The 64,123-nt window shown below is 48.0% G+C and overlaps 2 protein-coding genes across 3 annotated transcripts; both read right to left on the minus strand.

The window, feature by feature from the left end:
• Positions 1–4,510: 4,510 nt before the first annotated feature.
• On the minus strand, positions 4,511–9,491 carry LOC147026567 (uncharacterized). The gene is made up of 2 exons (XM_085882123.1): positions 9,331–9,491; positions 4,511–6,263 (listed from the first exon to the last, which is right to left on the minus strand). Exon 2 carries the CDS (start codon positions 6,248–6,250, stop codon positions 5,009–5,011), a length of 1,242 nt encoding a protein of 413 aa, XP_085738249.1. The 5' UTR covers positions 6,251–6,263; positions 9,331–9,491; the 3' UTR covers positions 4,511–5,008.
• An 18,185-nt stretch (positions 9,492–27,676) lies between these two features.
• On the minus strand, positions 27,677–60,078 carry RNASEH2B (ribonuclease H2 subunit B). 2 transcript variants are annotated; one of them, XR_015058394.1, is made up of 4 exons: positions 56,481–60,078; positions 51,900–51,945; positions 35,906–35,980; positions 27,677–28,262 (listed from the first exon to the last, which is right to left on the minus strand). XR_015058394.1 is itself a non-coding variant. In XM_085882124.1 (4 exons), the coding sequence occupies exons 1-4, from the start codon at positions 56,489–56,491 to the stop codon at positions 28,170–28,172; spliced, it is 225 nt and encodes a 74-aa protein (XP_085738250.1). In that variant the 5' UTR covers positions 56,492–57,089; the 3' UTR covers positions 27,677–28,169. The 2 variants fall into 2 exon arrangements, 1 of the variants encoding a protein (XP_085738250.1); XM_085882124.1 differs by having other exon boundaries at positions 56,481–57,089.
• Between the last annotated feature and the right edge of the window lie 4,045 nt (positions 60,079–64,123).

Consider the following 64,123-nt stretch of genomic DNA (forward strand, 5'->3'; position numbering starts at 1 on the left):
TCGGCCCGGTGACTCCGTCAAACAGACAAAGATTACATGGTCAACATCAGTTAAGCATCAAACTGAACCACCTATCCAGATTTCAGGCTTATTTTCCCTCACCAGAATAGCATACCAATAAATATCTAACCAATAATCACCACATTTTTCGTTTATACATCAGACGCACCTCCTGACTGTTGTGGTGAGCATCGCCATGGATTGTCTCTCACAGTAAAACCGCATAATCCACAAAGAACAACCAAGATATTCTCGTGTTGTATTTTTAATTAATTTTCTGAAATTTGTAGAATTTGTTTTTCACTTTGAAGTTGTGAGTTACGTTGTGTAAATAAAGGTGGAAAAGGTCTGATTTAATGTAATTTGATTCTAGGCTTAAAGGCAGCAAAAGGTGAAAATTTTGAAAGGGGGTGTGGACTTTCTACAGGCAATGTATGTAATATGAAGGGCAGGTTGCCCATGAAATTGGATAGGCAGTTTTGAAATTGGGTATTTGGGCTCAGCTGATAGCTGGTGCAGGTGACATCCACTGGGGAATGTGGTCAATTTGTGGGGTTTGATTTGTTTAAGGTAATATAAATTGTCTTTAAGGTAGGCCTGTTGTGTTTTTGGAGCCATTCTCTCCCCACCCCAAGACATTGGAGAGAGGAGAGAGATAGAAGGGAAGACCATTGTGTATAAAAATTGTAAATTTTTGAATTTTATTTGCAACTTAGGGAGCAATATGATAAGGTTAGGTAAGTTAGCTACGGCTCGCTTCCCACAGCCCCTCCTAATTTATTTTGTTGAGGTTAATTAGGTGTGAGCCTGTAGGGACAACAGCTCCAGCCTTAACACTTGCATTGAACCTCACAGGAGTTGTGGTTCTGGGTGGGGGTGGGGCTGTGTTATTGCTGTGGGGGAGGGGGGATGCTGGGGGGGGCTAGATATTCCCATGGAGCAGATAGGAATGCGTGGAGTAGCATGGTCTGTGTGTGAGTAGTTAGCCATCTCAATGTATAAGTAGGGAAATGTCAGCTTTAGAATTGTGTTGTTTGCATGTGCACCTTACAGGGGGTGGTGCATGGTAATAATGAAGTCAGGATTACGGTTAAGGAAATTGTGTGTTTAACCTCTATGTCAACCTCCACCAGGGGGTGCTGGGAAAGTCGGCATGAAAGTTGGGGGGGGCAGAGTGTTGGATTGCCTCGGAGGGGCAGAGCATTGCCACGAGAGAAGAGGGTGGGGCTAATCAGGCAGTCGGTTGGAAGGTTGGTCTAAGGAGAACTGGAGGAATGGACTGTCAAGGTCTGGAATGAAAGTGTTCTGAGGGAATCGAGTCTGAGGAGAGGAGGTCATCGTGCCTGCCTGCTTCTGCCTGCTTCTGCCAGCCTCTGCCTGTTTTCTTTTTCTCTGTTTTCTTCTTTGAAACTGTGAATTTTCTCACTCATTAATCATGCAGGTGTTTGCCATCAACAATCAGCAGATACTTTTTTTTGTATACTTCATCGAGGCTCGTATAAGAGCGAACACACAGAACATAAACAAAGGGAGCAGGAGACAAGAGGGGTGGTAGATGGAAACTCAGAACAGCAGGGAATGGAGACATTAGGAGATCTGTGGAAGGGAGAAGGATGGGGTGGGGTACAAGGGGTAAACACGATGGACACCCCAGGGACTTTCAGCAAGGAAAGCAGGGAATTGAAGGAGGTGGGTTTGGGGTGGGTTAGTTGGGGTAGAAACTAGCATGGTTTTGGATGGAGAAAGATATGAGATGGTGGTGAACAGCTATTTTGAGGACTAGGAGGGAGGAGTGGGATTGAAGAGAGTGTGGGAGTTTGTTCCAGAGGTGGGAAAAAAGAGGAATGAAAGCGTGAAGGTGAACAGTAATTCTTGATTTTGGCAGTTTCACTGGAAGGGGATTGCTGACGGATCTTGAGCACCCTGTGAAAATCTAGGGTGGGGGATAGGGGTGGGTTAAGGCCAGAGAGGAGATGGGAGAAGACAGAAAGACCACTGACCTGCCTGTAGTGAGAGTCAGAGACCCATAGACTTAGCTTAATCGCGGGAAATACCAATGATCCTAAAAGCCTTGGTTTCCGAAGTGTGACGCCGAGCTAGGTGTGAGGCTTGAATGACAGGATTTCTTCAAGAGGATTGTTGAGAAAGTAGATTGGTGGGGGGGGGGGGGAAGAGTTCCAGACTGCCCTTTTGGAGAGAGATAGTAAGAGTGTCAGATTTGTCAGGATTGAAAGACATGTGTTTGAACAGCTTGTGATTTTATCCAGCTCTGCAGAGAGTGAAGAGGCTGCTTGCTGCCTGCCAATCTGATGGATGAGAGATGGTACGGCAGAGGACGGAGTCATCAAGGAGATAAAGAGGATTTTCCAGGGAATCTGAGAGATTATTGATGAAAACGAGAAAAAGCATGACCAAGAACACTGCCTTGAGGAACTTCAGCCTCGACGGGAAGAGGAGATGAGAGAATTCCATTAAGAGCCACACGTTGGCTGTGGCAGGAGAGGAAGCATGTGAACCATGAGTGAAGATTGCCTTGGATAGCATAAGAAGAGAGTTTGGTGAGCAGTGCGAGATGCCAGACCGTATCGAAAGCTTGCAATATGTCTCGGGAGGTGGCTCTGATATCATGTCTGGCATTTAGGACCTCCGTCCATTGTTGGGAAAGCAGAAGTAGCATGTCCAGGGTTGAGTGACCTGGTCAATCCAGATTGATCATCAGAAATCAAGCTATTGGAGGAGAGGAAGGATTTAATGTCAGAAGCGATGACGGATTCCATAACCTTGCTAATGATTGGTAGCAGGCTGATTGGTCTGTCATTGCAGGGATCTGTTTTTGCACCTTTTTTGCAGAGTGGTAATGTTTGTTGATTTCCAAGCAGATGGCAGATGATGTTGTCAATGAGAGGGTGAAAAGAACAGAAAGAGTGAGAAATGGCAGCAGAGCATGTTTTTTGGACACGCGGGCTGATACCGTCTGGACCGGTTGCAGAATCAGAGTTGAGATATGACAGCAAACTCTTCACCTTGTTGGGAGAAAAGGACACAGAGTCCAGGAACAGCTGGGTGTGACTGGGTCAGGTGGCTACAGAAAGCGATGGGTTTGGGACACAAGATTTAGAAGCAAACACGGAGTTTAGGCATTCAGCCTTTTCGCATGCAGTGTCAGCTGTGCGGCCATTTGAAGTAAGGGAGCAGATGGAGGAGCAACATACACCAGAAACAGAATTGACCACACACCACCAGGATTTGGAGGAGAGAGTCTGGTTTCAGAGTTCAGATTTGAGATTAGAAAGATGTTTTCTGGCTCTCCTGAGGGTTGACACATACTTGTTCCAAGTTTTGGGGAAGGATCTGAGATTGCCTTCAGTTGGATTTTCCTTCCATGAGGGAAGTTGTTTCAGGCTGTAACAGGCAAGTTGTTTCAGGCCAACAGCCTCGCAACAAGCTTCAGTGTACCATGGGGGGGGGGGGGGAGGAAGGGTAGGACAACTGAAGACAAGAGGGGATAAATCTGTGCATGAGAGAAATCAAATTTCTTTGAAAAAATTCCCAGGATGAATTAATGTCAGAGAGAGTAGAAATGGGAGACCAGTCTAGAATTTTGATGGCTGCTTGAAGTCCCTGCCAGTCGGCCTCAGTGAAATGCCAGACTCCTCAGCGCTGCGGTGGTTCTCTAATAACCGCCAAAGAAATGACAACTTTAACAAGCATGTGGTCAGATGAACCGAATGGAGCATAAGAAGAACAGCAGACATTAGCAGGGAAATTGGTCAAAATCAAATCCAGAAGCGATAGAGTGCTGTTGACTGAGATCCAGGTCAGGAAGTTGACAGATTACGTCAGTCCCAATGAAACACAGAAGTCCTTTGCTGAACTGCCATAACAGGTGAGAGAGGTACCCACACCCAGCCAACTGGCAGGATGACAATTGAAGTCACCCCCTATGAAGAAGAGATAGTTCTCTTCTGTTCCTGCGTTTGGCAGCTTGCTGCCGGGTAACTTTCATTTCTTGGAAGCGCAGCTGTGCCACTGATACTGTCCTCCTCGATCAGTGCATTGGTGCTCATTTTCCCGACCTCGGAAGGATGACAGGCTGAGTCAACCCCATCTGGTGTTAATTCAGCAGCTAACGGGGCGAGAGAGATAGAGATAGAGAGATAGGATGAGTAGAAAGAAGTTATTCCATATTTTCCTTGAGCGAGATGTAAATGGAGTCATCACTGTTTGGTAGATGGTACAACACACACATAAACCAGATTTGGGAGCGGAGGGGAAGTAGTAGCCACAGTTATTCCTGGGGGTATGGAGGAATGAGGGGAGTGCATGGAGAGTGAAGCATATAGTTTTTGATAGAGCAACTCCACTGCTGGGATGGGCTCAGGTCTATCATACAGGAAGAGGGAGTAATTTGATTTAAAATCAGGAATTACAATTGTTTATTTTTATTTGGATTTTTCTTTTAAGTGCTATATAGTTGTGAAAAAAAAAGAAATCATAGGAGCCACAGAAAGACAGTTTATAGCAAAATACATTGCAACTTTTACTTGCACTCAATGGCAGTATACAATTATAGAGATCCGAAGAACACAAGACATGCTTTATGAACTTGCTCATTTCACGATGACATCCTTGTAACTAACCCCTACCTGGAGCCAAATAACTTTCAACAATATAATATAACACTGCACGAGCTACGACGAGGCACTTGTACGTTGAAAACATTGCTCTGCGAACGAAAAAAAAATTAGATAACTCAGTTACAATTTAGACTCATCCAGGGATATGAAACTGGCAGGACCTAAAACGACTTGGAGAAACAACATTTTTCTTAAGCTACAATAAATTTTCAAAGCAGCCGATGCAGGGAACACAGTAGGGAGATGGTGGACAACACCAGTTGGTGTCTGATGGATTCTGGGCCGGTGTCACTGACATGGACGGACGGTCGTGCAGCAGTGGTTGGATAACTTGGTCTAGACTTGCTTCCAAATGAGCTGAGCTCTTCAACTTAAACTGCCCTGGAGGTTGCCTTGTTCATGTTACCATGCCCAGAAGTCGCCAACAGTGCGTCCAGGATATCATGGAGGTCTGTGTTGTTCCGACCAACCGTCGATTCTTCAGGCTCGCCATTCCCGGTCTTGTCATGCCAAGACTTTCGCTCAGGTTTTCCTTTCTCTTGGAGAGCAACTCGCTTTGCCAGCTCCAGTGTGTTGAGGCGATCATCGATGTACGCAGAGAGTTGATCAAGAAGGTGTGCATCGCTTGCGTCCTCATCTCGAGCTTCTCTCTGCCTTACTACTTCTGCCTCTGGCTGATTTCCCACACCACCAAATTCACTCACTTCTGGTTGCTCTTCCTCTTGCTCCAACCCCAAATACTCAGCCAGTTCAGCTAACAGCTCATCTTCGTCTTCCTCAGCCACTGGGGTTTGATCTCCATTTCTCTTTCCAGTAACTTCCTCACCAACAGTTGTCCGGCTCCCCAAAGCTCTTTCCTCATCTCCATATCTTTCTTCAAGTGCATCAGAATCCCGCAAAATCTCTTGCGACCCACGTCCCAAACTTGCTCCGGAATTCAGATAATATCGCAACATCTCAGGTGTGGCATCTAGAAATTGGTCTTGCTCACCTGAGCCGCGCACATTTGGTGTCACGAGACGTGGAGGACCTGTAACAGGCTCCACATGGCGCTCCCAGTCCCCGATGGCTGAAGCAAGAGCAGAGAGAGTCTGTGGTACGTATGGCTCCTCCACATTTTCCGCCCGTCGCTTTACCGTCGGATTGTGCTGCTTCCACATCTCAGGCATCGGTTCACGTGCTCCAACTCTCCATTGGTTCCCTTGGTGCACATTTGCCCTCGTTTTTTCCCTTAACACCTCAGCACGCTCTTTCTCACTCATTGCATCCAGCAATGCAGTGACAAAATCTGCGGCAATTTCTGCTTCTTCCTCCTGCCTTGCTTTATCCATCGCCATCTGTTCCTCCCTTTGGTCTTCCCACCTGTGAGCCTCCTCCATCGCGGTGCGTAAAGATGTTGCTATCTTGTCGTCCTTCATGTCTTCTTCCTCCTTCCGTTGCTTCTCTCGCAACTCCTCAACCCAGTGCAGCGCACGCAGCACGTCAGCCGCCTTGCTCTCACTCCCACGTTCCAGACCACGGAAGTGTTCAGGACGAAGTCTCCCCATAGGGAGTGAGAAGTAACCACAGAAGAGCATGCTCAGTATGAGGTAAAGAGCCACAGGGTACTCCATGATGGTCTAAGTTCTGTGCAAAAGAGAAAAAAGTGGTGTTGAATGACTCAATGAGGTACTTTTCATAGTTTACGTTTATGGTTTCTTTCGAAAGTTTACATTATTCCATGTATTTGGTTTATTCATTTATCGTGTCTTGAAATCATTCTTCAACATCCCGTACTCCATCACACACCTGTTTTATATTGGTTTCAATGTGACCCTTAACTGGACCCTCTTCGATATTATCGCTCACTGGAATGGAAGACCTGTCGCTTCGCTGACGGGAATACCATTCTTTGCGAAATTGATTAAAATATATTTTTTTAAACGGTTATTATTAATGGGGAAAATAAAATTTGGTGGTGTATAGATACCAGCCGAGCTATACATTCAGAAAGTGAGGCGGGGGAGAGTGTTAATGGGATATTCATCACAACCTTTTTAGATGCTGAATTCCAAATAATATACAACAACACACTAAGAGGAAGATCAAAATAAATTGTAAAATTCTTAACGACCCCCCCCCTTTTTTTTCTGGGGTACGTATTACACACAGGCTATGCCAGGAAACAAACTCTCCTCGTGTAAGTATATGTCTATACGTGTAAATGTGTGTATTGCTACAATGCGCTGTGTCCGTTATTGCTTGATTAGTGGTATCCCCTCCAGGACAATTGTTGATGGATGGACGCATGCAGGCACACCAAGACTGAGCTCCTTTTATAGATTAGATCGTTCCTATATTTAACCCCACATCTCAGCCTGGTGTTAGCTTAAGAGTTAAGGTGGCTGGCTTGAGATATTAGTCTTGAGTTTGAGCCCCCGCCAAACCGTTGAATTAACATCAGGCAGGTTGACTCAGCCTGTCATCCTTCTGAGGTCAGCAAAATGAGTACCAGCTTATTGGCAACAGGGGCACTGTATCAGCGGCACAGCCACCCTTCCAGAAAAATGTTGCAACCAGCAGCAACAAAACAACAACCCTGCATATGCCTTCTCACGACCAATTGTTCCCTTTGTCCTGTCGGTCACCATTTGCAAGAGTTCACACCTTATTGCTTTCGCTTCCTCGACTTGGTATCTTATTCTAAGCTTCTTTCATTCATTCATTCATCTTTCTCTATTTTCATTATCCATTAATCTCACCAACTTATTCGTTTTTTTTATTATTAGTAAATCATCATTTCTTCATCGTTATTTTTTTTTGGGGGGGGGGGGGGGTTTGAGTTTCCCAAGATATTGATGTTAAACTAGAGAAATCACGTGATCAAAATTGTACCACCAGTCACTCCTCACTTTTAGTAGTTTATATCTTAGCTATTTACAACCCCTCCACTTCCCTCATTTCAGTTCGTCAAGCTAGACGAGGCAACTCCACCTCCCCAGTCCCCCCCCCCTCCTCCTGCATCACCACATCGTTGTCGTGACGCACGAGGCGAGAGACAGGAATAGCACATGCACTCCCTGTGGCTCTCTCTCGGAGTTTTGGTGGGGGTGGTGGGAGGATGGGGTGGGGGTGGTGGGAGGATGGGGTGGGGGTGGTGGGAGGATGGGGTGGGGGCGGTGGGAGGATGGGGTGGGGGCGGTGAAAGGATGGGGTGGGGGCGGAAGGAGTGGGAGGATGGGGTGGGGGCGGTGGGAGGATGGGGTGGGTCGGAAGGAAGCAGAGGGAGGATTAGGCGGTAAAGTGAACTGATGGATTGGGGATGGGGAAAGGTTCGGGTGGGGCGATTTCACGTGAACTGGTGTCTCTCCAACCCGTCATATTTCGAGCAATTGTTTTGTGTCTTTTCCCATTTGTCGATGTCCCTCCAGTTTCGAAAAGCTTTGTTGGTTTAAGTCTGAAGTTCGAGCCCCTGTTGCCGTTAACGCAGCACCAGGTGGGGTTGACTCGGCCTGTCATTCCCACCAAGGTCGGCAAAACGAGTACCAGCTCACGAGGAAGAACGAGCCATTCAATAACCCTGCGTCGGAGTGACGAGCCGTCCAGGATTGTAACCTCCGAGCCAATGGAGAACTGCCTCGGCAACCCCATCTGAGTGCCTGAAGACGCGAAACGAGTGCTTCTTCTTGTCCAATTTTCCATCCATTGGACGAATGCAAAGCACAACGATCGCTCATATGGTGATGTATTCCCGTGTAACTGTGCATCGACGTGCTCCTTTGTGGATCGAGTGGATGCTTGGACCCACACAAACGTTTCCGCAGATTAAGATTCACCAAGTTTTCAAGACCTTTCCTGATCTATAACTGCTGTGCCCGGCGCCGGAAAAGCCTTTTTATTTCCTCCTAAAGAAGAACCAAATCGCATGTTGTGCACACGATGGGTAATAATCCCCCGTGGAAAAGGGACGCAACGAGAAGCGTTGCGATCGATCCACCAAATATCCATCGTCTGAGTGAGCCCTTTGTTCTCGCTCTTCCATTGGGATTCGGACCTATTGTCGATGTCCTCGGTGAGTGAGCCGTCACGAGCGGTCTTATTAGCGCCAAATCCCAACCTTGCAATCCGCCCCCGTTTCTCGTGCCCACCATTGTGCACGTGCCCCCCCTTGAACATGGCCCCCATTGCTCGCGCCCACCATTGTGCACGTGCCCCCCTTGAATGTGGCCCCCATTGCTCGCGCCCACCATTGTGCACGTGCCCCCCTTGAATGTGGCCCCCATTGCTCGCGCCCACCATTGTGCACGTGCCCCCCTTGAATGTGGCCCCCATTGCTCGCGCCCACCATTGTGCACGTGCCCCCCCTTTGACGTGGAATTTCGCTCCAGCGCACTCGAAAAGTGCATCCAGGTATTGGAACAATGTGTACTGTTTTATAACAATAGCGTGACGTAAATTACGTTCAACATGACGTGTTCAGATGAACACCAATGCGGGTTCGTAAGATCAGGCAGCTTCGCAAAGCGCTCCAAACTCGGTTTGACATTCATGAAGGATTGACGAGGTTGTTTTGAAGAAATAATAATATGTAATAATAATAATAATAATAATAATAAAAACAGGACGAAGAGGTAAACGATACAAACGAAAAACATCAGGTAAACATTGTGAATAACATTGCAAACAGGTGTGTTAGAAAGGTTACAGAGAGTACCTGGCAGAGAAAGGTTACACTTGGCACACACAGAGAGGGAGAGAGAGAGGAGCGCTGTCGGCAGATGTGGCGTCGCGAGTTCTGTGAGCACACAGCGCAGCCGGCTCTCCGAACGTCGCTTCAGCACCACGGACGACGCTCGGACGCAGCCCCTGTTAACGTCGGGCGCCGATGACGTCAAGCTGGTGCGCGTGACGCACGTAGGCTTCCCCGCCCGGCGCCACAGCGGGGGGCTGCGCGCTCGCGGGCTCTGCCGACTGGGGGGGGGTGCTCGTTGCTGCCTCGAAAATGAACCCTTTAACCATCGATAATTATTGTCGCAACAGGGAACGATCGGGTCGCTATTGTTGCCAGAGCGTTTCGGTGGGAACCCCCGGCATACCCAACACGCGGTCTCGAGAACCTGAAGGTTGATACGACCCAATGGCCACCGTGGCGTGGGCGCGACGTTCCGATGGAGCGAAGATCAATGGAATACCGTCAGGATTGCGTCCTGCAGGCAGCTTTGTCGCTCGTCCGTGGGTCCCGGAGAGACGTCGCTCTCACGTTTAATGTGGTGAAGCGGTTGGGTGTGTGAATGAGGGTGTGTGAATGAGGGTGTGTGCGGCGCACCGAGCCGGTACGCCACGGGGGGTTTCCATCGGCAATCCGTCAAACGTCGGATGATCAATCACACGGAGCGCCGATCATGACGTCACACAAACACGCACTCGTGGGGTTCGAATCAACGGTCACGTGACGTCACATCACCAACCCGGGACGCGCCCGTCACCGGAATCGAACACGTTTCAGAACTTCCATCGCACACGCTTTGATGTTGTCAAATCGAACGAGGTATCGTGGGGGAAAAAAACCCACAAGTAAGTTTTTTTAATTTCACTTCAGTTTCCCCTTTATTAAAGCGTCTTCACCCCCAAAAAAGGGGGGCACGTTCAGTGCCTTCCAACCCGCAGCCATAAAAAGGCAATCTCTGGCATCGGGGAAGTCCCCCCCCGATTCCCTCCCTCCTGCTCTGCCCGATCGGTTTTCGCGTGGGTGGACCATCCATCCGTCCATTCCTCCAGCGATCCACCCACGCGTCTGGCAACAAGCGGGTCACGCGGCGCGCGCGGGTCATGGTCCCTAATCATGGCGGACGGTTTAACGACACCGGTTTCCACTTGGAGCGACCGTCGGTGCAGAGTCGATTTCCGACGATCGGATTGATCGCGACACGTTGCGTCGAGCCGGCATCGTTGGTTGCCTCCGATATCGAACATAGCGAGAAACACCGTTACTTCTCCACCGGCGTACCCGACATACCCTTGTGAAGGCTCCTCGACGACCCTGGACCCATTGTAGGCCGTGTGATCCTTATTATAGTTTCAGAGTGAGTGGATTAATGCTCACATAACGCAAGTAGCACCCTCACCCGCCGCCACAGACTAGTCCATGACGGTGTTCTTGCATTCACGGTTTGTCGCGCACGATGCTTACCAATAATGGAACCTGGTTCTTGAGTTCGGGATTTGCTGAATCCATTCCCCCTAAACGGTGTAATGAACAAGTTTGTTAGGCAACATCATCAAGCTTCAAATGGACTCACTCCAGTCGAGTCTGGTCTAAATAAATAAATAAATAAAAACCAAGGGACCCTCCAGACCAGACTACCTCGTCTGCTCTTTACCCAGCACATCACTCCCATGACACGATAAAGGGGAGGGGTGGGGGCAGGGTGGGTTGATAGCAGCACATCTGCCGGAAACGACCAAAAATCAATCGAGCCAAACACTTCATCACAACAAAAACGCAATGAATCACTCGATTCAACATGGTGTTTGGGATTAAACATGACATTTGGTCGTGGAAAGGTGTGGCTGCCACGGAGACTTCACAACATGGGACCCTCGTCCTTCTGGAGCAAACTTGAGAACAATCTAGTCGTCCTTGAGACACCTTGAGAATTTCCGGTCTCAGTTTAGTGATCCTGTCATCTCTGCCACAGATGCCATCCCGCCTCCCCCAGAACCTGTTAACAGCGACATGGTTTCGTGAACACACGACGCAGCTCGGAGACAACAGCGCCATAGGAGACATCATCGCAACGCTCCCTGAGCGAGTCTCCCAAAACGACTTGACTGTGAGAGCACCGTGCAGACCACACCAGAGCTTGGCACCATGGCGATCATCGTGAGTTAGAAAGACGCCGAATAAATGCACCTGGATGTGTAACTTTTACCAATTAATATTATTGTGGAAATGACTTCTTGGGGTTAACATTGCAGAGCATAGTTTACTTGTATCCCGTGGTAAATGTAATCGACTAAAAGAGTAAGCGTGAGATAATACGGGAAATATAAATGCTAAATGAGGCCTTTTGTGCGTCCGCTGTGTGTTTACACTGATTCAGTTCTCTTCGGAGGGCACTTTTAACCCACCATTGCTCACGCCAAATCTGATTGAAATTGTATTTTTAACAATTTTCAGCATTTCGACGGAAGAGTGGCTTTTTCAAGATGGTTAACCATAATTGTTGTGCTCCTGAATGAACAATCGGACTCGCGGAAATATCCGTGGATGACAGGTGTCAGGTTCCGTGGCTATAACACATACACAGACGCTTCTCCTTTCACCAATAGATGCAAAAATCTCGCATAACTTCTCTTGTGCCAAAAATCTCATATCAGCTGCATTGAAGCAAACCACAACAACACATTTATAGCAGCATTCACTGCCCACCCTCTCCTCACAACCAATGTCAACGGTAAATATCATTTCAAACTTACCCTGTGCATCAACAAGCCCCAGATATGACCTTCCCATCGGTGTTAAGAAGCACGAAGGTTTGGTTAGAACGCACCACCTTTAGCCTTTCACCGGTGCACATCGCCGGGAGTTTTTGCAATACGGACTGTAACATGTACCGACTCTTTGGACAAGTTGATCAGGAAGTTCTCCAACTGTGTCATTGCACAGAGGCACACACCTTTCTCACAGTTATGCTTGCAAATACTTTCAGCTTCTTTAAAAGTTTTTTTTTAGTTGTTCACTTCTACAATCCTTATCTGGGAGGCATGAAAGATGTCCAGGCCACCCCGGTTTACTTCGTTACAAGCGGTTTCTGCACATCGAGCAATTAGGGCGGAACAACGTCATTTTGAAAGTCCCGTCTTAATCATGATTATTAGATATGCGTTGCCTTATCTCTGGAGTCGAGACAGACGATGTCCACCCTCCCTTTCAACCTTTATTTGATGTTCTACCTTCTGCAATCTGTCTTTTATATCCTTTTCAGCATTTGTGGAGGCCTTCAACCAGCAGTTTAGGCAGGAGAAGCCGAGTCCATAGTCATAGCCGCTCCAGCAGCACCCAGACCATGGGGGTGAAAGGTCAGAGAAGAGAAGGGTTGCCCCACCTCTAGACTGTGCTTCGGCCCAATGGTGAGCGAGCGGGGACGGGCACGGCACATCACAGCATAAGGTGGGGGACGACGATTATAAAAGTGGGCACACTGGAAGGAAGGACAAGATACCCAGGAGGTTCTGAGTTTAAAGTTGCATCAGTCTAAATGGGCATAAACGAGTGCCATACCCTTCCCCCTCTTCACGGGGCAGACCACAGCTGCTGCAAGAACGAGTCTGGGCTGCTCACTTGCATTGGTTCCAAGCTGTGCCTCAGCACATAGCTCGGGTATTTGTCTCATCCCGCTATCTGTTGTCTATCTCATGTGAAGTGATTGGGCTGATAAGGCATAGTATTGTTGTGGGCCGGGCGTCGGCTGCGAACAGGACCGCTAGGTGGAGCAGTAGGGTTGACTCTACTGAACACCCGGAATCTAGATCGTACCTTTCGGAAAACTCCGAGGGTACGGGTCCCTTACCGGACCGTGAATCGTCAATAATTCCACCATGTGGTACAGGGTTATTTGCCAAACTTCAAAATACCTAGACCCACGTGGCGAGCTACCGAGTATTCACACCCTCGACGGCGCTTGTATGGGACGAGCCGTATGCACGCTCGACCCGTGCGTGACCCGAGCGGATGGTCACCGAGCTTCCGTCGGTTCCAAATACACACCACTAGGGCAACAACGGCCTTCTTTACTTCTCCCAACATGCACCACGTTAAACCAATAGAAGAACCACAAAAACGAGCTGATACATTTAACACATGAGGAATTTATTCACAGCAATCGGGGAAACGAGGGCAGCACGTAAGGGCAGAGTTATCACGACTAATGGAGAATGCAAATTTACACACAAGCACTTAAACAATTCCTACTTAAAGACGGGCTCACAGACAGACGCACACCCAAAAGAAACGGACCCAAAATGGTCTTTATTATCCCTTCAGCTCAGAGGGAAGTCGAGCTGAGGGACGAGAAAGTGGCTGGCTACCTGGCCGCGAGCGCGCGGCTCAACGTCCGCACCTTTCCGGAGCACCAGTCGGCAAGCATGGACCAAGGGCAGCCGACGCAGACCACGCCAGCGACGAGATGAGCCGGGAACCAGAACATGCCAGCGACGAGATGAGTGCAGAGAGCCAGACCACACCAGCGACAGGATGAGCCGGGAACCAGAGCACGTGCTCGTGAAGACGGGGCGCAGATTCTTTTCTACCCGCTCGAGCGGATCCACCCGATTATTTGCTCTCCGTTCCTTTGTACCTTTTTCGGTGCAGTTCGCTCATCGTGGCCCGCTCTCATTGGGTGGGACACGATGCATTCCCTTATTTGGCGCGCAGCCAATCGAACCGGTTCATGACCATATTTGGGAATGGAATTCGATCCCTGAACAAATTCCGCACACACCCACATACCAGCGAGCGCACGGAGAATGCCGGGAGCAGAGAGTTGTCGTTGTTGTAAAAATCCTAACTATCAACATAACTCCGCAGCGCATGAACATTTAATTACCCATTAAACAAGGGACGGGGAGCTATCTATCCACATTTATTTATCGAAATAACTGAGCTATAGGAACCTGAATGTCTGTGTGTACAAGGCTTCCAGATTCGTAACAGTATATTGGACTCGTCCGATTGTTCGTTGTTTCGTGGGCACGTGCCGGTGAGAGTTTGGAGGTTTTATTGAGACATTATAATTGTATTGCTTCTTGTAGTCAAATACATCTGGTCTCAGGGTGAATTTGACCAGTCGTGATCGGCGTCGTTGCAATTAAGAACAGCAACCAACACCTTATAGACAAAGCCGTGCACCTCACCGGCTATGCTTGGCTGTTAATTAGAAACCAGGGGCGCGGCACTGTATCGGTGCAATGCATCGGCTAACTCAGAGGTCCCATCAGCACGGTATCATGGCAGTGAACACGTAATCCAGCTCAGTCGGCCGTTGTTGATGCGGCCCACCGGGATTCCTCCTGGGACAATGAGACGACCCACGGCTGTAATAATATTTTTACGGCTGTGGAAATTTGCAATACACCATAAAGGGTCCTTAGATCAGTTATGACGATAAGTAATTGTGTAGTTAGATTTCCCCACCGTTGTTTAAAGGGAATTTCCGTGTTCACAGGGCTGTGATCCTTTGAGTTAGCCGTTTTTCTTTTCTCTATCATTATTTTGGACCAATCATACCCCAACAACCAAATCGCCACCACCACCTTCGCCTCTTTACCTCCACAACTCCATCACACAAACATCACTTCAGCGCCATTCTCAAACGACGCCTGCCAACAACCAAACTCGCACCACCTTCGCCTCTTTACCTCCACAACTCCATCACACAAACATCGCTTCACCGCCATTCTCAAACGACGCCCGCCAACAACCAAACTCCCACCACCTCCGCCTTTCTACCACATGCCGGGCCATGGGTTGTGAAAGCGTTCCTTTCGCCTCAAAAATCGGATCAGGAATGCTTCACGCCCCCTTTTCATCCATCCAATGACTGAGCATCGGGTAGTGTGGCCCCGTCTCCGAACCCGCTGTGATCCAGAAACTTACATAGACGCCCATCCCCCGGGCTATATAAGCGCGAGTTCGCGGAAGAAAAAAAGGGTGCAGTACGTCGGCAGAGAACCAAGTGGGAGCAGTGGAGTGGCAGCGGCGGAGTGTCGGGAGAAGAAGTCAAGTCTGCAGTGTCGGCGGGGCAGTCGAGTCGGGAGATGGAGCTCGAAGCAGACGGGAAGCGCCGGAGAGAGCTCGCCGACCACGCCAGGGGCACGAAGCCAGGCGCAGCTATGCTGACATTGCGGCTTGCCCACCATCGCGCCACGAGGGCGCGGGTAAGACCCTCCGGTCTCGTGGACCTGGCCGCTCCTCCAGGTTCCACGCGCATTAGGCCCACGGGCCCAGTCTGACTCCCTTGCCTTTGAGGGGGTCTTTCCTTTGCTTTTGTGTGAATGCGTGTTGTGGCGCCATGTCTTGTAAAGTAGAAACTGTTTTAGTGCATGGAAATAAACCTTGCTTTATTCGGTTGTAATTCTTACTTTCATTGCCTTGCTTGTAAATTGCATTCTTCCTGTATGGCTGTGAATACGTGCTTGCCTTGTCTGAGTGTGGAATAAATGTACTTGTCGAACTGTTCCCCGTTTCGTTGCGTCCTTTCCTTTGTTTGAAAGTTCCATCTTGCATCACGGAAGGAATTGGTAGAAGGGTGTAAGCACCCGGTAACTAATCACGTTCGTCGGGGCTGGCGATAACACCGCTCGGTTATCACTGAAGCACGGAACGGACCGCTTAAGCGGTTCGTGTCTTCGGCCGGCCAACGGCGAGGTACGATCGCCCAGTTAACTACCCGCACAGGTACTTAGGTAGGTCGAGTTTCAAACCACGTGGTCAAGGCAGGCGAGGCAGGCGGACATTGTCGGGCTTCAGAAACAATTAAAGGAAGAATGGACAACCGAGCTCGAGAAAGAAAAAAGGAAGCATGATTTGGAATTAAAACAACTAAAGGAAAAAATATTGGAAAAGTCAAGACAGGTCAAAGAACTTGAGGGAAAAATGGGGAAAATAGAATTGAGAATCCATAAGTTGAAAGAAAGAGAATGTAAACACAATTGAAGTAAAGCAACTAGAGCATGAGGTAGAACAAGGCGTTCGGCACAGAAGAAGAGGTAAAAAGAGAGCAGGAAGATAGGGAACAATTGAAAGAAAAAGCAAGCTTGGAGTATGATGAGATGAGGAGGAAAAGGGATGTGATGCGCAAGGAAAGGGATAAAGGGAGTGAGGCAAAATGGAAAAAAAGTTTGAGATACTGGAACATGAAACCAAAGAGAGAAAATTACAATACAAGCTGAGGATCTTGGAAGAGAAAAGAACAACAGCAAAAAATGAACCGTTAAGGAACCACACTACAGATCGAACAGCTGGAAGCGAAGGCCAGATTAAATAATGAGATTTAAGAACGAATGAGACAGGAGAAAGAAATCAGTCAATTAAAGGAAATAACGAGATTGCAGAATGAGGAACAAGAGAGACAGTGGAATAAAAAGCAAAAAGAGTATGAATTTGAAACTGAACAACAAAAGGAAAAAACAAGGTTGGAGTACGAGGAGATAGTGACAGAAGAACGAATGAAACAGAAAAGGGAGATCAACAAAATGAAGGAAACTATGAGATTGGAGAATGAAGAACATGAGAGACGGTGGGATATAAAACACAAAGAAAACGAGGTTGAAGTTAACCAACTCAAGGAGAGAGTCCACGGTCCACGGAGTCCAACGTAATAATAATAAAATTTGAGTCCACGGAGATTGAAAAACTCCGGAAAGAGAACGAACAACTCAAAAAGTTCCAAGAGGAGGAACGACTCAAAAGGAGCCAGGAAGTAGAACAACGTAATAAGGTGGGACGTGTGACATCACCACAAGGAGCAATGTTGGTGGTGCAGGACCTGATCGACGCCACTCGTTGGATGAAGGAACAATTGGGACCAACCCTAATAAAGGAGACAAATAAAAATGGAGAAGAGGGAAGCAACAGAGACAAAGAAGGAAGTAGAAGTATTGCCAGAGACAAGGGAGATAGACAGAATTAAATAGAAGGAAGGAGGAAACAGAGACGAAGATCCAGGAAGAAACTAAAAGCCAGGAGGTGACAGAAACGCAAATAGAGACACGGGAGATAGAGGGTGAATTAGACGGGGTGAAAAACGAGCACACACACACACACACACACACACACACACACACACACACACACACACACACACACACACACACACACACACACACACACACACACACACACACACACACACACACACACACACACACACACACACACACACACACACACAGATTGGAGGACGATGAGGGGGAGCTTGGGGAATGTCTCGTGACCCGGAGCAAGCAGCCGGATAGCCTCCTTCGGGAACGGAGGGAGACTATTCTTCTTTGAAGCTGATCGCGACCAGGTGGGTTCGGTCGTGTCAAGCGAGTTCGAGGGGGCGAGTGCTGCGGACAGGTGCACACGAAACTTGGGGGGTATGGAGGCCCCGGGAGCCCTAGAGGTGCCGCGAATCCCCAGCGTGGTTGTCCCGGTGTGTGTGGTGAAAGGTGAGTGCGCCCCCGTGTGTGAGTGGTGTGGTCATGAGTGTGCCGGGGTGCGTGCTTCCCAGCACTCCGGGTGTGAGTGAAAGCCTGTGTATGAGTGAGACACCGCGCGTGAGTGTCACCGCGTGTGTGAGTGAAAGTGCATGCGTGAGTGAACGGCCGAGTGTGAGAGGAACGGCGTTTGTGAGGGAGATGACGGTGGGCATGCGCGAACATGCAGCCGCATCTCCCAGTGTGAGTGTAATGGCGCGGTGTGTGAGTCTCGTGACACGCAGGTGTGCGTGGGTTGAATGGAGCTTGAGCGCGAGAGTGCGACGGAGACGACGGTGACAGGTGAAAGACAGAGGCCGAGTAGCGGCCGTAGCTGGATTGGGGACCGTGCCGGGTTTGCACGGCAGCGAGCGCGAGGTTCGGGCCGTGCTTCGCACGAGACCGCCACATGCGCGCTTGCGGGAGTGAAACCCGGTCCGTAAATGCCAGCGGTGGATGTTGCCGATCCCGCGGACGGACAAAAGGTAGGCTGGATTACGGATTTAGACCGGATGGGTTCTCCACACGAGCGTGTGTGTGAAGCTCCGACGGGCAGAGCACATGTGTTCGTATGGGGATCCCCTCGAAACGCGAGGCTTGTTCTTTTTTGATGCGCAGGGTGACGTCATGGCTGCACGTGTGGTTGGAATCCGGCAGTGGGGTGAATTCCCTGCCAGATGGTGCCGTCCCGGAGGGACGAGGTACAAGGTGCGCGAACAGCTGCCATGACATCACGTAAAAGAGCGCAGGTTGCGAGTTGCCGCGCTGGTGCTGCGCGAATAGAAAAAAAAAGCAGGCCTCGCTTTTGGGTGAACAGGATTCCCAGGCAAGGGGTGAAAGACCCCCTTGTTCGGGCACAGGATGACACTATCTAGTGGGAAGGGTGAGTGATAGCTCGACCGGCTTCATGGGGCAGGGGTAAGTCCTCATGGAGCCCGTGGAATGGATTAGGTCGAGGGATTTAGGTCAGATTTAGGATGGAATATGGGAAATGATTTTTGAGGATTTGAGAACAATGACAGACTTTTGGATGTGTGGAGGGGACGTAGCTTAGCGACGTAGATTAAAATGAACGTGCTATAGTTTAAGGGATGACGAGGGAGCACGAGGTAGTCAGAAGGATGGCTGAGTTCAGCGATGGAGTGTTGAAGAGTAGTGAGGTGGAGACATGTTGAGTGAGTGAGGCCAGCGGGTCTGTGTGAATGGAGCGAATGTGGTATGCATGGTGCGATGAGTGATTGGGGGGAGGAGTGATTCCCACCCAAGGGACCCCGGGGTCAGTGTAATGTGAGTTAGTTAAATTGACAAAATAGAGGTCGTTTTGCTGTTGGTGGAAAGTAGGCTCGATACCCGCTTGGAGGGGTGCAGGAGCCCTGTTGACGGGCTGGGAGCGTGGCTGCGAAAGGTGAGTATCGCTGAGTGGGTACCCCGGGCACCGGGCAAGTCAGCCGCGGTAGGCCAAGGGTCCATGGGGGGCCGGGATAGCGTAGTGGGCACGGGTGCGCCCGCATGATGCAGGGGCCCAGGGAGCCATTGGCCGCATGGGCAGTGTCGTGGGCACGGGTGACCCTCGGAAAGGGGCCCGGGGCGCCAGCCTGCCACGTGAGCGTTTCTGGGGAGTCGCCAGGGAGGGCACTCCCCAGTTTAGGGAGCTGGTAGGCTCGGAGGCAGTGTAGTGCCCGGGGGTGCCATTGCTGGAGAATCGGCAGAGGGGAGTTCCTGCCAAGGGAGCCACGCGTCCCAGCCACGAAACCGTGAGGGCACGGGCGGAAAATTGGGGGGAAAGGCCCAAATTGTGAGGACACCAACACAGGCGACGGGAGTTCTGGTTGATAGAACCAGTAGATTAAGCGAGAGGCGCTTGTTGAAAGCCCCGGGGTAGTTTAAAGGTTAATGGATAGGGTCGATTCGGAAGTGTACCCCTCTGCACCATCCATCCCTTCGCTCTCATTGTGGGCCGCTGGACCCACTCTGGGTTAGATCGCTGAAATCCGAGGAGGCCCTCCTGAGGATTTGTTGGGCCTCGACACAGGGCGCTAGCTCTCCCTTATTCCCCTCCAGGAAGGGAACGTAGGGGTTGGGAGTAGGCTCGGAGACAGGATAGGTTAGCCGAACAAAGACTGTAAAGGGGGTTAGGGGACGATTTATAGGGGGGAAGTAAAAAATAAAAATAAAAACAAAAAAATAAGTTGGGGCTAAATTGGGTTTTCAAATTAAGGAAGTGGGTATGGACAGAGACAGGCAAAGGCGATAGGTTGGGAGGGAGACAGTAGGTAGGTCCGAGCCCACCTTCTGAGTGGCCAGCACCACCACACTCCCTCCACCAACCTCCATTGAAAGGCAGAGGCTGGCCAACTTCATCGGCTGGCTGTTTGCTGCAAGGCCTGTGCCGGCCGGATCGTCTGCTGGTGTTTGCTGCAAGGCCTGTGCCGGCCGCATCGCCTGCTGGTGTTTGCTGCAAGGCCTGTGCCGGCCGGATCGTCTGCTGGTGTTTGCTGCAAGGCCTGTGCCGGTCGGATCGTCTGACGGCTGTTTTTGCTGCAAGGCCTGTGCCGGTCATTTCATCTGCCAGCTGTGTTTGCTTCAGCGGCCTTGTCATGCCATGCCTTGCCTGTTCACCGTTGCCATGCCATGCCTACTGCCTATGTCCACCAGCCCCGTTCTGTTCTGCATTACCCCGCCCCTTGTTCATTGCCATGTGTGCCAGGATCCTCGCACAAATTGCAGGGACTGCCCTGTAGGCAGCTGCAACACGGGACTGCACCAGCGGCCCGTGCACCGGTTGTATTGTTCACTGCATTCATTTTAAGAAGGGGGGAGGCCTTGGACTGTGCTTAAGCAGCCTGGCCCCCTGCTTGTTACTGTTGTTTTTTCTTGCAGAGTCCATCGATCCTGGGCCATGGTTAGTGTAAATTTATAAGGTTAAGTTGTATTGTATATGAGTGCGCCCTCGGCATGTGAGTTTTAGCGCCGGCAATTTATTTAAGTCGTCTGTATGAGTGGGTTTGTTTAGTTAGTTACTCAGCCCGTAGGTTATTTATTTTGGGGACACGAATACACTGAATGTCGCACTCAGGGATACGAAGGTAAAACGTACTCGGGGAGAACTTACACATGATGGCACACGAAAATTCGGCGACTCGGGACGAGTCTGTAAAAAGGGGAGGGGGGTAGTGTTACGGCTGTGGAAATTAGCAATCCACCATAAAGGGTCCTTAGATCAGTTATGACAATAAGTAATTGTGTAGTTAGATTTCCCCACCATTGTTTAAAGGGAATTTCCATTTTCACAGGGCTGTGATCCTTTGAGTTAGCCATTTTTCTTTTCTCTATCATTATTTTGGACCAATCATACCCCAACAACCAAATCGCCACCAACAACAACGCACCCCAGCAACAGAGATGCCAACTTTTGGAAATCAGAATTAGGGAGGATTTGCAACCGACACCAAATAATGTGCGCGAAGCGCACATCTCGAGCGCGGAGCGCTCGACCCTTGCGGTGGGGTCCAGGGCCCGCCTTAGGGCCCTGGAAGCTCTGGGGTTCTAGACGCTCTCTCGTGCCCTCTGAGCCCTATTTTGGAGCATTTAACATGTTAAGAATTCCCACTTTTTGAACAAAAAAAGGGGAAAATTGTGCACTTTTTAATGTTACATGTATGTTAATATTAGTAAGTTAGGGGACAATCAAAGATTAACAAAAAGCACAAAAGAAGCAATATTTTTCTTACCTTACTGGCTGGTACTACTGCTGCTTGCTTTTTCCATGGCAGCTTTGCTGAGTGACAGCTGTGTGGCTCTTTTAGCCCTTCTGATTATGTCTTTGCTGTATTCTCTCTGGTAGCAAGGGGTGCTATGAGCTAGTTTTTCAATTAAGAGAGCTTCCAGGGTTTTGACACTCAAATTGGGACGAAATTCAGTATGATTCTTCCGTACAAGACTGAGTGCCCGCTCACATGATGCGTTCGAATGAGGAATGACCAAGATTCCCTTCATCACTTTGCTCAAATTAGGATACTTCTTGGCACCAGTGCAGGGATCTGTGAGCTGTGAAATCCGATGCCACTGCTCATCCACTCTCACTGTCTCAGTAGCAATTGTAGCTATGGAGGCGTCTGCCTGGTAGTGAGCGAATTCACTCTCAAGACTGTCTCTGTCACTATCACCGCCACTGAACAGACAGGGGAATTTCTTGATGAAAAACTCCACACAGTCAAACCCCACTTCTTGGTGTAGCTTAACATCCAGCACCTGAGCATGCTTGGCTAATTCATCATCTAGCGGCCAGGTTTTGAAGATGTAATTGCAGGCTTTCACATAATATGAGCGAACTGCACTGAAGAAACCTTGGATGTCTGACTCACTCAGAGTGAAGGTGGATTTCTTGAGACTCCTTTGTTCCCTTATATACAGTTTGGCATCGTTCCCAATCATGAGGTCCTCATCATTCTTCTGATGATTTCTGTCAGAGAAGGGTACATTTACCAGAGCAACCGATGACACCGATGGTTTCAAAAACCGTACGAAGATATCTTTCAGAAGACCATTCAATTCTCCGTGCAGGAGATGAATACAGGGTTCGTCTCTTTGGAGCAGAAGATTCCCCTTCTCAAAAAGCTTGTTAGCATATCGAAGGAAGAAACAATAGAGTTTTGTTTGTGGAGACAAGAACATCCTGTTGACACGTTTTTCTCTAGATTCCTGCACAGTGTTTGAGGAAGATGCGCTTTTAGTTGTAGAACTCGTAGTACACTTAGCCGCAGGGCGATCACACTTGCGTTTACTGCCAGCAGAAGAGGTCAGACTCGTAGTACCAGATCCAATTTTACGTTTGAGGAGAGAGCTTGAGGTAGGTGCAGCCAAGGAAGAAGACCTCTGATTCGAAGGTTTTGCTGAGCTTCTATCAAGTGATTTGGCAAAAGCAGAACTTAACTTGGGTCCTTCTTTGCCTGTAGATGGGACTATCACAGTCTTTCTCGACTCTGAAGGGATCTGCTTTGTAGATGAACGTGATGAAGGGCCGGTGATGCTACCTGCTCTCAGCATTGGTTTTGGTGCTGTCCCTGCTGTCTTCTTCGCAGCAGATACTGCAGTGGTAGTGGTGAATGCTGCTCCACTAGTGCTTGATCCTGCAGTGCCAGTACTGGCAGTAGATACAGTGCCGTCCTTCTTGCTCGTTGTTAGAGTCTTGGCTACAGTTGGTTGCATTTTTCTTCGTACTTCTTCTTTGAAGAAGAGGCGAAGTGGCTCCCACTGTTCAATCAGCCTGTCTAGGCACTGACCAAGGGACAGCCACCTTGTTGCGACATGCTTCAGAATCTTGTGTGTCGGGGCATCACAGAGTTCTTGCAGTGCTTTCACTCCTTTGACGCGTTTACTACTTTTGTCCAAGTAGTAGTAAATATCGATGAGAAAGTCATCTAATTCAATGGGTAAGGCCTGAGCCGCCTTCTTGGCCGTATTGTGCATCATATGGCGAGGGCATCCCATGATGTAGCACTCTGGATTTTGCTTGTGGATATAAGCAGCGACTCCTTTGTGCTTGCCCACCATGACAGAGGCATTATCAGCACAAAAGGAAACACAATTTCCCCACGGAATTTTCCTGTCACTGAACTCATGATCAAGCAGTTTGAAAATGTTTTCTCCAGTGGAATCTTGTTTGCACGCAGGCAAACTTAGCAAACCTTGCTTCACAATCCCAGCACTGTTGTCATAGTACGAAATCAGGACAGGATATAGCTGGGCCTCACCACTGTCATTGCTACCGTCTGTAGCTAGGCTAAATGGAGCTAGTCTAGCAATATCGGCAATAGATGAAGCAGTAACATTTGACAACTCACCAATTATTGCTGAAGTTTTTGTTCTTGCACATCCATACTTTGAAGCAACTTTTGAATCTGGAAACATCTTTTGAAATAGAGGTCCAGCATGATCTGAGACTGATATGGGCAAGTTATGTTCCACAATAAATCCACTAAAGAGAAGTTCCGCTCGGGTAACATCCTCTTCCTCGCTTGTCCCTTGTTTGGTGAAATAATTCAGAAGTGTACCGGTACTCGTGCTCGAAGATCTCTCCTTTGCAATGTCCGTGTGCCGTTTGCTTCCAACGTGCTTCCGAATATCATCGCGACCTCCGTGCTCAACTGAAATATCAACGCTGCATACTGTACAATACGCATGATGAATTCCTCTTTCAGACTTTCGAATACACGGGTATTGGAGACTGTATTCGGTCTTGTACTTCTGAGACCATTTATTGGTCTTCGTAAGCTTCTTTTCTGCCATTTCGTAATCAACATCGAGGGCTTGAAGCATCGGTAACTTCGAAGTCGATGTTCCACAGCTGCAGCGCGACTCGTAGAACTCTAGCGGCTGTTAAACACCGCACGGTGGTCGCGACCGCCGGGCTGGTACGGGGCCCAGCTGCATGCAGTGAGCGTATCGCATGCATATACACTGTGCATACATACCGCATGCACTGTATTGCACACATACCGCATGCACTAAATCTCAGTGCATGATCGCATAAGCGAGATCCAGACCCAATGTTTCGCTGCTCCTCATTTGAATTTGCAATTTTTTACGTACAATTTGGTAGCAGCGAACGTTATGGAGTTACCACATGCTATACGTAGCAGACGATGCTTTTCATTCAATTCTCATACTAGTACATTCTGATTAGTGAACAGTGCAAAAATATCAAAATTTCGGGAGGATAAGGATAGTGATCGTAAGGGCGGGAGTTTGGGTGAATTTTCGGAAGCCTCCCGATGAAATCGGGAGGGTTGGCATCTGTGCAGCAACCAAATCGCCACCGTCACCTTCGCCTCTTTACCTCCACAACTCCATCCCGCAAACATCACTTCACCGCCATTCTCAAACGACGCCCGCCAACAACCAAACTCCCACCACCTTCGCCTCTTTACCTCCACAACTCCACCCCGCAAACATCGCTTCACCGCCATTCTCAAACGACGCCTGCCAACAACCCAACTCGCACCACCTTCGCCTCTTTACCTCCACAACTCCACCCCGCAAACATCGCTTCACCGCCATTCTCAAACGACGCCTGCCAACAACCAAACTCCCACCACCTCCGCCTTTCTACCACACGCCGGGCCATGGGTTGTGAAAGTGTTCCTTTCGCCTCAAAAATCGGATCAGGAATGCTTCACGCCCCCTTTTCATCCATCCAATGACTGAGCATCGGGTAGTGTGGCCCCGTCTCCGAACCCGCTGTGATCCAGAAATTTACATAGACGCCCCTCTCCCGGGCTATATAAGCGCGAGCTCGCGGAAGAAAAAAAGGGTGCAGTATGTCGGCAGAGAACCAAGTGGGAGCAGTGGAGTGGCAGCGGCGGAGTGTCGGGAGAAGAAGTCAAGTCTGCAGTGTCGGCGGGGCAGTCGAGTCGGGAGATGGAGCTCGAAGCAGACGGGAAGCGCCGGAGCTCGCTCGCCGACCACGCCAGGGGCACGAGGCCAGGCGCAGCTATGCTGACATTGCGGCTTGCCCACCATCGCGCCACGAGGGCGCGGGTAAGACCCTCCGGTCTCGTGGACCTGGCCGCTCCTCCAGGTTCCACGCGCATTAGGCCCACGGGCCCAGTCCGACTCCCTTGCCTTTGAGGGGGTCTTTCCTTTGCTTTTGTGTGAATGCGTGTTGTGGCGCCGTGTCTTGTAAAGTAGAAACTGTTTAAGTGCATGTAAATAAACCTTGCTTTATTCGGTTGTAATTCTTACTTTCATTGCCTTGCTTGTAAATTGCGTTCTTACTGTATGGCTGTGAATACGTGCTTGCCTTGTCTGAGTGTGGAATAAATGTACTTGTCGAACTGTTCCCCGTTTCGTTGCGTCCTTTCCTTTGTTTGAAAGTTCCATCTTGCATCACGAAGGAATTGGTAGAAGGGTGTAAGCACCTGGTAACTAATCACGTCCGTCGGGGCCGGCGATAACACCGCTCGGTTATCACTGAAGCACGGAACGGACCGCTTAAGCGGTTCGTGTCCTAGGCCGGCCAGTGGCGAGGTACGATCGCCCGGTTAACTACCCGCACAGGTACTTAGGTAGGTCGAGTTTGACGAACAACCCTATCCTGCGCGGGTGGCCGATTGGCACGATTGTGGTGGGGTCGAAAGACCCACCAGTGACTTGCTCCTGGTGATAGTTCCAAGGAGGGTCACGACTGAATTGTCCGTTCCGGTGGGCGACGCGGTCGCGATTTGAGTTACGTGGCCGATCGCATGCCGGGCGGGCGTAAATTCGTAACAATATATTCATCACTAATGCATTTAGGCAATCCTGCATTTTAGGTGTCTAAATTATTTCAGTGGTTATCATGACACATATTTTCAACTGTCAAAACACATTACATCCTCTTTTGAAGGTAGTTTTCAAAAAATAAATTCAGTCAACATCACTATATTTTGACATGTCTATACTATCACATGGCCGTATTGTGACATTTTTATGCTGTCAACACTCATCTCGCATCGACTTCTTGTTCGAACGAGAACTCCTTGCCAACACATAAAAACTGCACACATTGAAACAACATGTGCCGAGTAATTGCAGGCGCAGGCATTGACGGCTACGTGTGGTGATGCAGGAATTGCAACCACTGGAAAAGCATGTCAAAATATAGTGACGTGTAAACTAAATTTATGTTTTGAAGATGACCTTCAAAAGACGACGTAATGTGTTTCGATAGTTGAAAATATTGTTATCTGTGTCAGGATAACCATTGAAATAATTCACACCGAAAATGCAAAATGTCTCCATTTATGACTTTTGCATCCCTGTACAGACAACTCTCGGTTGGAGAACATCCACGACATTTCCTTCTGCATGACTGGCTGATTGATGTACATTTTGATTCATTTAAGTGCCTTTGTACTGTTTTATGTCCATGTATATGTATTATTGTGCTGGACTTAAATAATAACTTTACCACACTCTTGATGGTTTTTAATTCTCCTCAATGACTATTTACATTGTTTTACAATTTATATATGTTAGTCTCAATCAAATTTTAATGTCTTCCAGTTTGAGAACCATTTCACTTTAAGAACAGGGTCCAGGAAAATAACTCTCTCTCAAACCAGGAATTGTCTGTTCTATGTTCATCCTTAAAAGGAGACACCCAAATTCTAATTATGTCTTTCCCAAAGCGAGTGGATCGGAAGTAGGGGTCGCATCAGAGGTGAGTGCACTTTGAAGCATGCGCTGTCATTCACGGGGTCAATAAGTGGCATTGTGAGACCTCCAACCTCTTGTCGGTGGAATATTTAACAACTTGGAGCCGTGAGAGGTGAAGGAGGGACGGAAAAGCACTGATGTTGCAGATGTGAATAGAGTCTTAAATCATATCCGACCATCCATCAAATTATTGGCGACCCCATTATCAGTTGAGACAGAAATGCGCAGCTCCACAGGAAAGCACGAGATTTGCAAAGTTTGCAGGCCGGCAGGATGGCAGCATACTCGCACTCACCTACGAGTTGTCGAGTTTGGGTTCGATTCTCGATCCGACTACAAACTGTCACTCTGGCAGGGCATCAATGGATGCGCCATCCCTCAGATGAATGTTAAACTGTGGACCCAACTGCTAGTATTTTATAGTGGACGTTGAATATCCCATGGCGTCTTTTGATGAAGAATAGGCGAGTTATCACCGGCACCCTGAACAAATACTAAGTTCTTGCTACGGCGGTACTGCATCAGCAGCGCAGATCAAAGTTTGTTGTGCAATTCACTCATAATCATGATGGTTTTAGCTTGGTAACCTTTTTCAGTTTTAGCCATTATAACATCATAGCAAACGATATTCAATCTAAACTTTATTTAAACAGAATAAATAGATGAAATGCAGGAAAAAAAAACCCAAAACCCCAAAAAAACCAGGTCAGAATGCCCAATTACAAAACTGCTATAGCAACACTAAAAAACCTAACTTTTAATGATTAACAACAAAAATTATTCATCAACAAACAAGTAGGCCATGGACTGCAGGCATACCAGTTGAAAATGATGGGGAAATCCAGTGAAGTTAAATATTATTGTGTGAGCGCAGACAAAAGAAAAACTACATATTTAAACTAACCATTCAAATAAAGCCCTTTTTCAATAAAGTTGCTATCGGAAAGGCATCAGCAAAAAATAATTAAAAATACTTTTTCCTCCACGTTTGAAGTCTGGAGGTGAAAAGTACAAGTCCACTCATTGCTGGGAAGCCTGCATTGGAAGATAGGAAATGCGTCAGAAAGGCAAACATCTCAAATTGAAAGATGAATGCCAAGACACCAACATACACCATTAGGCACGTTTGCCAAAATAGCAGGAGAGGGTTTTCATGCCAGTTCGGTCGACCTTTGCCAAAGCTCTTTGTGCTGCATTCTGTTTCGGGGCCTGGTTGTGCAACAACAAAACTCACTTGAAGCAGGACAGCCATTTGTATAAATACCATCTTAAAAGAAAAAGACTCACAAAGAGCAGCATTTATAATCGATATAATAGTACAGAGTTCACTAAAGGGCAGAAGGATTGACCAAAACGATTGTTGAATGGTCACGGGGGAGAGAGGGTGCGGAGGTGAAACATAACTTTGCATGAACACCATGAATACAAATACAGATATCCAAATAATTTCTTAAGTTGAAAGTGCAGTTTGACATGTAACGACCTGGGAATCGCAACCACAATCCAAGCGGTTACTGTCACGTGCTGGCATCCAACACTCCATGGATGAACCGAATGATCTATAATTTGCACATATTGTTGCCTGAGTTGTTGGACATTGATTATATGCCATGGATGTTCGAATACACCAGTTACCAAAAATATGAACTTAATCCTCCAAGGGTAATCAATCTTCCAAATTTTGATGCGGTTAAATGGCAGATCCATGAGGCACGCATGGTCTCTTAAATAAATAAATTACACAAGACAGAACAAAATCTTGAACGGAGAGGCAATAAACAATTAATGAATGCACAATTATGAAACTAGAAGGGCACTCGGAAGACAGCGCATACCTCCGCCATGCAATGCCTGATCGACGAGAACATATGGGGACAAATACGTTTTTGAAATATAATGCTATACATCGTTTTTGGCCCCATCTCTCAATGGTGAAGAATCACTTCAAAAATTAAATAAGTCTCATATGCAGATCCAGATCTTCACCAAAATCGAATCAATTTGTCGTGGTCACACACCCAACCAGTCCACCAAGTTTCATCCAAATCCGTCCACAACCTTTTGAGATATTGTGCTACATATAAGTTTAGCCCTATCTCTCTGGTGAAGAATCACTTCAAAAATTCTCGAATCCGGATCCGGATTTGGATCTTCACCAAAATTGAATCAATTCTTCCTTGTCACACACCCAACGTGTCCACCCAGTTTCATCCAAATTCGTCCACAACCTTTTGAGATATCCTGCACACAGACAGACAGACAAACAAACAAACAAGAAGACGACGTCGTGCAGAGCACACACTTGCAAAATCCATAAAACAAATTTGACCTCAAAAATAATTGGTGGTTGAATTCAATGACCAAATATGCAAATCCTCTTCAAATTTCAAGTGAATAGGATGAAAATTTACAATTTTAGAAATTCAGCCCCATGGATGTTGACCCTTTGGCCCATGTGAACCTCCAAAATAATTGGTGGTTGAATTCAGTCACCTAAAATATATATCCTCTTCAAATTTCAAGGCAATCAGATGAAAATTAAGGATTTTAGAAACACCACCTAAGTTGTTGACCTTTGGCCTATGTTGACCTTTTGGTCTATATTTACCTAAAAAAGTAATTGGTGGTTGAATTCAGTGACCTGATATGAAAATCCTCTTCAAATTTCAAGTCCATCGGATTAAAATTGAGGATTTTAGAAATCTCACCTAAGTTGTTGACCTTTGGCCTATGTTGACCTTTTGACGTCAAAAACAAGAGGCTTCTTCCTTATGACAAACTCTACCATGTGGTGAAGTTTTGTGAAGATTGGTTTAAAATTGTGACCTGCAGGCGACAGACAGACAGACAGACAGACAGACAGACAGACAGACAGACAGATAGACTAACAAAATCGACAAACTAATAAACTTGAAAAATCTTCCATTTTGCAAAAAAACAAACAAACAGACAGGGGAGAAAACATAACCACCTTCACCTTCGGTGGCGGAGGTAACAAGAAAAACTACCTCCCTTATGGGCTCACACACCAAACATGCATACCGCACTGGACAATAGGACAGAGGTACAAGCACAGGGTGCCACTACCTAGTGGTGGCAGGGCTTGATCATAGTGCCAGACCAGAGTCCTTACAGGACACAAGAAGACAAAGAAGCTGTTCTATGCGCGGCAGGATGGAGTGTGAATTTAAGTCCTGCTAAAGGGGAAACATAGGCTTGTAGACACCCATCAGCCACGAGCAATAGGTTAGGAGAGTAGGGTGTGTGTGTGTGTGTGTGTGTGTGTGTGTGTGTGTGTGTGTGTGTGTGTGTGTGTGTGTGTGTGTGTGTGTGTGTGTGTGTGTGTGTGTGTGAGAGAGAGAGAGAGAGAGAGAGAGAGAGAGAGAGAGAGAGAGAGAGAGAGAGAGAGAGAGAGAGAGAGAGAGAGAGAGAGAGAGAGAGAGAGAGAGAGAGAGAGAGAGAGAGAGAGAGAGAGAGAGAGAGAGAGAGGCAGAGAGAGAGAGAGAGGCAGAGAGAGAGAGAGAGAGAGAGAGAGAGAGAGAGAGGCAGAGAGAGAGAGAGAGAGGCAGAGAGAGAGAGAGAGGCAGAGAGAGAGAGAGAGAGGCAGAGAGAGAGAGAGAGAGAGAGAGAGAGAGAGAGAGAGAGGCAGAGAGAGAGAGAGAGAGAGAGAGAGAGAGAGAGAGAGAGAGAGAGAGAGAGAGAGAGAGAGAGAGAGAGAGGCAGAGAGAGGCAGAGAGAGGCAGAGAGAGGCAGAGAGAGGCAGAGAGGCAGAGAGAGGCAGAGAGGCAGAGAGGCAGAGAGAGGCAGAGAGAGGCAGAGAGAGGCAGAGAGACTCAGAGAGAGGCAGAGAGAGGCAGAGAGAGGCAGAGAGAGGCAGAGAGAGGCAGAGAGAGGCAGAGAGAGGCAGAGAGAGGCAGAGAGAGGCAGAGAGAGAGGCAGAGAGAGAGACAGAGAGAGAGACAGAGAGAGGCAGAGAGGCAGAGAGAGGCAGAGAGAGAGGCAGAGAGAGGCAGAGAGAGAGAGAGAGAGGCAGAGAGAGGCAGAGAGAGGCAGAGAGGCAGAGAGATAGGCAGAGAGAGGCAGAGAGAGGCAGAGAGAGAGAGAGAGGCAGAGAGAGGCAGAGAGAGGCAGAGAGAGGCAGAGAGAGGCAGAGAGAGGCAGAGAGAGGCAGAGAGACAGAGAGAGAGAGAGAGAGAGAGAGAGGCAGAGAGAGGCAGAGAGAGGCAGAGAGAGGCAGAGAGAGGCAGAGAGAGGCAGAGAGAGGCAGAGAGAGGCAGAGAGAGGCAGAGAGAGGCAGAGAGAGGCAGAGAGAGGCAGAGAGAGGCAGAGAGAGGCAGAGAGAGGCAGAGAGAGGCAGAGAGAGGCAGAGAGAGGCAGAGAGAGGCAGAGAGAGGCAGAGAGAGGCAGAGAGAGGCAGAGAGAGGCAGAGAGAGGCAGAGAGAGAGAGAGAGAGAGAGAGAGAGAGAGAGAGAGAGAGAGGCAGAGAGAGAGAGGCAGAGAGAGAGAGAGAGAGAGAGAGAGAGAGAGAGAGAGAGAGAGAGAGAGAGAGAGAGAGAGAGAGAGAGAGAGAGAGAGAGAGAGTCCTGGTGGTAAGAGCCTTATTGACAGCTCATCCCCAACCCTCCCCTGCAGCACAAGTTCCAACCTTGAGGGAATTTCACGAGTCCATCTCACATGGGCAGCTGTGAGCAAATGGCCATGTTCTGCACATCAGCCGCATGAACCGATCACAGTTCTCCATGCACCAGTACACAGCCAATAATCACCTTCCATGCCAAAGTACAGACCAATGGCTGTCTTCCATGCCAAATCATGGACCAGTTAATCATGGTTCCACAATAGTCTCCACCCTGATAGTTTCACCAATAATTACAAGGCCAGGAACCAAGGCCCACCTCCCACATGCTTAAAGACAGCAAGGAGGAGGGGTCTTGTCCATTTCTTGGTGGGAGGGAAATGCGCTGTCTGGCCGTCCTCTTGTCTGGCTCGACAATAAATGGGACACCTCAACCTAGCTATTCTAAATTAGACAATGTCTGTCCCCTTGTGGGTAATACTGATGACTACTTACCCATAATACAGTTAATACACGATGAGTGCTCTAAAACTATGCATATATACATCACATAATGGCCTTAAACGAACTATTGTTGCTTGCTCCACAAACATAATATCATCCATCCATCCATTGTGACCATACTCTGTACAGAACGTTGGTGCTGCCGCAGCAGTCTCCTTGGCTATTCGGCACAATCCTGGACGGGTCGCCACTCCCACGCAGGATACCAGCATGCTGGCACTCATTTTGCCGACCTCGGAAGGATGACAGGCTGAGTTAACCCCACCTGGTATTAATTAAACAGCCAAGTGGGATTTGAACTCAGGATCCTCGGATTCCAAGCCCACCACCCTAACCATTAAGCCAACACCAGACATAAACCAACTATTGTCGCCTGCTCCACAAACATAACAAGAACACTAAAACAGGCAAAAAAAGGTCGAAATAACCATGTACTCCCAGAACACACATACAGTACATTTCCATTTTTATCCAACACATTACCTAAAACCAGTTTATTCACCAAGTAACTCGATTAATTAACCTGTTTTAGATATGGTAATATGTTTCTCTTGATCCTCCAAGTGATCTGCTTCCAAAAAGTTGAGGAATCATTCCGGATTTGTTTGTGCTGTTGTCAATTTTATGTTCTTCGTTTATGTCGAGTGCTCAATCCTGTGTATTTTTTGTAGCTCATTTTATTTATATAGATCCTGCGTCAAGCTTGAAAAGTTTTGGGCCTACCCATTCCGACCTACCCCCCCCCAACTGATTCCCCTACCCACTCGCTATGTCTCAACCCCCCTCTGTTCCATTATTCACCACCCTCACTTTAATTCGTTCCTTATACCTTCTGTTTAATCTACTATATAAATGGCAGTCCTTCTGTCTGTTTGTCTGTCTGTTTGTAACCAATAAGCTCCTAGACCAGTGAACTGGTCTTGATGAAACTTTACACACATATAGACATAACATTCAGCTCCAGGATGCGCTAAGTGGCTTTCCATAAAAATGAAAAATATATATATATATATATATATATATATATATATATATATATATATATATATTAAAAAAAAAAGTTCCATTAAAAAAAAAGGATTTTGAATAGTGCGCCGGCATATTAATCGTAACAAAAGGCTTCATGGTTAAAAACGCTAGGGTTTTATGAAATACAAAATGTTCGTATTCGTTGACTTTTTAAACAAACACATTATCCTCCTGTTATTTGAATTCTCGAACTGCACGCGCACGGCAGCAGCTAACTGCTGATAGATTTGCTCATGAAAGACCCAGGCAAGCGGAGTCAGCTGGGGGGGGAGAGAGAGAAAGAGAGAGAAAGAGAAAGAGAAAGAGAAAGAGAAAGAGAAAGAGAAAGAGAAAGAGAAAGAGAAAGAGAAAAAGAGAAAAAGAGAAAGAGAAAAAGAGAGAAAGAGAAAGAGAAAAGAGAAAGAGAGAAAGAGAGAAAGAGAGAAAGAGAGAAAGAGAGAAAGAGAGAAAGAGAGAAAGAGAGAAAGAGAGAAAGAGAGAAAGAGAGAAAGAGAGAAAGAGAGAAAGAGAGAAAGAGAGAAAGAGAGAAAGAGAGAAAGAGAGAAAGAGAGAAAGAGAGAAAGAGAGAAAGAGAGAAAGAGAGAAAGAGAGAAAGAGAGAAAGAGAGAAAGAGAGAAAGAGAGAAAGAGAGAAAGAGAGAAAGAGAGAAAGAGAGAAAGAGAGAAAGAGAGAAAGAGAGAAAGAGAGAAAGAGAGAAAGAGAGAAAGAGAGAAAGAGAGAAAGAGAGAAAGAGAGAAAGAGAGAAAGAGAGAAAGAGAGAAAGAGAGAAAGAGAGAAAGAGAGAAAGAGAGAAAGAGAGAAAGAGAGAAAGAGAGAAAGAGAGAAAGAGAGAAAGAGAGAAAGAGAGAAAGAGAGAAAGAGAGAAAGAGAGAAAGAGAGAAAGAGAGAAAGAGAGAAAGAGAGAAAGAGAGAAAGAGAGAAAGAGAGAAAGAGAGAAAGAGAGAAAGAGAGAAAGAGAGAGAGAGAGAGAGAGAGAGAGAGAGAGAGAGAGAGAGAGAGAGAGAGAGAGAGAGAGAGAGAGAGAGATATATATATATATATATATATATATATATATACATATATATATATATATATATATATATATGCCTAACTGCAAATAGAGCGTCACACCAACGGGTGAGAGAAGCACAAAACTCACGTTCCAGCTTTCTCAGTCTGGGTTTTGGCAGGACATCAAGGACAGTTTCCACTGCTGCTAGAAACATTGAGTGGCTCAAGGCCGCCTTCAACTATGACCTCTCTGAGGATTACGGCAGCTTAAAGCCTTCCTTCCATAAATCTGAGGAATAAAAGAAGCCTTCCTAATTTTCTCCATACAACTAATGCATCAGTCTAACTAGCGTGAGGAAAATAGGGGAAATTTCCCAGGTATTACCGGGTACTTCAGCTAGTAATAAATAAATGAAAACAACAAAAACAAAAATAAACAAATAAACAAACAAACAAACAAAACTTTCCTCTTCTCCATTCTTCTTCTTCATGCCCTCTCCCTTCAGCAATTTAAACTTTTTAAAGTGGAAATGAAGACCTGATCCACCACTTGGAAGATGTCTTTCAACCCTGACAAATCCCACTGACTCACCGTCTCTCCAAAAGGACCTTCTGAAAAACCCTCCCATCTACTTCTGAAACAAACTACTTGAAGAGGTAAAGTCACTCAAACATTTGGGCATCAGCCATGATGTTTCTTTGGCAGACCATATCTCCAAGATGGCCTCCAAAGCCAGCCAGTCGAGGCATTCTTCGTTGTGCAAGGTATTTCCTTGGCAAATCTGAAATTTTGACAACCGACAAGACCTTCATTCACAGGTGGAGTACTGTTGTCACCCTCAGGGCTGGTGCCCCTGCCTCACACCTTGCCCTTATTAATGCTGTGGAAAGCAAGGCCCTCAAATCATTGGGATCTCCTGTGATGAAGCTGAGTGCCCAGGCCTGTTACTCTCACTTGCAGACAGGTTGGTGACCTCTCTGTATTCCACTACCTCCTTTTTGGACCATCTGCATCTGCATCCCCCATCAATACTCGTGATCGTTTCTACCCCAAATTACCCCATTCTCAAGCACTCTCATTTCCAGGTTATTGTGATATATATATTTTTTTCCCCCATTCTCACTCACCTCTTTGCGTTTGTTAGTTGTCAGTTGGTTTGTTCCTTTTCTGTTTCATCCCTGCTTTCCCATTCTTGCTGTGTTTCATTTAGCTTGTTCTGTGTGCAGCATGTCCTTCTCCCCCTCCCTTTGATCTCACCCTCACTCCCACTCTGCTGTTTGTGTTTCCCCCTTTCCGTTTTGTTCCCTTCCATTCTGCTCTCGCTGCCCTACGAGCCTCGATCGGGCAAACAAGACAACATAAAGAAAAAAAGTGATTTAATCACCACTTGAATCACGAGCTGGGCGCCGTTCCTCACTGAGCTTTCGATCCAATAACCCCAGAACCTCTCCGAACAGTGGGTCCACAATCTTATTTGTGTCCAAAGGTCACTCAATCAGGCAATTGTTTTAATATTTTGGAGGTTATCTTATATTATGACACATACCCCATTCTCCAGCTATAATGAATGCATCACATTTAGCACCGATTCAAAAGACAACTGAAAAGAAAAAGCTGATGAAGGCACAAACGCACATGGATACAAAGGCAGGGTGACAGTAATGGAGACATTGAAAGGCAGATTTATACACTTTCAGTTCCTGTCATAAATACAGTTTCCAGCACGTTCATTTGCTCTCATACGCTTACTTTGATAAGCGTTTTGGTTTTGTTCTGTGATGAGGCAGTTGCATATTCAGAAGATTCATTGCTCATCCTCGGTCTCTGCGCACAATCACGCAGACAATCACAAACAGCGAGCTGTTGACGTCAAGCATAGCACCAGGCACAGCAGTAAAAGTGACTTTGGAGTGTACTGACGAACGTAATACACATGATAAGAGGTATCAATCCTAAAAGCGAGCAATTTATGTCATGCTGCTTTTATTGCTCAACTTGTATGATCACAAGCTCAGAGGTGAAGCACTGACAAAGCCAACCAAGATAAAGCTCACACACATAAGAAAAAGAATAATACAGTATTCCAGCAAGATGAGATGACTATATAGTAAAAGCACCGGATGATCCAAGAGTGTCTGTGTGCCTACCTGGTCAGCCAACCATTGGGGATGAGATTGAAATTGGTGAAGCCAACAACATTCTCTTGTCAGTTTGAGAGGTTGGTTTGTGTTGTAAATTAAAGCAGTAATACATGTCATGACTATCTATGTATGGGTGACCCTCGTATAACGCGTGTTCTGATAACATGTTTTCACTACAGCACGGATTCAATTCATAAACAACAACCACCGCGCTCCGCCATCCCGATGGAGCGGTTCACGTTCCGCCATCCCGATGGAGCGGCTCACGTCCCGCCATCCCGAGGGAGCGGTTCGTGCTCTGTCATTCTGAGCGAGTTGTGAAATAACAACCGATTTCCAAGGTGTTTACCATATTAATGTATTTTCTAATTTTACCGAGCAAAAATTTTCTTCCACTCGTCACACACAGCTGTTTATAAAGAATAATGTTTGTGAACATATCATTGAAATGTCTAGATAAATGCAATGTTGTTTTTCAGTGAAAGACACTCAAGGTTTCTGGGTTGTATACAGTACGTACTGTAGTTGGTAATCACACCGACTCCAATCTGCCGATTCCTGAAAAAATGCCGATATTGGCCAAGCGTGTGTGTGTGTGTGTGTGTGTGTGTGTGTGTGTGTGTGTGTGTGTGTGTGTGTGTGTGTGTGTGTGTGTGTGTGTGTGTGTGTGTGTGTGTGTGTGTGTGTTATTCATGAAGCATTACATATTCTCTTTGCTAACTCCCCCACCCCCACCCCTCTCTTTGTCCCATCCTTTCTCCACGCTTATGGGCGGTGCTTGTCTCCGGACGCGTCCGGGCGGTGTTTGTATGCGGACACGTCTGGGTGGTGCTTGTATGCAGACATGTCCGGGCGGTGTTTGTATGCGGACGTGTCTGGGTGGTGTTTGAAAGCGGATGCGTCCGGGCGGTGTTTGTATGCGGACATGTCTGGGTGGTGCTTGTAGGCAGACATGTCCGGGCGGTGTTTGTATGCGGATGCGTCCGGGCGGTGTTTGTATGCGGACGCGTCCAGGCGGTATGTATATCCAGACAGGAGTTTGTCTGCGGATGTGTCCGAGCAGTGTTTGTGTCTGGACAGCTTGGCTCCAGATGCGTCCAGTGGGTTTTGTCTCCGGACGTGTCTGGGCAGTGTTTTCCTCTGGGCCGTATTTATAGTATGCCTGGAAGAAAATAGATTTCAGACATTTTGTTTCCGTCTTCACTGTTATTCTATGCAGAATCATTTTCATGAGACGGTATGAATGGTAATTTACGCTCCACCGAACGTCTGCCTTCCCTTCCCCCACCCACCCCTTCGTTCCCACACCCCTCCTCGCTCTCCCTCCCTCCTCTCTCATTTCCCCTCCACCTCTTTACTCTCCCTCCCTCCCCTGTCTCTCTTCCCCCCTCTTTTTCTACCCACTCCCCTTTTAGTATTTTTGTCAGTGAAGCGACGGGTGATATTTGCTAGTATCTAATATAGAAAGCTCTTTTTAACCACTCTATCGAGTGCAGCCTGTGGCTGCTGGTTGCATCATTGGTTGGGACGTGGCTATGCCGCTGATGCAGTGTTCCCCTTAGCAGTACACTGGTGCTCATTTTGCCGACCTCGGAAGGATGACAGGCTGAGTCAACCTCCTGGTGTATTTTAATTCAGCGGCCAACGGGGCTTGAACTCAGGACCCTAGGATCCCAAGCCGCCACCCTCACCACGAAGCCAATACCAGGCTTTTTTTAACCACTGACTCACTCACTCACTGGCTGATAAAGATCGGTATCTTCTGGGTGACATAAAAAAACTGAAATGTTGCGTCCCGATGGACATCGAAGCCGATGCACTGGGAAAAAATCACAGAACCATCGGAAATCATCCATTAATGGAAATATAAATAAATGAAAAAAAAATAAAAGGGGGAAAAAAAAAAAAGAGGAAAAAAAATGCAGGTGAGCAACACGAGACAATGGGGAAGTACGGTTCGTATGCAAAATGTGTAAGCATACCCTGCTTATATATATATATATATATATATATATATATATATATATATATATATATATATATATATATATATATATATATATATATATATATATATATATATATATTGTTGTGGTTACCAAATTCGCAAACCACCATTCAGGTCCCTTAGGTGAGGTATCTCGGTAAGTACATGTGTAGTTAGGCCCAAACCCGTTGTCTAGTGGGAATACATGTCATTTATGCGTGCTGCGACTCTTCAGGATAGCCGTTTTTCTTTTACTATCTTTAATTTGGACCAACCGCCATTGTTACCACCACCGACCACCACATCAACCACCCACCACGGCGCCGCTTCACGTCACACCTCGCAACCGTCGCATCGCCACCGTTCTTGCGCCGCTTGTGGGTACCGGTGTTGGACTCGTGCAGGGCGCGCGCCGAACAGCGTGTACAAAACCACGGATTTTCTGCTTCAAAAACGGATCAAAAACGACACACGCCCACTTTTGTGCCGTCCAATCGGTGAGCGAGGGGCGATTTGGCCCCGCCTCCAGGGCGTTGGAGGGCGATCGATATATGGAAATTTATGGATCAAAAAGCATTCACGCCCACTTTTTCTCGGGCCAATGGGGAGCGAGGTGAAAGGTCGAAGGGAGGGGGTCAAAGCTGAGAGAGCGAAGCCACGGGGCTTATAAAAGCGACCGTGTTCGTCAGTCAAAAAAACAGAGAGTTAAGACTTCGCGGGCGGTGGAGTTGGCAAGAAGGAGCTGGTCGTCGTCGTGTGCGTTGGAGTCGGAGCGGAGGGGACGGAGCTGTGGAGAGGCGGCGAGGGCAGACGAGGGGGTGCTCGCGTCGTGCAGGGAGCTGCACCCCAGGGAGGCCGACAGCGCGACCTGGCCGAGGTGGAGACGCTCGTCGCGGGACTCGAGGCAGAGTAGGAATCCTCTATACCCCGAGCATCAGCAACCCCCTCCTGTTTCCCCCCGCGCTGAGATAGTGCGACCAAGGGGGCCCCTTTCCCACCCCCTACCAGACACTGTCCGCGAGGCCCGCGGAGTTGAGGCACCATCGCCGCTCCGCGTCTCATCACCAGACGGGTAGGCCCGACCCGGTCTCGGCCTCAGGCCCGCCTCATCCTTGAGGGTATTCTTTTCCTTGGTTTTGGGTATGTGTTGTCGGCGCCGTCTGTGAAGTAAAATTGTATAAGTGTTGCCGTGTGCTCGCGTAATCGGTAGTAGATCTGCATTGTCGCATTTGCTTTTGTGTAAATTGCATTGTGTTTTTCTTTTCTGTGTGCTTTTGGTGGAATTGAATATGTGTGCTTTCCGTTCATCGCGAATAAATGTGCTTTGTGTTGAACTGTTTCCCGCTTCGCTTCGTCATTTCTTTCATTGAATCCTCATCTTGCTTCACGTAAAGGGTTGGTAGTGGGCTGAATACGCCCGATAATTAATCGAACCGTCGAGGCCGACGATAACACCGCTCGGTTATCCTGATAGTACGGAACGGGTCGCTTAAGTGGCCCGTGTCCGAAGTCGACCTGCGGCGAGGTGCGATCGCCCGGTCTACCCTCCGCGTGGGTACTTAGGTAGGTCGAATTTGGCGAGCAACCCTATCCCACGCGGGGGCTGATTGGCTCGATCGCGGTGAGACCGAAAGGTCCACCCGTGACTGGTTCCCGGCGTTAGTCCGAGAGGGTCACGACTGGATTGTCCGTCCGGTGGGCAACGCGCCGCGATTCGAGTTACGTGGCCGTCAGCACGCCGGCGGGCGCGAATCCGCAACAATATATATATATATATGAGAACAAGTATTTGATACACTGCCGATTTTGCAGGTTTTCCCACTTACAAAGCACGGAGAGGTCTGTAATTTTTATCATAGGTACACTTCAACTGTGAAAGATTGAATCTAAAACAAAAATCCTGAAAATCACATTGTATGATTTTAAAATAATTAATTTGCATTTTATTGCATGAAATAAGTATTTGATACATCAGAAAAACAGAACTTAATATTTGGTACAGAAACCTTTGTTTGCAATTACAAAGATCAGACGTTTCCTGTAGTTCTTAAGCAGGTTTGCACAGACTGCAGCAGGGATTTTGGCCCACTCCTCCATACAGATCTTCTCCAGATCCTTCAGGTTTCGGGGCTGTCACTGGGCAACACAGACTTTCAGCTCCCTCCAAATATTTTCTATTGGGTTCAGGTCTGGAGACTGGCTCGGCCACTCCAGGACCTTGAGATGCTTCTTACGGAGCCACTCCTTAGTTGCCCTGGCTGTGTGTTTCGGGTCGTTGTCATGCTGGAAGACCCAGCCACGCCCCATCTTCAATGCTCTTGTTGAGGGAAGGAGGTTGTTGGCCAAGATCTCGTGATACATTGCCCCATCCATCCTCCCCTCAATACGGTGCAGTCGTCCTGTCCCCTTTGCAGAAAAGCATCCCCAAAGAATGTTTCCACCTCCATGCTTCACGGTTGGGATGGTGTTCTTGGGGTTGTACTCATCCTTCTTCTTCCTCCAAACACGCGAATGGAGTTTAAACCAAAAAGCTCTATTTTGGTCTCATCAGACCACATGACCTTCTCCCATTCCTCCTCTGGATCATCCAGATAGTCATTGGCAAACTTCAGACGGGCCTGGACATGCGCTGGCTTGAGCATAAGGACCTTGCGTGCGCTGCAGGATTTTAATCCATGACGGCGTAGTGTGTTATTTATGCTTTTCTTTGATACTGTGGTCCCAGCTCTCTTCAGGTCATTGACCAGGTCCTGCCATGTCGTTCTGGGCTGATCCCTCACCTTTCTCATGATCATTGAGGCTCCACGAGGTGAGATCTTGCATAGAGCCCCAGACCGAGGGAGATTGACTGTTATCTTTAACTTCTTCCATTTTCTAATAATTGCGCCAACTGTTGTTGCCTTCTCACCAAGCTGCTTGCCTATTGTCCTGTAGCCCATCCCAGCCTTGTACAAGTCTACAATTTTGTCCCTGATGTCCTAAGACAGCTCTCTGGTCTTGCCCATTGTGGAGAGGTTGGAGTCTGATTGATTGAGTGTGGACAGCTGTCTTTTATGCAGATAACGAGTTCAAACAGGTGCAGTTAATGCAGGTAATAGTGGAGAATGGGAGGGCTTCTTAAAGACAAAACTAACAGGTCTGTGAGAGCCGGAATTCTTACTGGTTGGTAGGTGATCAAATACTTATTTCATGCAATAAAATGCAAATTAATTATTTTAAAATCATACAATGTGATTTTCAGGATTTTTGTTTTAGATTCCATCTTTCACAGTTGAAGTGTACCTATGATAAAAATTACAGACCTCTCCGTGCTTTGCATCTCAAAAGGCGTAGTGTGTTACTTATGCTTTTCTTTGATACTGTGGTCCCATGTAGATCTCTTGATACTGTGGTCCCGGTTCCTCACTCACACACGCGGGGGCACTCATCCGCGGTGCCTCATCCACACACCGTGCCTCACTCACACACTCCGGCACACTCGCCACCACACCACTCACACGTGGTGCTCCATTCATACTGGCCGTTTCACTCACACACACGGCCTCTTCCACTTGCGGTGCCCCTTTTACACACGGCGTGCTGGGAAGCACGTACTCCGGCACAATCGCCACCACACCACTCACACACAGGGTCACTTCCACACACGGGGACGCACTCACACCTTGCACCACACACACAGGGACAACCACACTGGGGATTCGTGTCCCCACAAGGGTCTCCGGGGCCTCTATACCCCCCAAGCTCGGCGTGCACCCGTCCACAGCACTCCTCCCCTCGAACTCGCAAAGCACGACCGAACTCACCTGGTCGTGACTCGCCTCAAGGGGGAATACTCCCTCCCCTCGTTCCTGGAGGAGGCTATCCCGCTGCTCGCACCGGGCCTCCACCCAGTCCGCGAGCTCACCCCCATTATCCTCCACTACCTCCGTGTGTGTGTGTGCGTCACTTACCCCGTCTTCATCGTGTAGTCTTCCCTCTATCGTTCCCATCTCCCGTGTCTCTGCCAACTCAGTCACCTCTTCACCCTTTATCTCCCTTGTCTCAACTATTATTTCCGTCTCTTCCCTTATCTCCCTCGTGCACGTCTCCGTCACCCCAATTAGTTTGTCCCTCTCGGTTACCGTCACGACCCTCGCCCAACACGCCCCCCGAATTATTTTGTCACCCGCCTCCACCGCGGGCCCGACAGCCGTTGCACCCACTTCCAGCTCGTTCGCTCCTACACGTGGAGTCACCATTTTAAGCTCCCTGCTAACGGCCTTCATGCCCGCCTGCAGGCATCGGCCCATGTTCTGCGTCTCACCCCGCAGCTTTTTCGTTTCTTCCTTCATGTTTGTTTCCATTCCGTTCATTTGCTTGTTCATGCCTTTTATTTCGTTTGTGTTTGTATCCATCTTTTCGTTCATTTGTTGTGTATTCGCATCCATCCTCGTTTTCATTTCCGCATTCATTTGTTGCGCATCCGCATTCATCTTTGCCAGCATGGTGAATAGCTGGGCCATGTCGGGTGCGCTTGGGTGAGCCGTTTCGGCAAGGATCGGGGGGTTTTGGTGGAGAGGGGGAGGGGAGGTGTCATACACCGCGGCCGCTGCCGCACCTATTTCGGGCTCTGGGTTCAGTTGGACGAGTTCGTTTTCCTGTACAACCAACATTTCCTGCACGGGGATTTCGTCCTGAGCCATGGATTCTACACATTCTACATCCATTTCTAATACCCCCGGCTCCCGCTCGCCTTGAGACGCCATCTTGCTTCTCGCAAAGGGTTAATTTAGCTCGCTCGTAATTTGGAGGGAATCGGGGGTCGCTCCTCTCACCCCTGGACCGATTCCCGTGAATTTAGCTGGAGACAGGAGAGCCCGTTTTCCCGTTCTCCGATACCAGTGCCGCGAGGAGGGCGATGAGTTTGTATCCCACTCCTGACACCAGTGTTGCGGATTCGCACCCGCCGGCGTGCGAACGGCCACGTAACTCGAATCGCGGCACGTCGCCCACCGGACGGACAATCCCGTCGTGACCCTCTCGGACTAAAGCCGGGAACTAGTCACGGGTGGACCTTTAGGCCTCACCACGATCGTGCCAATCGGCCCCCCGCGTGGGATAGGGTTGCTCGCCAAATTCGACCTACCTAAGTACCCACACGGAGGGTAGACCGGGCGATCGCACCTCGCCGCAGGTCGACTTCGGACACGGGCCACTTTAAGCGACCCGTTCCATACTATCGGGATAACCGAGCGGTGTTATCGTCGGCCTCGACGGTTCGATTAATTATCGGGCGTTTTAGCCCACGACCAACCCTTTACGTGAAGTAAGATGGAGATTCAATAGAGGAAAAGACGAAGCGAAGCGGGGAAACAGTTCAACATAAAGCACATTTATTTCACGATGAACGGAAAGCACACATATACAATTACACCAAAAGCAAATGTAAAAGAAGAAGAAACACAATATTACACAAAAAGCAAATATAAAAGAGAAACACAATGCAGATCTATTACCGACTACGCGAGCACACGGCAACACTTATGCAGTTTTACTTCACAGACGGCGACGACAACACATATACCCAAAGCAAAAGAAAAGGACCACCCTCAAGGATGAGGCGGGCCTGGGGCCGAGACCGCGTCGGGCCTACCCGTTTGGTGATGAGCCGCGAAATGGCGCTGGCGCCCCGACTCCGCGGGCCTTGCTGGGACTGCCTGGTATGGGGTGGGGACGGGGCCCCCTTCTCGCACTATCTCAGCGCGGGGGGGGAAACAGGAGGGGGTTGTTGATGCTCGGGGGATGGAGGATATCTCCCTGTCTCGGGTCCCGTGACGAGCGTCTCCACCACGACCTCGGTCGCGCCGCCGGCCTCTCCCTCCGCAGCTCCCCGACTCCGACACGAGCACCCCCTCGACCGCCTTCGCCGCCACCACCTCTCCACAGCTCCGTCCTCTTCACTCTGACTACTACCACTTCTTCCCAGCTCCACCGACAACTCCTCACTCTCCCCTCCGAACTGCCTTGACTGATGAACGCAGCCCCTTATATGCCCCGTGGCCTCGCTCCTTCACCTTCGACCCTTTACCTCCGACCCTTCACCTCTAACTGGCTCCCCATTGGACCGAGGAAAAGTGGGCGTGAATGCTTTTTGATCCATGAATTTGCATATAGCGACCAGACTCCAACGTACCTGGAGGCGGGGCCAAATCGCCCCACGCTCACCGATAGGACGGAACAGAAGTGGGCGTGAGTCATTTTTGATCCGTTTTCTTCGGAAAGGCCGGCTCTTTTGCACCCCTGCTCGGTGCGCGCCCTGCACGAGTCCAGTATCGGTGCCCCCAAGCGGCGCAGAAATGGCGGTGACGCGATGGTTGCGAGGGCGAGTTGTGACGGTAAAGGTCGTGGCTGTTGGCGTTGTTGTTGTTGTGAAGCGGCGTTGCGGCTGGTGGTTGTTGTGTGATGGCTGTTGAGACGTGGTTGGTGGTGGTAGTAATGGCGGCTGGTCCAAAATAAAGATAGTAAAAGAAAAACGGCTATCTAGAGGGGTCGCAGCCCGAATGAATGACATTTATTCCCTCTAAACAACGGGTTTGGGCCTAACTACACATATACTTACAGAGATATCTCACCTAAGGGACCTGAATGGTGGTTTGCGAATTTCGTCAACCACAACAATATATATATATATATATATATATATATATATATATATATATATATATATATATATATATATATATATATATATATATATATATATATATATATATATATATATATATATGTGGTTTGAATACGAGTGGGGTGGTTGGGACTATACATTTGTATAGAAGAAGGTGCTTCCAACCAAAAGTAAAACTACTTCTACTCCACTAATTTGAGCAATAAGCAAGAGCAGACCTGATCTCAGGCAACATTTTACCAGCTTCACTACTGGCTTGCTCGGGCCAACAGCCGGCTTCCTCAGTCTATTGGTCTGAAATGCCAAATACTATCCCTTAATTTAAATGGTGACCATGAACCCTAACACACTGCATAGTAGTTTTTGATGTTATTCAAGTGGACAATTCGGCTGCTGCCAGCCTGTTGTAAGCAAAGCATTTTTGGCCCAAGTCTTTCAAGAACCGGCTGGCCTGGCCTGACGTTTGTCTGAGGAGGTTAGAGCAGGAATTTAAAATTTGGCAAGGGTGATGGAGATAACTTACAAGTCTCCTTTTTGCAAAGGATATAATGTGATCTTTAACATCCACTAACTAATTCCATCAGATGGGACGCCAAATTTAACGCCCATCTGAGGGATGGCACACCCTGGATGCGAAACACCAAGATGACAGTTTATAGCTCAGCCTATATTCGAACCCAGGCTAGCTAGACGGCTCAGATGTGAGTGTGCATACGTGCAGGTTTTCCTGCCAACTTAAAATATAAAGAAAATAAATAAAAAAAGAAATAAAAAAGACAGGGTTATTCACAGAAGCTAACGCGATAGGAATGTGAAACGAATGGGAATCAAAACTTAGGGTCTTCTCACTATCTCAAAGGACAATGCAGTGCTGAAAATGGCTGGAGATGAATTGCAAACAATCCTGTTAATAGCAGGTAAGAATAAGGCTCTTCAGATGGTAGATGAAGGTGCTGTGTTGGACTCATCGGATCTTTTTGGTCGTCTCGTATGTGACATTGGCAACTTGAAAAGCAACCATCAGATAAGGTCAGTGAAATATGTGTAGATCGAGAAAAACAAATCAAGAGACAAAATTCAGACATCCAGAGGCCAGTACATTCAAAATGACTTTTGGTAATGACGATGCTTCTTTTTGGCAATGATGATGGGTTTGCAAAAAGTTTAATTCACGAGTAATTCACGAGCTGGCTTTTCACTTTTCTCCTGACAAGCTCTGACCTTTTTTTTGCTGGCTGTATTTTCCAATCATCGCTAGACTAAAGCAATTTTGCACACCTCGCATGTACAGCATGGTACATATCAACCTGAAGCACGGTACATTCTCACCAGGAAGGGTATCAACCTGAAAGACAAAACACTTTCACCTGGTCAAGGTTTGGAGAAGGAAATGATGTAATTTGCTGCTCTGGGCCATGTAAGACTTAATGAAACCCAAAGATAGCATATTATTGAGATTAACAATGCTGGGATGTCCTACAATAAAAATGGACATCAATTTGACTTCCATCAGACTGCTATCAGCAGAATAGTCCGCAAACATCAACAAAGCAATGATGTTCAAGACAGGTTTTCATCTGGATGACCCAGGGTGACCTCTAACAGAGAAAATGCATCTCTGATCAGGTTCGTCAGAAGTCATTTTTCCTGCCACAAACACAGTGTTGCATCATGAATGGAATCTCCCTTGGAGATTATTCACAAAAACTCTCCAGACCCAGCTTCCTGCTGCAGGTTACTAAGCCAGCAGACTGATAAGATGCCCTCTTCTCATCCCAGACCAAAAAGCAGCCCACTTGGCATGGTGCCTGGAACATCAACGCATCCTGGAGGAAGACCAATTGGTCTGATGAGGCGATTTCTCCTGCATGCGATTGAGGGGAGCATTCAACTATGGCAACAACCTGACACAGCATATACACTCAAGAACATGTGGAATCCATCTCTTTTGGTGCCAGATCCATTATGCTACAGAGCAGCCTGTTACGATTTTAACTTGACCTTGTTACTGTAAAGGGTAACGTGACAGGAGAGAAGTACCATAGGGACATTTTTGATCGTGTTGTTCTTCCAGATTTTGACAACCACTCACTTCTAACAAGACCTGTAGTCATGGATGACAATCCTAGACTCCACCATGCTCATGCAGTTACCAAGTTTTTCCACAATAATACCATCAGTACATTGCTCTGGCCAGCAAGGAGTCCTGCTTTAAATCCAAGAGCATGTTTGGGAAATTCTTGGGAACCTTCTGTGCAGACTCCGGCACAGTTGCAGGATGCTTTGCACAGGCATGAGAGTGAGTCTAAAAAAAATTAGCTGAAAAAAAACGAAAAAATTTTTAGGCCGGGGTTCGGGGGACGCCCAGGCCCCCGAACGCTAAAGGTTCCAGTTGTTCTCACCTGCATTCTACTGCATTTCCTGGTCCCTTTTAAGAGGATTGTGTATAGTGTTGTCCTTGTTAACAGGGTAAAAGCACTGAAGACAATCATTGAAGACATGAAATTCATCTTGCAAGTTATTAATCAATGTTGTAATGTAAATTGTTGTCAAAATTCATTGTACAAATCATGAATCAATCTGTAGGATAATATTCTTTCATTGTATTTAGAGCAAATTAAACAAAGTTGACAATAATTGATACCAAGTTGCATAATAAGTGGACAATAATTGATACCAAGTTGCATAATAAGTTTGCATAATAAGTTGACAATAATTGATAACAAGTTGCACTAAAAGTTTGCATAATAAGTTCACAATTGGTAATACTGTTGCATCCACTAGTTGTTGAGTTCTTGAGTCGATAATGTCGACAGGCGCCTAACCACTGAACATTGTTCACTTCTTTGTCTTTTGGTTCAGGTTGTGATTTTTCTTGCTTGCACGTTGGTGGGAAAGTCTTGCCTTCTTTGCAGCCTTCTCAGTCAGTTCTTTGGTCTTGTGCTTGGTCAACTTACTGAGAGCAGCTGCACCCACTTCTCGCCTTCTTTCTTCTTCTTTGTCCCTCCTGTCTGCCAGTTCTGCCTTGTAGGTTTTGTAGGCTCCCCTCATGTTCTTGCACAGGTCTGAGTCTATGGGACTGTGCAGTTTGTCAGTCCTACTGTAGTGCTCCACTGCAGTTTTTCCTGATGATCGAAGATTGTACTTGACACCCATCACTGCGCTGTAGGTCTCCATGTTTAGTCAGTGTGATCTGACATCCAAGACATCTCCCATGAGATTGAAGGCACTCTCAACTTGTGGCCCATGGAAGCAGGACAGCAGAGCCTTCACTATTCTTGAGAGAAGGAGGTACTTTCCACCTTCAAAGACCTTGGTCCACCAGTCGTCGATGCGAGCAGACTCATCTTCCTGAGCTGGTGGCAGGCGAGAGTCGATCTGGAAACTCCGAACCTCCAGTTCAAAGGAATCACATTCCTCTGGTGCAAGGACATTTGTGACCAGGCGTGGCAACTTCAGGAGCTGCTCCTGGCTGACAGTGTGCCCTCTGCTGAGTGGATCAATTGCTGAGGCACTTCTGAGGACAGCATTATGCAGGGGCATTTTCTTCTGGAGGTACTTTCCACATGTCACATAGGCCTTCTCCACACTCTGCAAGAAGTCATGCACTTCTCCATCTCCACTACGGGCAGTGTTGACAATCTCAGACACACCAACTCCAAGAAACAACTTCTTCACTTGTAGCAGGTTGGCTTTCTCATCCAGGGCGAGGGTCTGAAGTCTCTTGCCTGAGGATGGCAGCTTCTCAGGTTTGACAAAGCAGGCCATGAACTCTCTTACAAGGTCCACCTGCTGGTCATTGAGCTTGTGGATCAGTGGGGCTTTCATATCAAACAGGAGGACGTACTTCTTCAGCAGCGGGAACACTGATGTATAGAACATCAATATCAGTCTCATCAATTTATTCTTGTGGAAGACTCGCTGCAGTATACGCTCCTTTCGTGCCTTGCCATCTTTGGTCATATTCTTCTTCTTCAGAACATCATGGATCTGGCATATTCTCTCCTTGGCTTTTGTATCTACGTGCCTGCGATGGTAGACCTCCACAACCCGTGACAAGTAGTGTGTGCGATCAGCTTGAGAGAGGAAGCCAAAGTAGAAGACAACAAAGGCATCCCACAGCCACAGAGTGTCAACACTGACATCATACACAGAGAGCTACCTGTGACTGACATACCGCTCTGGCATGGTATACCTGACACCAATCAGCCCACAGATTTCCTGCAAGAACTGCTTTAAGTCAGGTTTCCACTTGAAGTCATTGTAGATGTCAGAGGATGTGCTCTGCGAAGTTGTCAAATGGGTCGCTCAGCTTCTTGGACGCATTGTGAGCATGGTGACAGGAGTCCCCATCTATGTCCAACATGTGTGGGGCATTGTTTTCCCTGATGCGAACTTCGCCTCGTGACTTGGATCCCCGCATGACTGAGCAGGAGTCCATGAGGATGGATATGCAGTTCTTCCACGGTAGCTCATACTTCTTCAACAAGTCAACCAGTTCCTGGTGCAACGAGGCACTGTCCACTTTGATCACAACAAGGGACTCTAGATGCTGCACTATGACCTGCTTATGCAGTGGGCTGTAGTAACTGGCCAGGACACATAAGACCCTTTGATGGTTTGTGCTTGTTGACTCATCAATGTTCAGAGAGAAGTATTCCCTCTGCAGTGCTGATATCAACTGGTGATGTACGGTATGTCCTAGTCCAAACCTAAGCTTGTAGGAAGCAGATGTCCTGTCCATTTTGAGCTGACCAAGGGCCTTTGCATCCAGGTTGAGTGCTTTGGCCAGACTTATCAGTTCAGGGGCAAGGCTGAATGGTAGGGAATGCTGTGCGAGGAAAGCAAGGACCATGGCTTGAGCATTGGATACCCTGTGACCTATTGGTACAGCAGGAATCGGTGTACAGGGGATGGGGGCAGTAGAAGCAGCAGTGCAAGAGGTAGCAGAAGGTGAGGAAACACCTGGAGAAAAAGCAAAACCCAAAGCCAATGCAGAGTAAAAAAAGAAAAACCAATCACCATTTATAAAACGTGCTTCAGAAAGTGAATACAGTGGCCGGTACAGTGATTCCACTAAGCCTCAGACTATTAGTCATCGCTAGGTGCTATTGGTGGTAAACAAGATTGACCCAATTCTGAGTTGTGGCTTGCTTGCCAATTAACATAATGTATTACTGTAGTGAAAGTGCACCACACCACACTACACTACATTGACAGCATAGATGTATACTGTGTACATGTATACTGATAACTGTACATGTATAAAGCCCAAGGCTATATTTACCAGGAAGACTGTAATTGGATGCCCGGATTCTCTGAATATCACGATGCTTCTTGCTCTCCACATGGGATTCCAATGACTTGTACCCACGTCCTCCATAAACAATCTCCTTTGAGCACCATGTGTATACAGCCTTTCCTGGCTGGGCTATCTTTTGAATGAAAGCCCCACAAGCCACCGTACAGCATGGCATACGCTCCAGCCATTCCCACTTCCAGGAATTCTTGCAAGTCTTGTCAATTAGTGCAGCCAAACAAGCATCACAATCCCGGGACAGCCTGCGGCTACTGAATGCGGCCATGTTTTAGAAGCGACCTTGGCCTTGCACACTCGGAACACCACGCCTCTAGCTCGATTAATGCTGCTGTGACAGTTTCAGGAGTAATGCGGCGAGGTGGTCCGAATGTTATGTTAATGAATCTGGCAATGACGTCAATGCAGAGTGCCAGGAATCTGTATTAGGGACCTCGGAATACTTTTTTTTATAAAGATCGTCGGCGGCGTGAAATCACTCCCAACAATTGACTTAACCCCCCCCCCATACCCCCTATTTTTTTCTCAACGGATTTGTGCTTAACTCAGGAACGTTCCTGGGTGAATAAATTCGCGAAATTCCACGAATTCGCAGAATTTTCTCATGCCGGTTTGCACCAGGAATTCTTTTGGATTTTCTCTGGTGGCATTCTCAAGGGATGAGAATGAGGGTTGCAGCAGTCATTCATTGTAATGGTGCTTAACCACATCATTAATCTTTTGAGACATTAATGCCATTGTGACATAATGGATGTCATCATTGACTGGTATTGAGCGCTACACCACAGGATGTGTTGCCAACAGCAGCATTCAAAAGTAATTGTGTTTTTTTGATGTAAAACATTGCCATTACAGACATTCTCATTTTGTGATTAAAAAACAAACAAACAACTAATCAGAGCGTCTGTTTAGAGTCTGGGAGGTTGGCGGTTCGAACCCCGGCGGAGTTATACCAAAGACTTGTTGGCTTGCCATCCACGGGGAAGAGTAAATTCCCCTTTGATTGCCCCACTGAGTGCGGGGAGAAAAGCAATGTCATAAAGATGATGTTGCTGGTACCCAGAGTGCCTCTGGAAGCGAAGCCACTTCCCCCATCTTAGCGGTTGTGTTTGTATGAAAGTCAAGTCTGGTATTGATATGAATCTCATGCATCTCTCTGCATGTGTCTCTCATGATTTGTGCCGCAGTTCTCTCTCTCTCACACACACACACACACACACACACACACACACACACACACACACACACACACACACACACACACACACACACACACACACACACACACACACACACACACACACACACACACACACACACACACACACACACACACACACACACACACACACACACACACACACACACACACACACACGATTCTGTAAAAAAACAAACAAAAAAAAAAAACCCCAAACCTTTGAATTTGTTGAAAGTCGATTAATTATAGATTACACATACTTTACCAATAAACACATGGTGATATTTTTGAAACATGTTCTGCGTTCTGAATAATTTTTTCAGTTATTGCTACGATCCAGGAAAATACAGGCCGTGCTTAACCTTTCACCACGTGCACATATTAAAGGCCATCAGCATAAATTCATCAAGAGAGAATGTTACCAAAGCTGTACCTTAAATGGGGGCCTCTCCTCTTCTTCAATCTTTATTTCAGGAATTCTGCAACATGAAAAACACGACAGAAAATGCAATCACGATTTCAGGGCATACTTGTGATGAACCAAACATCTTGACAAAATAGTTAATGCACCACAATAATGCATATTGCAAGCACAAGATCATACAAGTACATGCACAATGCAGCAAGCAAAGATGTGCGAGTATGCTCGAGCACACTTTAGCATGCAAAGCACTGGTTGTAGAAAAAACAAAATTCAGGCCAATACTGAGTTTGACGAAGTAATGTCTCGGAACACACCACTCGGTTGCTGATAAATGCATTTTTTTCCAAGTTTGGCGAGAACACTCGATTCAATACTTGCTGGATTATTATTTTTAATCATATCCTAGAATGGAAGCCTTGAAATTCAATGACGCATTACCTCCACCACCTAAGGTGGACGGAGTTTATGTTTTCACCCCTGTTTGTTTGTGAGTACGATATCTCAAAAAAGTTATGGATGGATTCGGACAAAATTTGGTGGACAGGTTGGGTGTGTGACAATAATTGATTCAATTTTAGTGAAGATCAGAATCCGGAGGGAGGGAGGGGGAGAGAGAGAGAGAGAGAGAGAGAGAGAGAGAGAGAGAGAGAGAGAGAGAGAGAGAGAGAGAGAGAGAGAGAGAGAGAGAGAGAGAGAGAGAGAGAGAGAGAGAGAGAGAGAGAGAGAGTCAGGTAAGTGAGGGCTAGGAAGGGGGGGGGGAGCTAAGTGAGGGCTCGGAAGGAAATAAGCTCAGGTGGCATCAAAATGTGAAAACTTTGGAGGTGGGGTGAATACTTTTACAGGCCATTGTAAGTTTTTGTATATGGATGCAAGGCTTGATCAAGAAAAACGATGGATATGACAGTGGCTAAGTCGTGAGGACAATGGACTGCATAGATTCATCGAAGTTATGTGTGTTCAGGTCCTCCTTAATACAGCGGTATTCAGGATATGGATTCTCAGCTTTGGACATTTGGATAGTCTCAGGAGAACTAGTGTGTCACTCTCATTGTTAAAACAAATGGCTCCAAATTGACCTTGAGGAAGGTGTAATAAGTTTGTCCCACCTGGTATGCATGTTATGCAGTAGTCCATTGCAGCTGACTCATAAATTCCCTTAAGCAAGTTGGGATGTGCATTAAAATGTGACCTATGAAAGATAAAATGTCTCCCAAAAATCCCCCCTCAACCCTCCGCACACTCCACCACTAAAAAGAAGCTGCAGCATAAACGGCACAGTCTTTTGTAAAAACAAAACTTTCTCATACATTCAAAATATAGCTTACAGAGGAGGCCAGGTTTGTCCTCCTCAAATACGGTAAAGCGTAGCCCATTTCAAAATGTCAGGATCCAACCTTCTGGTTACAAAATCTCGTTTCATGGGAGAGCTTGGTGACAGAGGGGGAAAGGGCAACGTTGGGCGACAGTTTGCCACAAAAATCAAGGGAACGAATGATGGGGAATGTGAGAGGAAGAAACAGTGGTGTTCGATAATGTTAATGGGGAGAGAAAATATCAGGGGTAGTCATGGTTCACCCAGTCATGGAAGACCAAATTTCCAGGAGTTTTTTCTGAAGTTTTCATATAAATATTTTCTCTAAAAAGTGACATTATAATAAATCGCAAGAAAAAGACTGAAAGATTGTTTGGTTTCTGTTATTCCATTGAATATATTTCAGTAACACATGTATACCTAGGACTGCCGAGAGGGAGGGGGGGGGGACAGGCGGGGTAACTATCCCAGGGTCTGGACCTATTCGGTGCTCATAATTATTCCTTCAATTTTTTGGTTTCACATAATGATCGTTTGTGATGATAAAACACTGGAGGCAACTTTATTTTGCATCTCCCTCCAAGCCACTCAGGGTGATTCCCCGGCATGCCATTGCCATGGACAGTGACACCCTCCCTCGTTAAATAAACGACCGTGGGAACAATTTACATAATCAAAATCGCAGTTATGCCATCAATGATCACATGAGTGTTGGCCACGCCCCATCCGGATGAAGTGTGTGAAATGAATCTGCCTGTAGGAATAAGTGAACACCACCCAAATTTCCCTTAATCACATGTGCTTCTGAGGACGAAAATACAGAAACCTCCGTTTCGGTTGTTAGAAAAAGAGAAAGAAAGAAGGGGACCCGGATGAAGGGGGCCCCACACTTAGTATTGTCCAGGTGCCCATTCTGGCTCTCAGCCGCCCTGTGTATACCCAGAGACAAAATACACTAGCTTTGCATGTTATACCACAGAACCATTCCATGTTGTAACTTTTGCAGCATTAATCACCAGCTTATGTGACATGGACTGCTTACATGGAGTCTGCCTCTTCGTGCGTATGGCAGCTTGGCTGCCAGGTAACTATCATTTTGTTGGGGTGCGACTATGCCGCTGATGCTGTGCCCCTATACCAGTACATTGGTACTCATTTTTCCAACATCAGAAGGATGACAGGCTGAGTGAACCCCACCTGGTGTTAATTCCGTGGCCAACAGGCCTCAAACTCAGGACCCTAAGATCCCAAGCCAACCACCCTAACCTCTAAGCCAACACAAGGCTTTTACATAGAATAAATTGTAATTAATAATTGTCCTCATTGTCATAAAATTTTGAAGTCAACAATTGATGTTCTTCACATGCGAGGTGGATTTTCAGACAACAGCAAACCCTTGCTTTACGCAGGGGGGGGGGGGTTACGTTTCCTCTCAGCTATAAACTCAAGCGTCATGTACTGGAGCAGTTTACCGGACTCAACCTCACTTGCAGTGCAAAACCAGAGCACTCACGATCCCTGATGTCTTCTGCATATTTCTTTGCTTGGTGGATGCTGGACTCAACAGGGATGGGCGATTCTGGGAATTTTGGAATCAATTCGATTCTGAATACTTTTTTCAACTAATCGATGGAATTGAGTGCTATTCTGAGTACTTCCCCTCCCCCAAAACCCTCCCCCCTAACTCCCAAATTTTTCATTTGGTTTGTGGTGGTATGGGGGTTAATAGATTTCTTCTGCAACGTGCCAAGAACATCATCATGCAAATTCAAACTGCTGTCAAAGATGTGTGCCGTGAGAGTGATACATGCCTGGGTTTATAAAAGATGTCCAGATGTGTGTTGTGAGGGCAATGGAAGTATCAGCACAAATCATCCGAGCAAGCTTTGACCTAGTTTCTCAAGACACTTCAGGAAGCATATTTTGTGTGATTGCGTGATGACTTTTAAGCCAGAGTCTTCAACAACAGATACAGGCTGCATCAGCATCAGCATCTGGCTAACAATGTGATTTTGTTTTGTCTTGGGTATCAGTGCCGTACTTGGAGCAGCTCGAGCTTTTGCAGGACATGCTTTCAAAGTTCAATTACGAACTTGTTGCCGTTGCAGACTTTAGTTTCTTTGATTTCGCATATTCTCAACCATCACTAATTAGTACTCTCTCTCTGGTGCTCGGGTTTAAAATGCTTTAGCATATCGGATGTATTGTGGTGATTAGTAATTACTATTAAACGAAGAAAGCATCTAATTTTTGGACCGTATTCTTTATCCTTCCTGAAATATGTCCAAACTGCACTTCTGAACCTCTTGAACGACAGGTTAAAATTTCTAATTCTTACATGCTTATCAGTTGATGTGTTGCCCATCCCCGTTCATCAGCATGCCTTACCGTTGAGTTTATATGCCAATCGACAAAAGAAGAAAAAAAAAAACAACCTTTCCACTCGAAAGTACTTCTTTCTAGGAAGTCGGAAGTACTTGGAATCAAAGTCGATTCCGGTTCACGACTCGATTCCTTTCGATTCCATGGTTGCAATCGAGATTCGAGTACTTAGGATTCGATTCTGCCCACCACTACTCGTTAACACCGTCATGTCTGCCCAGTGACACCGCGCATTCTCGCCTCCACAAAGCTTATCCAAAACCTCTACTTTCCGTATCAAAGACATCACTTTCCTCCACTTTTTTTGTACTTGGTTCACCATTAGCAACAGTTTTCCTCTTGGGAGCCATGGTTAGAGTTAGGGCAATAATAACCGAAAACAAAGGAACTGATTACGACGCAGTGTTCACGCGGAGATAGGTATCGTGCAGTACTGTGTGCGCTGTGTGTTTCAGTTACTACCTACTGCAGCAGCGCTGCTGATTTACAATTACAGTAGACATGTCAAGTCCAAACTTATTAAAGTCCCAGCATGAGTCCTCAAATATTTTTGGTCTGAATGAATGGATAAACACCAGAGGCCAGTAACACATAATTAGGGGCATGAACACAAACCGTTTGCGTGAAATCGTGGAGAGATTTTTCTTACACAAAGTTTAAAATAAAATCAAAGTGCAAAGGTATCTGGAACGACATTATACACTTTCTACTGTCCAAACGATGATCTCATTTCAGCCTGAGTTTGTCATGATGCCATCATCATAGGTTCACTTGTAATTAGGTCATTGTCCCACAGACATTTCAGGGTGCGTGCACACGTGTCACGATGTTTATGAGACATCTGAAGGCATTATATACATGGAAGGTGAGGCTGAAATCAGCAAGTAAAGCCTCACCTTAGATGCATCTGTAGCTTCAGGCGAAGTGCTGAAGGCAAATACTCAGATACCAGGCCATGTGCATAGCGACGGTATTCATCTGTTTGTGTGGGCAAGATTGATAACGTTATTGTTAACAAATATTTATGCAACAAGTTATGAAACAATAACAGATTCAAACTATTTCATTTGGAATTCAAACGATTGTATTTCAGTTGGCCGGGGATCGCACCCATAAGCAGACGGCTTCGGTACAAGATGTCGACAAATCATAGTCATCTTGAACATTTACTTCTGTTTGTTTTCCACTTTTTATTTTCATTTGCAGGATAACTGGTTCAAAATTTAAGTTATAACCCCAACAAATCACCAACGTTAATTAATGGTTTGTTTCTAGAGTGTACGAGGTGCAGTGGGACGCAAGAAGCACGCGCCAGCATCAACTCCGCTTTATTGCGCGACCAGAAGTACACTCCTGCCACCCCTAGCGGGCGAGGCATGATATACGAAAACCCAATCACGTGACACAGCACACTCCTCCCCTCGTAAAATGACCCGTCACACGATGAACGGACAATCACAACATGACCATCTGAAACCCATCAACACTCATAATCCTCCAAGTACCGCGGCCGTACCCTGACCCGCCTCGGACGGGCAGCGCCGCCAGACAGCCCAGGCTCAGACGCCTCCCGGCTCGGTCGAGGTGACACCCTCGTCGGACTCGCACTTTCCGCAACACCAGCCACCCCCGACCGCCAGCCTGCCCGACGTCCCCGGGTAGGACGGCATCAGGCGAAGACCCCCTTGGCGTCAGCCCAACCAGCCCCGGCGATACAACGTCAGGTGCCGGCGACACTACCGGTGGGGGTCCCGCATCGTTCGGCCCGGGGAGGTGTGGGGGGGGGGGCGACGCTGAACAGCGATCATGCATTTGGTCCACGTGCCGCTTCCACACATCCCCACCATCAGTCCGCACCATGCAATTCGCCGGCCCCAGCACCACAGAGACCACCGCCGGCACCCATTTGGAACCGTGGAAAGAATCGCGCACCATTACCCGCTGCCCCACCTCGAAGCTGTAATGGAGCAAAAAGACATCGACCACCGTCTGCACAGGTGCAACACCCCCCCCCTGCGCAAAGCCCGCTTCAACATCTTGACAAACGACTCAGCTTGGCCATTCGTCTCAGGATGATACGGTGCGGACCTTAGATGTCAAATACCATTCTGGCGCATAAACTCATCAAATACACCCGCGAGGAACTACGGACCATTATCAGAGACCAGGATCTCCGGCAACCCTTTATTAGCAAAGATCGTCCGCAGTTTCTCTACTGTAATGTTTGCTGATGTATGCTGCATTACTACAACCTCCGGCCATTTAGAGAATGCATCGATCACAATCAAAAACATTTTGCCATTAACCGGTCCCACAAAATCTACATGGACCCTCTGCCAAGCTCGGTCTGGCACAGGCCAGAGACCCGAAGCTCGACGCGGGTTATCAGCATCTGTCTGGCACGCGGTGCAACGCTTAACCAACTGCCCAATGTCTTTGTCCAACCCCGGCCACCACAACAGGCTACGAGCAAGACTCTTGGTCTTCACGATGCCAAGGTGACTGACATGCAGTTCTTCCAAACACCGCTGCCTGAACCTCGGTGGAATCACCGTCCTCATTCCCCACATTACGCACCGTTGGACCAACGACAGCTCCGATGCGCGTGACGTGAAAGGTTGAAATGCCGGTGTCGAAGGCAGATCGCTCCAATTCCCCGTAGAAATCGCCTGGACGACACGGGCAAGCACCGGATCACGAGCCGATTCCACCGCGACCTGCCTGGCCGTGACCGGCCCGCTTTGGACCTGGCCCAGCGCGAACACATCGACCCGGTCGGCCAACTCAGACGCAGCTGGACCCTCCGCACATGGCAAGCGTGAGAGCCCGTCGCAGTTAGCATGCTTCTCGGTGCTTCGGAACTGAATATCATAATCGTAAGCACCCAGAAACAGACACCACCGCTGTATCCGCGCGGCTGCTACCACCGGCACCCCGCGTTCGGGTCTCAGGATGAATTGAAGCGGTTTGTGATCCGTCTGCAAAGTGAAATGCCGCCCCAGCAGGTATTGATGAAACCTCCGCACACCCCAGACGAGGCTGAGAGCCTCACGCTCAATCTGGGCATATCCGCGCTCTGCTGTGGACAGGGTCCGGGATGCAAAACAAACAGGCCGCTCGGAACCATCGTCCATCCTGTGGGAGAGCACTGCCCCGATGCCATATACAGAGCTGTCGCATGCCAATAGGAGCGGACGCGCAGGCTCGTAGTGCACGAGGACCGTATCCTCTGTGAGCAGCCGCTTGACGCGGTCGAACGACACCTGGTGTGCAGGCCCCCAAGCCCAGCGCTCGTCCTTCCTGAGCAACCGCGTCAACGGCGCAAGTTGTGAGCTGAGCCCGCGCACGAACCTTTGGTAATACTAGGCCATACCAATGAACGAGCGCAGCTGAGTCTTGTCGCGAGGCGGTGGCATGTGCTGAATCGCCTCCACCTTCCGAGGACCTTTCAACAGCCCCTCCGGCGTGATGATGTGCCCGAGGTATTCCAAGCACTGCTTGAAGAACGCGCACTTGCCCCTGTTCAAGCGCAGGCCGCACGCTTCTAGCTTTGTCAGCACTTGGGCAATGTTCGCAAGATGCTCGTCCGCAGTTTTCCCCGCAATGAGCACATCGTCCAGGTAGGTCTGAGTGGGCAGGCCAATGCAAACCTGATCCATGGCTTTCTGCCACAAAGCTGGGGCCGAAGCAATCCCAAAACAGAGTCGGGTATATCGATACAGTCCTTGACACGTGTTGATTGTCAAAAGCTCGCTACTCCCGGGATCCATCGGCAGGTGAAAATATGCATCACGCAAGTCTAGCTTCGTGAAGTATTGACTCCCCGCCAATTGCGCATACATTTCATTGATTGACGGCAGTGGATATTGCTCCACGCTGAGCCCCGGGTTAACCGTGGATTTGAAGTCCCCGCACAATCGGACGTCTCCATTCCGTTTCAGCACCGTGACAACCGGGGTGGCCCAATCCGAGCACGACACCCGTTCAATCACTCCACAGGCCTCCAGCCTATTCAGTTCACCCTTGACCTTGTCCCGCAGGGCATACGGCACCGGACGCGGTTTACAAAACCGAGGAACCACCTCCTCCTTCAAGAAGAGTTTTGCCTCCATGCCCTTGAGTTTCCCAAGGTCGTCGCTAAACAACCCTTGATGTCTTTGAAGAATCTCCTCCAACTGATCCTCCCACCGGCTCGGCACGGGTTGCACAAGGTGAACTGCGGCCCAGTCAAGCCTGATGCGGGCCAGCCAATCTCGGCCGAGGAGAGACGGTCCCCTCCCCCGCACGACGTACACCCGAAGCGTGGCGACCTGGCCTTGGTACCGCACAGACACGTCTGCCATCCCGACTGGCGTTATCTTCTCGCGGGTGTACGTGAACAGCGTGAGGTTTGACCTGATAAGCTTCAAGCCGTTGAGTCTACGCGCGGTCTGTTCGCCAATGAGCGACACCGCTGCTCCCGTATCGACCTGGAACGTGATCGGCGTTTTGTTCACTTCGACTTCCACCATCATCGGGCGCGCCGTCGCCGGGCCAATTGAAAACAGGTCCATCAACGGCCGCTGGTTCCGCCCCGAGTCGCCTCGCACATCGCCGTCCATGACCTTAACGGTGGCCGGCGCCCCACGGCACACACGCGCCAAATGACCCACCTTGTGACAATTCAAACACACGTTGCCTTTACACGGGCATGCACGGCGCAGGTGTCGACCTCCACATCCCAAGCGTGTCCGCGGGGTCACCTCGCCGCACGCGCGGTCGCGCGGCGACGTCCGACCCGCATTGAAGGTCGTGCGCGTGTCCCGGGGTGCCCGCGACCCCGCGTGGCCGGTGATGGCTCGAACATCCCCGCGAGTCTGCTCGACCGCTGTAGCATTGCTGACTGCCGAGTCGAATGTAATGGCTTCACCCTTCAGCCGTAAAACCGCTGAAACCATCTTCGCATCTTGTAAACCAGCGATAAAACGATCTCTGAGCCGCGTTGGATGCTCCCCCGCCGTGAACTTGCAGGCCACGGAAGAACGCTTAATCCGCGCCACGAAATCAGCGACGCGTTCCCCTGCTCCTTTCGAGAGGCGATCGAACTGGAATCGAGCGAGCTGTAATGACTTCTCCGGTGCCATGTGTGCTTTCATCTTCTGCACAATGTCCCGAAACGACAGCCCGTCATCCCGGGGCCTGTTCGGTGCCACTAAATCACTCAGTAGCCGATAATGCTCCGGCGAAAGCGAAGCGAGCAAGATCGACTTCTGTTTGCTCTCGTCGACCACATCGTTCGTGTGGAAATAGCATTCCAATTGCTCCGAAAACAATTCGAAGTCGTCTCCGTCGAAAACAGGCACAAGTCCGTATTCAACCATCCTCGTCAGCCAACTAGAGTGTACGAGGTGCAGTGGGACGCAAGAAGCACGCGCCAGCATCAACTCCGCTTTATTGCGCGACCAGAAGTACACTCCTGCCACCCCTAGCGGGCGAGGCATGATATACGAAAACCCAATCACGTGACACAGCACAGTTTCAATAGTAAAAGACAAGACGAGGAAAGAGGGGGGAGGGGGTGGGAAGATAAAATAAAGGCTGTGAACAATTTCCCTCATCCCCACATGTTTTTCTCATTCACCCCCCCCTACTTAATCCCCCCACCCCTTTCTTCCGATTATAATCTAAAGTGCTTATGGCCTTCCAGCCTGAATACAAGGCAAAGCAGTCAGAACGAGGATGATGACAGTTGCCAGGAGACTGGGCTAGCAAGAGCAAGGCCCAATTATAGCAAAGCAGCGGGGAAATCACTGGAGTTCATGGAAATCTCATGATGTTTACAAAACGAGCAACAGCAGGTAATGCAGGTGTGTGAACAGATTAGAATCTGTTCATACACTTGCAGATTTGAATCCAGCAACACACACGCTTCTTGAAGGATAAACATTAAAAGAAATCCTCTTCACAACCATGTCACATTGAATAAGCTTTCAAGCCGCAATTACAAGTAAATAAAAATGAGCAGATTTAAGGTTTAAATAATCACCAGGAACACTAATGACCAATGTGGTTGGGTTTCCAAGGAAACAAACTCCTGCTAATGCCCCGTGTGAAAAAGGCAACGTGAGGCTACAGTACTACTTAAAAGTGTGCAACATCACCCAAGGCTGTGAGGTCAGGGGATGCAAACTCTGTTATATACCAACACAAACACCTTGTATGGCTGACAAGTGACCAAAGGATTGAGCTACTCCAAGCTGTATAAGTCTTTCTGCTTGATAATTACAGGCAGCAGGCTCGCTTTAATGATGCACCCACCACCAGTTGTGCAGCAATATCATCCAATTTATGATTCCATGCTCCCGTCTCACATGGTGGCACCGTAAATCGCATAGAGGAGTATGGAAAACGTGAAAGTGTGGGCATCAGGTGCCTTCATCTCAGATACCCTTACAGAGATGCTTTGAGTAGATTGAGCAGAGGATTATATATATATATATATATATATATATATATATATATATATATATATATATATATATATATATATATATATATATATATATATATATATACACACAAACACGTATATATTGTTACGAATTCTGGCCCGCCTGGCGTGCGATCGGCCGCGTAACTCCAATGGCAGCCGCGTCGCCCACTGGACGGACAATTCAGTCGTGACCCTCCTTGGAACTACCGCCAGGAGCCAGTCACCGGTGGGGGTTTAACCTCACCACAACCCAGTCCGCATTCTACCAGTGCGAAATAGGGTGAATCGCCGAATGTCAATATACCTAAATACCCGCGCGGGTAACCTACCGAGGGGTTGCACCACGCCGCAGGTCGGCTTAGGATACGAACCGCTTAAGCGGTTCGTTCCGTGCTACAGGGATAACCGAGCAGTGTTATCGCCGACCTCGACGGTTCAGATTACTTTACCCGGGTGTTCAAGCCCTCACTAATTATTCCACGAGGTAAGGTGGCACTTTCAATAAAGGAAAGGACGCAACGACGGGGAACAGTTCGACAAGCACATTCATTATTTACACACACGTAAGGCAGTCATGCAATATGTAAAGCAAGAAAACAATACAACCGAATAAAGCAGGGAATTCTGTACAACACAGTCACTTAAACAGGTTCTACTTACAGACGGCGCCACACCATGCAAGCAAAAGTAAAAAGAAAAGAAAGGAAAGGACCTCCCTTTCGTGGCCGTCCAATCCCCCTCCCACGACCGTTAGCGGGGTCGCGCCTGGTTCCGACCTCCCACGCGGCCGGTGAACCCTCTCCGGCACCCCTCGTCCGGACACGCAGGTCCACCACAGGCCGCATTGCGGCGCCTCCCGTCCGCGTCTCCACCACCAGGCCGCGCCGGGCCACGAGCGCGGGAACGAGCGAGGATGAGGGGAGCGCGAGCCCAGAAGAGTGCATGAACCGTGAAGAGAGGAGGAGGCCCAACGTGAATCACCGAGAGAGAGAGAGAGCGAGCCTCGCGTCTGTCCGCCTTTTGTAAGGCGGGGCTCCACCCTTCGCTCCTCCCCGTTTTTGGCTCCGCCTCCCTACGAGAAGCTTCTCGAAAAGGGGCGTGACCTCACTCCGACCGCCTCACGCCGTGCCTCCACCAATCGGCAGCGAGCTGCCCTGCCCCCTTCCCTTCACACCAAGCGCGGGGAAAACAGGCGGGAAAAACCCCACAGGCTTCACAAGAGCTTTTGTTCTGCCAATCCTTCTCGGACGGTTTCCGACGCGGAAACCGTCTTACCGTGGTCCGCGGAGGATGGCGTTCGTAAGCGGGCGTAGTGGCGAAGATGGTGGTGATTGTTGTGGGGTGGTGTGAGCGTGATGGGCGTTGTGGCGTAGTTGGTGGCGGTTGTTGTTTGCGTGGAGGTTTGTAGCAATGGTGGGTCAAAATAACGATAGATAAAGAAAAACGGCTATCTCAATGAGTCGCAGCCCGGTGAACACGAAGAATTCCCTTTAAACAACGGTGGGGACCTATCTGCACATAAACTTAGCGTCATAACTGAGCTGGGGACCTTTATGGTTTATTGAGAATTTCCACAGCCGTAACAATATATTGTTACGGTTGTGGAAATCACATTACACCATAAAGGGCCCTCAGGTGAGATATCTGTAAGTGCATGTGTAGTTAGCCCAAACCCGTTGTATAGAGGGAATTTATGTGATCCATCCGGGATGCGACGCTTTGAGTTAGCCATTTTTCTGTTCTATCTTTTATTTCAAACAAACAGCATCTCAACAACCACGCCATCCCCACCACAGCACCAACCACACTACAACAACGCCACCTCCACCACCTACGCTACCACAGCATCGCTTCTACAACCATTCGCAAACACCACCACCTTCGCCTTTACCTTCACAACTTCATCCCACATCATCGCTTCTACGGCCATTCCCAAACACCACCAGTCAACACCAAACGTCGTGTTCCCAGAGCCGTTCGGCAGTGGAGGCCGAACGCGTCGATCCGCGGATCAGGAATGCTTCACGCCCACTTCCCCTCCGTCCAATGGGCGAACGCGAGGCGGCT

The sequence above is a fragment of the Eptatretus burgeri genome, chromosome 5, assembly GCF_056783735.1.
Source record: "Eptatretus burgeri isolate ZD-2024b chromosome 5, Ebu_testis_v1, whole genome shotgun sequence".
Lineage (NCBI taxonomy): Eukaryota > Metazoa > Chordata > Myxini > Myxiniformes > Myxinidae > Eptatretus > Eptatretus burgeri.

Bases quoted from the DNA above. Each gene is read 5' to 3' on its own strand.
- LOC147026567 (XM_085882123.1), bottom strand. From the start codon at position 6,250: ATGGAGTACCCTGTGGCTCTTTACCTCATACTGAGCATGCTCTTCTGT.
- RNASEH2B (XM_085882124.1), bottom strand. The intron at 35,981-51,899 runs GTACAGCTTTGG...GATTGTGCGCAG, and splicing joins AGGAGAGGCCCCCATTTAAG to AGACCGAGGATGAGCAATGA. The intron at 28,263-35,905 runs GTAAGCGTATGA...TTGCACAACCAG, and splicing joins AAACCAAAACGCTTATCAAA to GCCCCGAAACAGAATGCAGC.